We start from the raw sequence: 71,557 nt of genomic DNA, 5'->3' as shown, positions 1-71,557 counted from the left end.
TTTTTGGGAACATTAACCACACACGTGAACTGAAAAGCATGACAATAGCTACGAGCAATTCTAGTCTACATCAATTTATGATTAGCCAAAGAGTGATGGCTAGCCAGAAGTACCACTAGCAGAGCCACTAAGTAAAATATGCAATTAAACAACGTAGGCCAAAAGGGACTGCTCTAGCTAAATTGATTCAAGGAGGTCCACGAAAAAACTCAACAATGGATAGGATATTCAATACTTGGAACATGAAATCATAACTATAATATCTAGCTTTGATATGTCAAAAGCTCTTAATATCATTCATTTGGGTGCCTGTGGCATTTGTCCACTCCCAATCTCTCCAATGTTCCAAGAACAAGCACGAGGATTGAACTATGGGTTATGAGCAATGATCATGCCTTTACATTTAACTGTAATATGTCCAACCCATCTTGTAAGGGTCTTTTGCCTATTAAAAGGTCATCAGTCTAGACAGCCTGCCTACAAGATTCAGGAACTCTCCAGGAGTTGTATGTGGGAACATTTTCTTTGTTGAGAATCTTCTGCAGTGACAATCTATGTATTTCTAATAATTGAATTCTTTGACCACAAAGCACTCACTTCGATTGATTGTAAATTAGAAACTCAGATCCCTCCTCATAACTGACCCCTTCTTATTCTTCTTCTGTCCTATTCTTCCATTTTTCTCTCTCTCTTTTTCTTTATTCAACTCCTCCATTTCATAGCATTCTGGTTCAGGTAATCTTCCCTACTGTATCTACCTCATCAGCCTGACCAACCCTAGTAAATGACCTTAGTACCACAATTATGTGGGAATTCTTTGTATCCACCTCAATCACAAGGAACTCTCACTTGACACGAATGAAAAGACGAGTCAGTTTGGGTTTCTAAAGGAGGACAATGTCTTTGTTTTTCTTCTATTTCCAGAGGAAAGGATGTGATGACTTTATAAGGCAGGAAATTCCCCGTTGACTTACTGCATGTGCAGTTGGGGCTCTGCAGTACCTGTTTCCTAGGCACCCTGTAAGGGATATTTATCACATTAGCTTACGATTTTTGTTTATAATCTTGCTTTAGTGCTTAGTGGCATGACAAGTTAGGATGTCTTTAACCTTCTAAGGAGTCCCAAAGGTTTGGACTCAAATAGGCTGCCAAAAGACATACAAACTTAGCATTTCCATGGAAAGAGTCATGCTCCATTCCTGACCAGAATCACACTCACGTGAGATCTATCTCTAGTCTCACTAGTCCAATGCAGTGTCACAAGGACACTTCAAAGTCTATCTCTAGAGTTGAACATATGTCATGAAAAAGGTTTAGGAATGGGATGTACAGAACAAGCCTATTATTAGTAAGATAAATAACCCACATCTATGTCCAGAAAAAGAAAAAGAACAAATTATTGATTTTCTATTTCATTGTAAGCAGATTTAGACTCATGTTGGACATACTTTTATATCCTTGAGCTTGAATTAGGGGATATAAGAGGAAAAGAAAATTATATCATTTGGATGAAATCCTCAATTTTACTCTTATGTTGGTTCCCCAGCCCATTATTGATGCTTTCTCTTTTTTACTCATTAGAATATAGCATATAAAATAGAAAGTGTAAACATTTGAAACAGAAGAAAACCTCAAATTCAGAAAGTACCAACAGAAGTTAAACAAATTGTACAATTAAGAACTTTTTATACTAAAAATAATTCCAGAATAACTATTTTACAAGTTAAAATATTATCTTCCTCCAAGATTACTACAAGCAAATTAGAATTGCAATTGTGCTATTCATTTATTTACATATAGGACTTGGCAAAACATGTAGCATAAATGGTTTACTAACATGCAAAGTTAATTGTAAAAGCCTCGTTCAAATTGAAGTACATGTTATATCAACTTTTGATGAATGGGTTAGTCACATGTTAAGTAAGGGAGGTTTTGATTCAAAATAGTAAAATAACTTGACTATAATCAACGGTCAAAATCCTTACTTAGATCAGTCGTTCATTATTATTTACCTACTTTGTAGAACCACAGAATAGTCTTTCTTAAACATTTTTTGGATTTAATATGGTAGATTTTACTTTATTAGGCTTACCACAGAGACCTCTACCAATTTAATAGTTAACAAAGATCATTGAACAATTTACTTTGAAGCAAATTATAGAGCACCCACTTATTTTTTAGATTTATAAATTATACTTGGGTAGAATGCTTTAAATTTTCTGATTAGTTGTTACATGGTCCTTGGTTGGTTCCCCTTTCTTTAATTAAGCTTTCCTTTCCTTGGAAAATTAAATCAGAAAATTGAGCATCAAGACAGAGTTCTAATGTGTTAAGAAATATGTTCATAAAAGAATATTTAATATCAATACTCAAATTCATTTTTTGAAATGGTAGATGGTAGAATGTGTGTGTAAGGTTGGCAAATATAAAGGACACTGCTCTGATATTTTGGGCCCATTTATAGTGCAGATTAGCTCACCCTTTGGATCGTCAACATGAAACTCAAGCCACAGAGTCTTTTTTTCCTTTTTTTTTTTTTTTTGGATAGTTATACATGCATCACAGTCGTTCATCCAAGCCTCTTTGTTCTTAAATCATGAAGCATCATAGTACACACTGGAGCATTTTTATATATCATTATACTAATGGAAGGAAAAAGAAAGCCACCAAACTGACTATTGTGAAACAGGTTGATCACATTCACTGCAAGACTACAAGTTGAAGACCACATGTCCATAGATTGTGTCATGTTCCTTTAGCTTTAAAATTATTAAATATCAAGGTATGTGAACTAAAAGAAAAAAAAAATGCACTAACAAAAACCTTGAATTCATATCCATTTCATAATACTGTTTGACAATATATATCTTAATGCAAACGTGCACTAGCATTTACAGATGATCCTATGAAGCCTTTCCCAGCAGCAAGGGAGTTGCAAACAACCCAAGTTAGAGACCAATTTCATAAAGGCATAAGCAATTCACATGATGAATTAATTATAATTCAATATAAAAGTAATGTGAAATTCATTTGGTTAAATTTAGGTCTTCCCACTAAAATTTTGTGCTGCATGCAAGGGCATGTGGGATAGTTTTAAATTTTTAATCTAATAACTAAAGCTTGTTCGAAAACTTATATATATATATATATATATATATATATATATATATATATATATATATATATATATATATTTTTACGAGTTTGTTATTATAGTAAAAATCAAGTGAATATTTCATACCTTTTTTCATATCAGAATGTTTCATGTAAAGCATTTTCTTTCGTCTTATGCACAGGTAAATACAGGATATAACGAGAGAATTACAACATCAAGCCAATCATTTGATGCAGTTGATAGATGGGAAGAATACACAGATGCCATCCCAAACTTCTTAGATACATCACTAAAATCAAATATGATACTAGAGCACATGAATATGACTAAAGACGAATCTGATTATCTATGGTATACTTTTAGGTATGCTCCTCTCTTTGGCTGCATTTTATGCAAGAGTTAAACATACAGACACACATTAGGATACGGTAAAGTTCATCTTCTTTAAATCAATAAAATTAATTTTACAACAAGGTTTCAGTAACTATATTTACTACTAGTAAGAGTCCGTTTACTATTTCTGTTTCTAACATCACTTGGAAGTGTAGATTTCAACCAAATTCATCTTGCACTGAACCCCTACTTCATATTGAGTCTCTTGCACATGCCGTGCACGCTTTTGTCAACAACATATATGTGGGTAAGCTTCAATTATTCTTATTAATCCATGGGATTTGGGAAAACAGCATTACAAACCTAACGTAATGTTATAAGAATGTCATCTACCCAATATATCTAGCATATGTTAATTAAGGCTTAACCATAGAGTTGGGAAAATGATAATAATACATATGAAAGGATGTGTACAGACCAAAGAAACTTCAATTAGAAAACTTATAAAGAAGAAGATAGGTACTTATAATTTATTGGGGTTTGTATATGTACTTTAGTTTTTATCATAAGATGTTTAAATTTACTAAAATAGTTCAGACAAATGACAAATTCAACTCCCCATTTTAGCACTTTTGACAATCAAATATGTTGTGTGTCCTTAGGAGCTACGCACGGAAGTCATGATATGAAGGGTTTCACCTTCAAGAGTCCAATTTCATTAAACAATGAGATGAACAACATTTCCATACTCAGCGTAATGGTTGGATTTCCGGTAACATCTTCATGTCATACCTTTCTATTTTCAATTTCTTTTTTTGTAGATTACATTTACTTATAACATTAATTGAAACTTCTGCGTCCATGGTTGCATGAAGGATTCGGGAGCTTATCTTGAGAGTAGGTTTGCAGGATTGACAAGAGTTGAAATTCAGTGCACTGAGAAAGGGATTTATGATTTTGCTAACTACACATGGGGATATCAGGTTGAAGTCTTCTATCTAGAAGTATTTATATACCAATTCAACACTTTGCCATTATTGGGCTGTCTCTAAAAGGAAATGCATTGAAGGATGAAAAATAAAAACTAAGTTGTACGATTTGAATTGATTCATTGCAGGTTGGGCTATCAGGGGAGAAGTTGCAAATATACAAAGAAGAAAATTTGAGTAATGTTGAGTGGAGGAAAACTGAAATCTCCACCAATCAACCACTCACTTGGTATAAGGTATACAAGTTGGCTCTTCACAAATAATGAGCAATGACTTCTGAAACAAAAGTAATTCTTAAAAAGTTGGGTCAGGTCTCATGGTTTTTTTTTTTTCTTTATGTTACTTTTCTAATCAAATTGTTCTAATGTAAGTCTCTATCGGTGTTTTTTGTTGTTTGATTATTCATATCCTCAAGCTCATAAAAAGATAAATTTGACAGATTGTATTTAATACACCTTCGGGAGATGACCCAGTTGCCTTAAATCTTAGCACAATGGGGAAAGGTGAAGCCTGGGTAAACGGACAAAGCATTGGTCGCTATTGGGTGTCGTTCCACAACTCTAAAGGGGATCCTTCACAAACACTGTAAGTAACTATTTTTTCTAGTCAGTATCATTTTTTTGGAAACCAAAATTAACTACGAGAATGAGAAAAGTAAGGAGAATAACTCAAGGGGAAAAAGAAACAAATAATTAGACAAAAAAAAAAAAATGCTCCCTCAAGCTACACAAGCTTTGGAGGGGTATAAAATTCATTCATCCTCTCTATGACAATAAATCACCTTTTGGGATTACCACCAAAAAATCTACTAGACTCTGATTTAAAATGTCAAGCCGCTTTAAAAAATTTTAGTTTCCCTCAAACCCATCAAAACAGCTCCTAAGTCTACTCCTCAATTTGTTCTCAGCGCCGTCTCCTTTCAGATGGAACTGAAGATATTTGTAGCATCAGGTCTCAGAATTTTGTCCCTTTTTTGACCAAGTTCTTCACCATGAGAGCAAAGCCCCTTAATTGAATAAGCATCTAAGCAATACACTACCAACAAGGCCCAAACTACAAAGCAAAGATAATTCAAAAAGGAACATCAAAACACTCAAATAAGCTAATGACAAACTGCAGAAGCTTGCACCCCAAATCCATGACCAAATCCACCAAGTTACACATTTTCCAACTCCCAATCATTTTCCTAGGTGTAAGCTTCAGTTTTAAAGGAGCCTCAATTCATTGATGAAAAGTTTCAGTCTAGAAGGAGCCTTAATTCATTGATGAATGCATCTGAAATCATTGAGTTCTAAAAAAAAAAAGGCCCTAAAAAAATTAGAAATATAGAACATTGAAAACAGGAGATAAGAAATTGAAGGTCCTCTTAGCCACAATACGCTACAAGTTGACCTAACTTTCTGCACCTTTGCAAATAGCCTTTTAAAAGCTTTGCCTAGGATTACCAAGAGAAAAGAAAACTATGGATTCCCATACTTAATATTCCTCATGCTAGCTCCTATTAAAAACTCAAAATTCCTTTTTTTTTTTTTCTGATAAGTAAAACGGGTGTTGTATTAAAGAAAATGTATACAGGTCGTATACACATACAAAAACCAATAGGAGCAATAACACAACCGCACCCTACGGGGAACCTAACCAATCCACAAAATCAATCAAAGAGGTAATACTATCCCCCATGTACACTCTAACCCAATCCCAAAATAAGTACAAAAAAGAACTTTCAAAAGTTTGATCTAAGCATTCCTTATCCTCAAAAGCTCTCCTATTTCATTCCCTCCAAATGGACCAAAAATGCAAAGAGGAGCACTTTTCCAAACCTTTTTCCTTTTCTTGCCAATTGGGACACCATTCCAACTTAGAAGCACCCTCCTCATGGAAGAGTGCATCACCCATTGAATATGAAAAAGAGCACAAACCAGCTGCCACAATGTACTTGCTTTTGGACAATGCAAAAGTAAATGATCTCCCATATCCTTTTCAGCCTTGCATATGCAGCACCTGTTTGGCATCCTCCAAACCCTCCTTCTAAGTTGATCCTATGTCAAAATCTTAGCCCAAGTTGCCTCCCAAGCAAAAAAAAAAAAACTAGCTCTAATAGGGCCAAAGAGTTTCACACTGTACCGTGCAGGAAAGGCTCCACTCTCCTACTTGCCAGAGAGGAGTAAAAGGACAGAATTGAAAAACCACCATCCTTAGTCTCCAACCAAACCATGGCATCAAAAGTATCCAAAATGATGGAGTAGCTATGCAACCTCCTGAATAAGGCATCTACCTCCTCTAACTCCCAATCATTGAATTGTCTAATAAACCTCGGTCCCTAACTACCCCCATCTCAAACATCTACCAACCAAGCATCCTTAAAGGAAGCCATAGCATAAAGACCCGAGAACTCATCCCTCAATGACATATCACCACACTATCCATCTTTCCAGAATTTTACCCAATTCCCTAAACCAACCTGAAGTCTTGTTTTATCTTTGAAGTCCTCCCAACCATGTCTAATTGCCTTCCATACTCCTACACCATACCTCCCTCTCACCTCATTTGTGCACCATTCCCCCTCCTGAATCCCATACTTACCAACAATTACCTGTTTCCAAGAAGGTTTCTTTCCATCACAAATCTCCAAAACCATTTACCCAAAAGTGCCTTATTGAAGAGAGAGAGGCTTTTAAAACCCAAACCCCCATTGTGCTTCTCCAAACACACAATAGACCAATTAACCAAATGAGGCTCTTTCTGCAACTCCCCTCCTCCCCACAGGAAATCTCTTTGAATTTTTTCCAATTTGGCCGCCACTCTTTTAGGGATAACAAATAGGGACATAAAGTAAATGGCTAAACTAGATAAAGTGCTCTTAATCAACGTTTGTCTTCCACCTTTTAATAGATAATGTCTTTTCCACAAAGCAAGCCATTTTTTGAACCGTTCCTCCACACCTTCCCATACCCTACTAGACTTGTAAGGAGCACCCAAGGGGAGGCCTAAGTAAGTGGATGGAAGAGAACCCATCTTACAACCTAACACCTCGGCAAACTCCTCCAAATTTGGAACCTCTCCAACGGGAATCAATTCACTTTTCTCCAAATTAATCTTGAGACCCGAACAAGCGTTGAACCACATAAAAACCTAGCTCAAGTACTCCAAGTTTTCCTTGCTTGCATCACAAAAAATGAGAGTATCATTTGCAAATAACAAATGGGATACCTCGACCCCCACATCATTCCTCTTTTTAACCTAGAAGCCCTCAATAAAATTATGCGAATTTTCCACATATGAAGGTATGCACTTCAATTGTCAACTCAGCCTCTACCAGCCAAATCACACCTTCAAGTCCTTTTAAAAACTGTATCTGTCAGTATCTCTAATGCGAATTTTCTTGATTTGAAATTTTCAAAAACACTATTGTCTTGCTTGCAATTCCCCCATTTTCCATGTTAAGTAAAGGATTCGAAATTTTGCTTATCTAAGATTAAATTCATATGTTCACTCAAATGTGAGTAGAATTTTGTTTTTTGCTTTTTTTTTACCCACCATATGCCCAGAAAAAAGTACAAATAAGTTTGGAAACTGATAAAAATAAGTTATCTCTAATACACACACAAACACTATGTGTTTGTACCTCTATGTGGGTATTAGAGAGAGATATTATTATATACATGCATATAGACACACACATATAGTGAATATGATTGAGAATAACAAAACTTCATCTTATTTTATTACTTATTGTAGCCACTTTTTTTCTTAGGTACCATGTGCCTCGTGCCTTCCTCAAAACATCTGAAAACCTTTTAGTTTTGCTTGAAGAAGCCAACGGAGATCCTCTTCACATTTCCTTAGAAACTATTTCACGTACTGATTTACCTGATCATGTTTTATACCATCACCTTCCTCAAGAAAAACAAAGGGTGCAAAGTGAATAATATGCATGCACAAAGTTGAGATTTAGTTTCATCCTAAAAGGATCGTCTTTAAATTTCTTTTACAAGCCTTGGAGCTACTTATTGGGAAGCAGTCAACCCATTGACCAAGAAATAATAATTGATAATGTGAGTATCTATCTTGCTACTTGCTTATTCTAAATATATCAATAAAGACCGGTAACATGTATTTAATGTTATTTATTATCGTACATTTATAAAGAAAAAATAGTTCTATACAGGGTCTCATAATGAACATTTTGCACTTTCTTTTCATGCATGTTAATAACATGTCCTGTACCAAAAGGAAATAATGTTTTCACAAGACTTAATTTATGTGCAACCTCACGCTTTGAATGATAATCAATATAAGCACCTTGATTACTTCCTAATAAAATTTTAAGATATTCAACAATTACTCTCTCAAGTCCAAAAAACTGAGAAAAAGCCCATATAAAAAAACACCACTTTGAAACATGGAATAAGACTACCATGAGAGCATAACCATTATCTTGCAACAAGCTCCACCCCCTCCCCATCCAATTGCTACACTATTCAGCACATTTTCTTATATAAGAAACACATCATCATGTAAAGGACACAACTCCACACCAATAAAATTTGAACTTCAAAAATATCACCATACATGTCAACCATAATGGATTGTTGGACCCTAGTTAGAACAATTTAAATGAGATAATACAAATTTTCAGGATCCATGCAGCCATGCAGGGTTCACCACCAATGAGTTTTTTATTACAATTTTGAGGGTGGATCGGAAATGACCCTTCAAGTGATAAGGTGGCATGTGAACAAAATATATTTATAAAATTAAATTTGAGAAGATTTCATGAAGCTTGCAAGGAGGGATTGTTAGATTTAAATATAAACATAGAACATTGTGTTAGCTATCATGTTCTAACTCTCTTGGACAATATATGAGAAACCAAGACCATTTCAAGCTTTCATCATGCATGCATTTAGGAATTTATGAGTGATTTAGGGTTCTTTTGAATAAAACCCAGACCTTGCTAGGAATCCAGACCAGACATTTGATGGAGTGCCAAATGGGCCCCACTTTAGTAGCCCTTACTCATCAATGGCTTGTTGTTATGGATGTACCAAGCTTCTAAGAAATTCAAAAGTTCAAGTTTTCCTCATACTGAGATATCTTGATTGATATTTTTCCAAGAAAGAATAAACTGTAAACTAATGATCTTATATTCACATTTTTCTTCAATTTTAGGTATGAAATGTGCAAGATTACCAAATACACAGAAGCACCACCACAACCATATCTATCTAACATATATGATAGTATATAAAGATAGTACGTACAGACATAACCAAACATTTGTTGATAGTATATAAAAATAGCATACATAGAAAGTTAGAATGCACTTACTTGTGTGATGATTGCTCATCAATCTCAACCAAGTCTTCATATATTGCAAGACCACGTACATAAACCAAATTGCTTTGAAAATGTCAACTCCAAAATTGAAAACCATCAAACATAAAAAGTGAAAGACAATTACAGTGTCTTTATCTTTTTCTACATTTTCCAAACAACTAAATTAAGTGCACTATAATAAAGTGATCAATCCAGTCACCTTAACAAAACAAAGAGATTGAATTCACAACTAAAGGCAATGTAAATACACTATCTTTTAACAGATCTATTGATTCTTATATTAGCTACTCTAAGTGATGAACTTAAAACTTACGAGAAGATTGTCTTTGACATTAAAGGCAAGTTTGTCAACAAGAAGTGGATTGACATGTATCTTCATCTGTATACATTACTTAATTTTATATCAGTCAAAAAAGTGTCTATAGCACTAAATTTCTTAGTTCAAAGATCAGTTTATTTTACACGACAACTCTTCACATCCAAAAAGCTTGAAACTCACAATTGATGGTAATTTCCAAGAACCAAGGAACAATATCCCACACTGTAATAAACCTTTACATGTTCTCCAGATCTGAACATACAAAAGAATAAAAATTTCTCACTTCCCTATTTTACATGCTGAGAAAATAATCATCTTTTGGACCTACCATAAGGCACTCACAGTTAAAGAGTTAATGATCAAAGATTCTAATCTAGAGCCAATCCACAAGTTGGCATGCTACCAATAGTATTAGCACTAACAAAACGATGCCTTAGGTGTTGTTTGATTTATAACAAAACGTAGGAAAATTTAAAATATTAAACTTCGAACCACATGAAAAGATCTATAAAATGTTAAGACTATAATGAATGAAGTTCGATTTAAAGAAAGTGTAAATCAAGACCAATCCCAGCCCAAAAACAGAACAAAAGCACATGCGCAAAAACCAATTCCCACTTTCCAATAGAAACCCACATTCTGATAATTATTTCCATCATCACATCCAAAATGATCTGTATTTTATGCCATCCCTAAGCTCACCAACAAAACCAATCACAACATCATTCACATATCACCAAGTAATAGGAATAGAAACAATCGAGAGAAACAGATTAAGACCAATAGTGAGAATTCCCATTTATATAGTCCTTAAACACCTTATGCAAATCACAGCAGAAAGTGTAAGTCTTACACACCATAACACGATTCACACAGTTACCACCAAAAACCCAACAATAAACTAAAACTAGAAGATGACTCATTAAAATAAAAATAAAAATAAAAATCTCCTAAAGAAGAACCCTTCTACGACCCCATTTGTAGAAACTCAAACTAAATACATTCAGACCCCTAATCAACCAAAAGCAAACCCAATGACCAAAAATCATAAGATCCATTTGGCACTGCAAAGAATACCCATAACTCCCATTCATGACAATTCAAAGGAGTTAAATTCTCATTCCTCAAACTAACTCCATGACCAAATTGTAGAACTCAACTGCCGGTTAAATAATCCCACAACCCCTTTCACTGAAGAGCAAACAAAACATATTCCATTCTTCATAAACCAAAATGAAATCTAAGACAAAATTGTAAAACACATTTTCCACTCAAATAATACCCACAAAACCCATCTGCAGAAAATCAAACAAACTATGCTCCAATCCCAAATTATATAAATACAAGCCCCACGACCACAACCCCAATCACAAACAATTCAGAACTACCAAATTCCCATTCCTCAACAACAAAAGCCCGATCTTCCCATTAACCAAACCTAATACCATTCTACCAAAATCCTAATTCAGCCTGACCTCCACTAACTGGTCATACCCAAAGCCAAGACAGTCACTAATAACCAACTAATCAAAAAGGAATAATTTTGGCTTCCAACTTTTTCAAAGTGTTTTTCTCATCTTTTATTCTGCTTTCAAGTCTAAAACTAAAAAATAACAAATGAAAATCCATATGTTAGCAAAACTTTTTCTTTGTGTGATTTCTTTCCTCTTTCCTCATTCCTCATTTTTCTCATCAAGCGAATGGGATAATTTTAGCAAAGATGTTAATCCAAAGCCTTCTGGGGTGGGGGGGCTACAGTGGGGTTAATTCCATTCAATTTCTTTCTCTTTCTACATTTTCTCATTAAACAAACAGCATAAATTTTGGCAAATATATCAACACAACGCACATAAAAAGACTAATTAATACTAATTATTAGTTCATCAAATAAGAATCAAAGTTTGAGAAACAAAGGCCAACCCATAAGAGAAGCCATCGAAATTGATGTGTCTGGTTGCCGAGAAAAATTCAAGAAAAGTAAAGAATTTTGCATTTCTGCTCTAAAATCAAATAAGAGACCCAGATATATTGTTTTCTTTGTAAAAATACACAAAAAGAAAAGAAAAGAAAAATGAATACAAACGAGCTTCCCCGCTCCATTTTCATTTCATTTCCTCTCTCATCCTCGGATTTTTCTGGCAACCAAATAGAGGCAAAAGCAAATGATACCATATGACGAAAATAACCCTGGTCTATTTTTATTTTGTTATTAGGTTAGAACCTAAAGGTACTGTTTGGCCACGAGAAAGTATTAAGAAATGAAAAGTATGTTAATGGGAAATTTTTTTCATATTTAATTATCTTATAAAAGATAATTAAAATAATTATCTTATTTTATCATTTTTTTTAAGTTTTTCTAAAACTTTTTTATGAATTTTAAACAATTTTAATCTCACCAATATTTTTATCAAAATATTCATTAATATTTTTTTCAATATATAAAATAAATTTTATTTTTTTCAAGTACTGATATATTTATATTTACTGATTTATCATCCATGTCTATACAAATAAAAAGTTAATTTGATCCAAAGTTCATTAATTAAACCATAAACAATAATAAGATGGCAAATATATTAATTTATACATAATTAAAATTATAAAAAATAAAAATACATAAATAATAGAAAATTTAACACCTTTTTAACTAAGTGGGTTTTCTCAAACCCAACAGAGTGATTATTTTGTGACCAATCCTTGATATGGATGGAAAAGGAATTGATTGATGGTTTGATGGGTGATTTTATTCCAATGTTTAAAACATTAGTTTATAAACACCTAATGCTGAAGAAAAGAAATATTTGAGGCATCTACATGATTTCTTAATTCTTATACATGGATAAAATTATTGTTACTATTATTAGAAATTTGTTGGAAAGAGATGGGTTTCAAATTTCAATATTAAAGTAATGATAGGCAGACCGCCACATAATTAGACTCCACCATTGGGTCCATGCTTGATTGTGATATCAAATACTCTAGAACCAACCTAAAGACAAAAGGAATAGTTCCAATATTATCATTTTTTTAATCATATGATGGGATAATTTGACACATTCAACTCTAATATAATCAATTTAAACTCAACCCGTCCTTAAAAATTGGATTTAGGTTGAATGTCTCGAATTAGACACTGACTTAGGTGGTGTTTGTCTTTTTTAATTAATTTTAAATAGAACTGAAAACTAAATAGTATTTAATAGTGTTAAGTATCATGTTGTTTGTTTTTATAAGATAAAAAATTTGTAAGAAGTCATTAAAAAAAATAGAAAAACAAACAACCTCTTATATTTAACTTGAACCGATTATTATTTAATTTGGATTAAGTTCAGATTAATTATCTACTCATTTAGACTATAGTTTTAGATGGTGTTTGAATTTTTTTAAATTAATTATAAATAGAATTTAAAACTAAATAGTACTTAATTAAATTAAGTTTTAAATTGTTTATTTTTTAATATTTTATTTCTATTAAATATTAAGAAGTAAAAAAAAAATTGATTAGTTATTTTTTAGAAATAAAAAAATTAAATATATTGATTTTTTACTTAATAAAAAAATTAAATAAATAAATAATAATAATAATAATAATACCGTAATAATGTATATCCATTCATTTTCCACATTCTAGAATCATGGATTAGATTGCACTTGTAGCTTTGACTGGTTGGTGGGGAGTGAGCCTCCGCATTTGGAGATACTAAATTTACCACTTTTGGATGACAGGTTGCTTTGATACAAAAATATTTAAAATAAATAAATAATAATTATAAATAAATAAGTGGGGCTGAAGTGGGCAACATTAGATACATGGAACGGAAGGTTAGGGGTAACCCCAAAAGTGGGCCCCTCCCACAGGCCACAAGTGGAGCAGAGTGGTCAAAAATGGCAGGCCCGCAGAAGCTTCCCATGAAGGAGACATTCACTTGATTCATTTCACTTGGACCTCCTTCTCCTTCCTCTTTTTTCTTTTACTACAAAAAGCAATTATCTTCGTGATGTGATGTTTCAAACTTCAAACCCAACATTCATATTAGATATTACACATGGACCCCACGTCACTACCTCCCAACCAGTCACAATTTGCCATCTCATACACCTTGTCCTCCACTTTGGAAATGTATCGACTCATGTTTTCGACATGATCATCATATTCAAATATTTTGACACGTATTATAGTAAAATTTAGTATAATAGAAACGAATGGAGATTAGTATTTCTAAGATAAATAAAATAATTATGAAATAAAAAAATATTATTAAAATCAAAGATTTTCCAGAAAAAAATTAAAATATATTTTTTTATAAGAATTTAAAGATATTTTGTTGGTTTTTTTTTTACAATATTCTAAGAACAAGAATGTTACGCTGGACTACAAATTAACTTCGAAAATTGTTTTTAAAATTTGAAAAAACCAGAAGAAAACGGAAGGTCACAAGACGCGGTGGATAGGAATGGGCCCACAAAAGATGGATATGGTCTAGAAAATCCCTTCCCAAGTTGCTGAAATTCGTGAGAACTTTCCACATCCTTATCCACGTAGGTCATTGCCCGCGTCACCACACCCTAAACCGGTCACGTCATATGGGCCCCAATATATGCCACGCCATCATGGTCATCTTCTTCTTTGACTGTTACCAGCCTCTCAATGCTTCTCGGCCGAAAGTCCAACCCACCTGTGTTCTCAATCCTTCCTCAGCCGATCTTGACCAAACTTTCAATTAGCTTTTTCGATAAATATTAAAAATTACATTAATAATAACATAACATAAGATGCCAACAACTTTTTTTTACCGTCATTGAACAAAAAATACTAATATATATATATATATATATATATATATATATATATATATATATTTAAAAAATATTATTTTCTCGTTTTTAATTATATTATATAAAATATTAAAAAAATATATATATATAATTAAAATTAATTAAAAATTAAAATAACTTTTTTTTAATTTTTTTTCTCATTTTTTTTTATTTACATTTTTTCGAACCAAACATAAAGTAAAACTATATTACATGCATGAAGGTTGCTTAAATATTAGTTCTAAAACTAGTGGGCATATACTTTGTGCCAATTCAGACATATCATTAGATAGATATTGACTCACCTTTAGAATCCGAATCTTTCACATTAAAAACAATTTTTTTAAAAAAAATATTCCAGCTGGAAAAAAAGAAAAAAGGATAAGTATGGCGAATTAAGGGAACCTTGATGAGCAAGAAAGATGAGAGATGACGTCATTCCTCGTACGTAGACGATGAGGGAGCTGACATGTAATGAAAAGCAGCTGTTAACCAAAAAAAAGTCCAGATTCTCTGCATCCAACTTTCACGTAAGTTTCTACAATCGCCACCTACCTCAAAATTTTCTAGTCAAAGTCAGCAACCTCTTTTCCTAGAGAAAATAGAAGTATTTACCCTAATTCAAAGCAAATATTTTCATTTTCATTAAGTGCACAAAATAATTGAGCTATATGATTAATAAATCACAATATTGAATATGAAAGTATTAAAATGGTAAATTATTTAATTGAAAAAGAAGCTCGGAAATATCTTTTTTTTCGTTTAATTAAACATTTTCTTTCAATATTTTAAAATCTAATTATTTTTTTTTCATTAATTTTTAGATTATGTTTGGTTTTAAAATATATTAGAGAATGAACAAAATATATTAAAATTTTGGTTTTCTCATATTTGGTTTTATTATAGAAAATATAAAAGAAAATAAAATATAATTAAAATTTATATATTTTTAAATGATTTAATATGGATAAAAATAAGTAAAATGAGTTGAAAAAAATATAAAAATAATTTATTTTTTTATTTTTTCCCTTCTATTTTTCCTTCGTATTTTCCTCTAAATTTTCTCAAACCAAACATAACTTTAGGTTTCATGAAAAAAAAATATGAATGAGTATTTATGTCATATAAGAGTTATCATATACCTTTTTTTAGAAAACTTTTATAATATTTAAAATGTATCACTTAATGAAAACTTTATGTATTTAATAGAATTTTAGAGTTTGTTTGGTAACTGTTTTTTAAAATAATTTTTTATTTTTTAAAACAAAAAAATAAAAAAAACATGTATGATAATTAAAAACTGTTTTTTGTTTAAGAACATAAAAATAATTAAAAATAAAACATAAAATATAAAATTTATTTTTAAAATATATTTAAAAATATTAAAAAGATTTCAGGATTTAAACAAATTTTTATTTTATAAAATATAATAAAACAATTTTTTAAAAAACTATTATTAAAGTCTATTTTTTAAAACTATTTTTCAAAATAGTTCCAATGTATCCTTATATTTTATTTTATTATTTTATATTTTGATACCATATATTTTGATCATAAACTTGCATGTCACGAATCAAAAGTTTGAGAATTCAAATGGGATAATGATAAAATCAGAAATAGAGATTTTCCTTGGTAATAGGACCATGGACTCCAATCACATCAAAACCGCCAAACTTGATTGGCTGCAGAGAATCCCAAACCTATCCCTAAAAGAAAAACAACACGTGAGAAACAGCCGACTAACAACGCCGGCCCCTCACCCCCACAGCGGTCAACCATCCCTAAATTAGCCGTCAAATGCAGCCGACATCCCAGATGCCTCCAACTAGATGACGCAAGCACTGACACAATCGTCCGCGCGTGACTCCCACACGTGTCAAGGGCTGCGGTCAGCTCGAGAACTCCCGAGTCTCACCCCCACGTGTCGAATTCATCCATCACCCTATAAAAATCCCCTCACCCAACCCTCAATCTCGGTTCAGCATTCGGAGATATCTTAGCATCCAGGAAAAGGGGGAGAGAAAAGAGAAAAGAGAAAGAGAAAAAGGGAAAGTAAATTTTGGGAACTTTCAAGAGGAAGAAGTGAATGATGAGCGGAGATCAGTTGCAGTTGCCGGCTGGTTTCAGATTTCATCCGACGGACGAGGAGCTCGTGGTGCATTATCTGGTTCGTAAATGCGCATCACAGAGCATCTCCGTTCCGATTATTGCCGAGGTTGATCTCTACAAGTTCGATCCATGGCAGCTTCCAGGTATTTTTTTATTCTCTTTTCTCTTTCTTTTTCAGATTTGGAAACCTTAAGTGTGAGAAATCCTGATTTGATGATTCGAATTCGATTATCTGAAATGGGTCAGTTGAAATTTGAAATTAACTGTATTTATCAGAAATGAATTGGATTTATTTTTTAAAAACTATTTTCACGAATGATTTGGATTTTGATCCATTGGTTGGATTTAACTGGTTGAGTTGAGTTTCTTTTGAGAAATGATAAGATTTTTGCAAGTTTCTCTTCAATTTAGAAAATATTTTCAGTTTTCAATTTTTATTTTGTGACTTAATTTTTTTTTGAGATCGGTCGTTCCAATTTGCCTCAATTTTTGACAAATATGATCGAAACTCTGTAAATCGTCTCTCTAGTTCAGCAAATTTTCAGAAACTGAATTTGGATATTTTTGGAATTGGGTTTCTGCAGGAATGGCTCTGTACGGTGAAAAGGAGTGGTACTTCTTCTCTCCAAGGGACCGCAAATATCCCAACGGTTCAAGGCCTAACCGGGCGGCCGGATCCGGCTACTGGAAGGCCACCGGCGCCGATAAGCCCATCGGCCGACCCAAGACGGTCGGAATTAAAAAAGCACTCGTATTTTATGCCGGCAAAGCTCCCAGAGGTGTCAAAACCAATTGGATCATGCACGAGTATCGCCTCGCCAATGTTGATCGATCCGCCGGCAAGAAAAACAACTTAAGGGTACGATTGTAATTCTATACCACATTAAGGATATTTATTTATTATTTTTAAAATAATAATGAGTGATGATTCTTTTTATTGATATATATTATCATTGACTTTGCAGCTTGACGATTGGGTCTTATGTCGAATATACAACAAGAAAGGCAGCGCCGAGAAACAGCACACGTTTGATCAAAAATCAATGAAATATCCAGAACTTGAAGACCAGAAGCCAAAAATAATATCAACGGTTCAAAATAAAGCAGTACCCTCGTCATTGCCGTCCCTACCACCAATACCTGCGCCGCCAACAACCAATGACTACCTATACTTCGAGACATCCGATTCAGTGCCGAGGTTACACACACACACAGATTCTAGTGGATCCGAACAAGTAATGTCACCGGAGAAGGAGGTTCAAAGCGAGCCTAAGTGGAATGACTTCGATTTTAGCCTCTATATGGATGGTTTTGCCAACGACCCTTTTGCCTCTCAAGCACAGTTTTCGGGAGACTTATTAACATCGTCGTGGCAGGACATGTTGATGTTCTCGAACAAGTCATTTTGATTAGCATTCCGATTTGGAAAATTTGATCATCGTACGTCAAACCTAGAATATGAAGATGGTAGCTATATTGGTCTCATGATTCATGAAGTTGCTAACATGAGTTTCATTCATGGAAGATATGGGGATGATGGCTTGGGAAACACGGTAGAAGAACCGAGATGATGATAAGAGGGATGAGAATGTGTTGGATTGGTCGTTGTTAATATGTACCACTGTAGGAAATTCTCACCTTTGTAGAATATAGAATAATAGTAAAATATTCTTTTTTTTTCATTTTACCAAATTTAATTGATGATGATGATGATGATTATAAAAAATGAGGGTGAAGGGGGAGAAGTGAAGGGTATATTGGGGATGGGATGGGGGGATTAACGAGGGAGAAAATGACAAAAGTCAATATCTACCTTTGGTTGGTGTTGAAAGAGAAGGGAGCATTTGTTCTTCTTCAACAATGTTGATTCGAACAACTTGTTGAAAGGTTATTATTATTTTTTTTTCTCATTTGTTGTAACACATCTCTTCATCTAATCAATATAATATGAGGTCTGTGGACCACCCATTGCTCTCTCTCTCTCTCTCTCTCTCTCATGTGAAAAGCTTGAATTTGTGTCAAAGTCTTGCAATCTGGTCTAGTTAGAGGTAAGTTTCACGAAGTTTCGACCAGGTAGGCAGGTACGCAGAGAAATGTTTTAAAAAAAAATTATATAAGAAAATATTTTAAAAACTTTTATCTACCTGGGTTTATCCAAGACTTTGGTGGTATTTTTCTTTTCTTTCTATTTAAAAAAAAAATTTATTGAATAGAAAAAAACTAAAATATTTGATTTTTTCTATTAAGTTAAAAGTAACTTATTGATATTGATCAAAATATAATTAAAATGAACTTATTATCAATAGGTTTAATTTAATTTAATTATATTTGTTGATATGTTATTTTTAATTGAATAGAAAAAATCAAATATTTTGATATTTTTTATTAAATTAAAAACCAAACACCACCTTTCGTGAGCAATTAAATAATATGGTTTTTCCCTTTTGATCATTTTTTCTAATGAAGGCATATACTAAAATAGTTTTAAATGAGTTTAAAGGGCACTTGAGAGCACTTTTGTAAAAATATTTTCAATTTATAATAATTTTATTGATAGCAATTCTATTAAACATATTTTTATGAAAAATCAAATGGGGTTTGAATATAAAATTTCAAGAAACCGGTTTTGGTTATATTTGGTGATTTTTAGAAGAAAAAAAAACCGTTTTAAGATTCACTTCAAATTATTCTTGAAAGTTTTAAATGTGATTCTTTTAAAATTACTTTCAGACTGACTCTAAGGTGATGTTTTTATTTTGGTTGAATAGAAAAAGTCAAATATTTTTGTTTTTTCTATTCAATTAAAAATAAGCTGTTGATATTAACCAATATAATTAAAGTGAACTTATTATCAATAGGTTCGATTTAGTTACGTTAGAACAAACACCACGTAAGTTTATAATAGTGTCCATACCCAAACCCTTGTCATATCAAGTTCATTTTTTTATTTTTTAGAAACTTTTTTCTTTTACTTTTTAGTCATTTTTTATAGGCAAATTTTTGTTCCCACTTGAACCTAAACCATCCAAAAACCCTCCTTGCCCTTGACAAGTTGAGCCAGGTTTCAAGGACTAATGCAAAAACTAGTACATATGCAGAAATAGATCCAAAGTAGTACTACATGGTTTATTGTTATTGTAAAACATCCACTATATTTATATAAATATTTCCAGGACTATGATTCAGGGTATACCCCTTTACATCTTTTACCTAGTACCAGTGAATTTACACATACCATACAACAACAATTCCCCTCCTTTATTTTACAGCATAAGAGCTTTTCTGCAGGAGAATCAAGAATGGATCCACAAGAATGATTCAATCCATGGGTGATTCTCATAAGATTGCAGCTTTAAACTTGGGAAGCCGATCACAATTTGTGGGCGCCCATCCAATCTGGTTCTTTTCATTGTCGTAAACCACCAGTTTATCTTGCATTGATATGTCTAAAAAATGACAGAAAAAAAGGAAGGCCAAAGTGTGGGAGTCAGAGTTCTAGCTTTCAGGTTATGGTGAGTAACTCCATACATACACAATTTCTTACCTCCTATGAGATTGAAATCTTGAAGTCCTGCTTCAGTGCCATTTAGAATTCCCAAACAAACATTTCCCTTCAACTGGGAAAATGGATTTTGTTAATTTTCTTAATATCAGGTGTATCTTCTACTCATAAGAGCAACAAATGAATAAAAGCGTATAGGGAATAGTGCAAGGTACTTACTGAGATTATAAGATATGATTCAAGGGGAATGTCATACTGGGTTTTAGTTCTCCCACCACCTGGAAAGCTCAATGCTAAGGGCTTGAAGAATTTCCTGACATCACGAACGCTTTTGAACGGTCTCTTGCCTCTCCAGCAGAGTGGGAGTGTTTCATCATCTAGTGCCTCTCTTACAGGCTTTTCTGATAATTCTTTCCTTACCTAGAAGCACGAATGTTACAAGCATCATATGAATGAATCCAAGTGAAAGAAAAAAGAAACATCTGCTCTTCTGCATTTCCAGATGAGTAATGAGTGTAATATTCATGACTATATGACAACTACGGGAAATTTGTGAAAATCTGCAACTCACCAAATGGACTAAAGCTTGATAAGCCAGGGAATTGAGGTAGGTGTAAGAGCTTCCACTGTCAAAAGTTACTAGAAGATTCTTAAACACGGTTGTTTTTCCACCCAAAATAAGTTCCGCATATCCAGATGAATAATGAGTGCTGAATAAAACACAAAGTAACAGATTTGCCATTGTAAGTAGAAAGTGTGAGCTACAACCAAGAAAGAATTAAAATGGACAATAGGGGCCTGGGAGTGATTCTTACTGTTGGTCACGTAACATTGGTGTCCAAACCACACGTGATGAGTCATAGAGGTCATCCCCCAAAAAGAGAAATCCTCCACCACGGCTACTTACACAGTGGCCAACCACATTTCGTATTACACCCTGACTATGGAGCTGTGACACAATGCTAGATTTTCCCTTGCCAAGGCCAAGTACTCCATCTAGAGGATGATATGATCGACCTGGAATTTGATCATATCCACATCTGTAGACAAGAGAATCAGAATGCAGCATATGGCTAAGGCCAATTTTGTAACCAACTTTCCAAAAGCGTGATTTCTCTACCTTATTTCTTACATTTTAAGTGGCTTGCTGTCTCCCTATTTGTAAGAATCAGGACAGAATTCATTAATGGAAGGAACTATTTAAGGAAGAAACAGGTACCACGAGTTCATTGCTGTAGATTATTACAATCAAGCTCTATGTTCTTCTAGATCTTATCCCATCTAAAGTGGCTTCAAGAAATTTCATCACAGAAATGATTCATAGAAACAGTGGGAACCTATCTTTGATGAAAAGAGTTCTAAAAGCCTGAATTAGTCTGTTGGAAATCATCCTACCCACTACTAAAGGCCACTCTTCTTAAGATGCCTCCCAGACTTTTCAAATTGCAACATGACCTAGAAACATGTATCAAAATTCAGTATAACAGCTTATCTTAACTGTTTTATTTGAAGGAATTATTCATTGGGATCGGTTCTAGAAAGCCACAATTTAATGAGAGTGAAGACAGGAGTTCCATGACAAACAATTCAGATCAAGAAGGCAAGCAAAGTTACCAACCCAAGGGCTAGACGAGGAGCAAGTCGGAGTCCATTAGTGAAATTGAGTGGAAAGGCATCTTTCACAAGGACACCCAATGACGAACCATCATCTGCATAATCAACTTTGTAGTCACATTGCTCTGGATGCTCACATTTGTAGCCAGGAGGGTGAAGTGAAGCACACATGGGGTCCTTACAGATCACTAGATTATTGTTGGGCCGGTAAAGTGGGTGAGGCGCCTGAAAAAGAGAAGAAACAAAAATGAGGAATTCAGTAAGTTATCGATCAGAACACATCAAGTTGAGTTTGTGTAGCCTAAATAATGACATGTATAATTATGTTAAAAAAATAATAAGAAAACTGAAGAATTTTGTCAGGATGTTTTACCTTAGTGCAACGGACACAGGGAGCATCGCATTGGAGCCAAGAAAGGTCGCTACCGGTGTCTGGATCAAGAAAGTAGGGCTTCGGTGGTTGACCTATGCTGAGAGAAACATAGTAATACCTGCAGAAGAGAAAATGATTTCAGAATCATGCAACAGAGTTAAACAAAATTAGGGTTTTGAATGTGCAGAGGCCAATAGATGAGGCAACACAGTTCACACAAAATCTGTCATCAAATTCGGGCAGAAATGATGTCTAATATTAAAAGCACAAGCAAATGAATCTAACAGAGCATGAAGAATGAAAAGAAGATAAAAAGGGAAGATAGAGCTCTTCAGAGTAGGTATCCTAGTCCCAAAATTCCACCTCCAATTTTCATTTTAAGACCAAAATTTTTCATTTTTCCATTAGGGAAAAGGGTGGAATAGCCTTGACACCATCACCAACATCACACCTGCCTCTAAATGCGACATCATATCAAGACCACTTCCAAACTGCCATTAACTCTACCAGTATAAGCACCACCAGCACTACTACCATCAACATCTTCCCCTATCCCAACCAAGCTCCTCAACAATTATCATCTTCGGTACCATCATCATCATCTCCACTACCCCCTAAACCATGGTCACTGCCTCCACCTCCTCTTAGATGTACAGTAGTGCTGTGTTTTTCTCAAACAGAGTCAATAACTGCATTATAAGATTCTTTACATGGAAAGCTGACATTGGGTCAAGAAATTTCCAAGAAAATGCATGAAAGTTTCTAAGAATATGCAAAGCTTGAAACAATTCTTCTTCCTGTTTTTTTTTCTCTTTTTTTTTTTTGGTACAACCACCATCGCCACAATATTCTCTACCTCCACGTATACATACACAAAGATTAAAATTTTCAGAGACAAAGTCAATTGAGAACTTAAAACAACCATATAAACTGCGGTATAAGATTGGACACATGGGAAAATGACATGCAGGTCATGAAATTTTCCAAGAAAATGCAAGTTTGAGGTGAATTTTCTGCACATACCCCAAAGGGTAAACATTCCCATAAAGTGGAAACACAACTGAAGACTGAATAATATTGATCAACGATGATGATGCTGCTGGTTCAGGAAAAACTGCTTTCTTCCTCTTGTGCTGGTGATCAGAAGCAGATGACCAGCCAGACAAACCCACAAGCACCACCAGAACCACCAACACCCCCACCTTCCCAATCTCCATAATTCACTCCAGATGAATGAATTTGTGCTAACACCTAGACTTTTTCAAACACAAAAAACAAGCAAAAACGTCTCTATCTTGGGCTTGTCAGCTTGTGGCACATAGACTACAAGCTGTTTGACAAAATGCCTTAAATAAAATGAAGATTGATGCATAGTATTATATCCATCTTCTTGTTGGCCAATGAGGCAACAATTGGATGTTGTAATGGAATATTGAGGAGGGTATTTACTTGGGAAGCAAGAATTAGATTGGTATATGTGTTTGCTTTGGTTAATTGTCTTGCATGGTACTGGGGTTTTGCAGAACCCTTAGTCAACAAACTTGAAAGGGATTTCTTCTACTGCATGGTATGGTAATGGGTTTCTATTCCTTTCCTCCTGTAGGATTGGAGGATTTTGCATATGGTGTGAATCCATTTCCCACTGATGAGGGAATCAATTAGTTGCCCTTTCAAAGAGCAACCTTAAGAACGGGGAAATGATGCTTTTCCCATTTGATTCCTCAATTGACTTTTTAGATATATATATAAAAAAATTAATTTAGTTCAAATTATTTTAAAAAATGAATGTAAAACTCATATTACTAACTTGTTTTTAGTTTTTGTTTTAGAAGTTTAATATTATAAATCAAAATAATAAAAAATATGAGATATTTTTAAATCGGTTTTGAAAGTGAGAAATTAAGGCGATGTTTTTATATATATATACTTTTCTATTTAGAAAAATCAAAATATTCAATAAAAAAATTGTAATAAATTATAAAAAATATATATATATATATATGCTTGACCTAAAAAGGGCTGAACACCATGGGTTGCAATTTTTTTTCTCTATTTATATTACATTTTTTGTTTTCATGATTTTTCACTTTTAAATCACATTTATATTATTTTAAATTGTTTTTCCACCATTTTTACAAAAAGATTTTTTTTACCAAAATTTATATATTAATAAACCCTAATTTTTTTTTTTATATTATAAGGATTCAAACAAAATATATATATAAAAAATCAAATTAGCTATTAATATGCCTATAATAGTCTTATGTATCAAATAAGATAATTTATTACTAAGGTTTGTAATTGGGAAGACATTAATTAAGAGAAAAAATAAAAAGAAAATGAGTTTAGGGAGAGCCCAATGGAAGAATATTTTCAAATACACTAACTATCATTCTTTTACATAAAAATTACCACATTTTATAGAAAAAAATTATTTTTAAAAACAAAAAATGTATCCAAACACTACATACTCTTTCATTTTATAAATTCAATATTAGGTCTCCTATTTTTTATGTTTAACAACAAAAAATAACAATATCTCCTATATAAAATGTAATAATTCTTAAAGACTTATTTTAAAAATATAATAATTTTTAAAAATTATTTAAATAATTAAGAAATTAAAATTTTTATATTACCTTAAACTTTATAAATTTTAAAAGTAATTTTTTTAATAATATAAAATAAATCCATAATTTTTGTAAGTTTTGTTTATAAAAATGCTTTTAATCTTGTGGTATTTGTTTTTGACTGAACAGAAAAAAGTCATAATATTTAATTTTTTTTATTCAACTAAAAATAACCATTTCATATATAATTAAATTGAATGTATTAATAATAATTTTACTTAAATTATATTAACAGATTACTTTGAATTGAATAAAAAATATTAAATTTGTAATATAATTTAATTATAAATTTCTTATAAGATAGTAAATAAATAAAACTATACGATAATTTTGGAATTATAGTTATTTTCTATTTCAAGTTCTCATATAAATTTCCTTGAAATGACAATTGCATTATGGCATCGTTGAAAATAACCAAATGTTTTGTCAAGTGTATATCCATATTCATCATTAGCTTGAAAAGTTGACCACTTTACTTGAAAAGTTGATAATATTGGTATTGACAAATTGGGTTTATCAAAAGAAAATTCACCAATTCAACGCTAGAAATTTCCAAGAACTATCTGCATCAAGTCTCATTCACTGATTCAATCGTAGAAATTTCCAAGCAATTTCTTGGCATCAACATCAGGCTTGTTTGGTTGCTGAGAATGTAGCTTCTCAAACATAAAAGCTTAACTCAGTCATATCATAACATTTTTTATTCTTTGGTGTCAAAATCACTTTTAGCACTTCATCAATTCCATTAGATTCAATTCACATTGCATGAAGTGCTATAAGGAGGTCCTTTTAATCTCTGTCAAGAAAAGTGAAGAAAATTGAGGAAATTGACAAGTGATTTGATTTAAGGTAATGAAGGGTTCTAAAATCTCAATAAAGAGATTTATATTATTGAGATTATATGTTTGATTGGTTTCTTTTGATTTATTATTATTATTTTTTAAATAAAAAAATTATATTGTATTTTATTTTGTAATGTTTAAATTAAAAAATAATTTCAAATTTCATATTTTGAAAATAATTGAAAGTTCTTTTTTAACCTTGGTAAAAAATGTTATACATGTTTAGATAAACTAAAATTTTATCCCAAGAAAGAGATTAAAAATTAATAGATTAATAGATTAATTTTACTATTTATTTTTAATATTTGACATTATAATTAAAAAACCAAGGAATAAAAAAATTACTAACTTTTATAAAATTTTTGCTTGAATTTTTAAATGGAACCTTAGGGCTTATTTAGCAACTGTTTTCGGAAATAGTTTTAAAAAACAGTTTTTGAAAATTATTATTTGATGTTTTGTAAAACAAAAATCTATTTGATGTTTTGTAGAATAAAAATATGTTTGAAAACTTAAAATGATTTTAACTTATTTTTAATATTTTTAAATATGTATTAAAAATAATTTTTATGTTTAGTATTTTATTTTTAATTATTCTACATGTTTGTATAATTATTTTTTAAAATAGCTTTTAGAAAATAAGGGAAACAACTAAAAGAATATCTCTAAAAATATCTTGTTTGAAAATAGTTTTTGGTGGTTAAAAGTGTTTTTTTTTCCTAAAGAATAGAAAATTGTTCTAAAAACCAATTGCCAAACATGCCCTTATTTTTCTTTATTAAACCAACCATGTGAATATTTCATCTATTCATATCATAAAATCACAAAAAAAAAAAAAAGAAAATCATGAATTTTTCACTTCTAGTTATATAATTATAAAATATGTATATATATGTAAAAAAAATTAAAACCTCCAAATATATATAATACTTATAAAATTAAAAATACAATCGGATAGTACAAGTGATACGAGTATGAATGTTTAAACAATCCATTAACACAAATGGATTAATAGAAAAGAACTAGAATCATATATTAATAAATTTGTTAATGATTCTAAATTTATTATATCATGTCATGGTTTCTAGGGCTCTATAGCAATAATAGAAATGATGAAAGAGTATGCCACCATGTTCGAGATGAATTGGAGTAAATTCAAGATAATTAAACAAAATTATAAAACTCTGATACCAATACTCTTTAGTTTGAATTGAATATTAGGCCAATTCCTCGGAGTTTTTTAAGACAAGCCACATATGATTTAAAAGCTTAAGACATCATAAATCTAATACTTCGAACAATGTGTGAAACAAGAGTTAGAACAAGGGAAATATGGTCTTTCTGAGTTTGGTTGCATTGGGTAAAAGTCCTATTTTGAAACCCATTTGGAAGAAGTGATTTTCATTTAGAAGAGGAGCTTAAAAACTTCAACTGGCAGAATAAGAACTTCACATTCAAATATGTAAACCCTTTACTTCTCTTCAAACAGTACTTAAAATACCAAGAAATTAGGAAAATTTCCATTCAATATTATACCCTCTTCCTAACTACTCAATCTTTGGAGAATCCAAGCAAGGCAAGAAGAATGGAGACTATGTTGCCACTGGTCAGAGTCTTCAATAGTTTTAGCTTTCCAGGTGTGTATGGTGGGTACCTTGCTGGTGATTCTCCGGTGAAGCCCCTGTAGAGAACTGCCTTCTTGTGGCTAAATGCATCAAAGGAGAACTTGCCATGGTATGAGCCCATTCCGCTCTCCCCAACTCCTCCAAATGGTAAACTTGAAACGGTCAGCTGCATCATGAAATTTGCAGGGAAAAGAAAACCAAATCACAAACTGGGAACAATGAAGAAAAATCAGGTGCTAATGAGTCTGCATGAATGTCATAGCGTATTCATGAATGCCGGCAAGTATCTATGCATGCATAGAAGTGTACCAAGATTAATGTATGCTAATATGGACATGTTAACTTCATGTATAGACTAAAGATATGGGGGATATTCCATGTGAATTCGAGGGAAAGTGTGGTCATCACATGTAGAATGGTGTCATTGATGAGCATTCCTCCTGCAGATATGTTGTTCACAAAATCCTTCTGCAGCTGTTTGTTTTCAGAGAAGAGATATGCAGCAAGAGGCTTTGATTTTGAGTTTATCACGTCAAAACTCTCTTCTAAATTTTCCACCTGTTACAAAGGGAAGGAAATTAAAGATTGAATTTGTTTTCAACATTTCATATAGATTGCGGTTATTCAAGGCAGAATGAATGACTGCAATAGACATTTTTTTGTAACGCTGGGCTAGCACATTTTTCTTTATACTTGCATCATTTAAAGTATTGAATCAAATTTATTCTGCACCAAACACATACAAAAATGATCGCCCAAAACCATCTCTTTGGAAAAATTAACCTCAGTAAAAAATTGGTTTTCTAAAGAAGGTTTCAGTTCTCACAGTGAGGATGGGAAGTAATGGCCCGAATATCTCCTCCTTCATGATCTCAGTGTCTTCAGGAACATCCACCAAGATGGTTGGAGCTATCTTTCTGCAAAGAATAGCAAGAATGCAAGTTTGGGAAACTTATGTTAGGATGGATAAAAAGTTGAATACCTCATGGGGACAGACATTGAACTCACAGTTGGTTCTCATCACTTTGTCCACCAATGATGATCTTATCAGAGACCTCATCCTCATCTAAGAGCCTTGTCAGGCGTTTGAACTGCTGTACACTCACAATGCGGGACATGTCTTCTGATTCAATTGGATTTTTCCCGAAGAATTCCTCTAGCTCATGTCTCAAAACATCTATCTATTTAACCGACATGAATCAAGAAATGACCCAAGAAAAAAGGAACATTTTGTTATGCATTAAGCAAAACATACCAACTTTGGAGCAAAATCTTTTGTCGTGATAATATAATCAGGAGCAATGCAAGCTTGTCCGTTATTGCATCCCCACTTGCCTGCTATTATTCTCCTCGCAGCAACCTTAAGATCACAAAGATAAAACTGTTACAGCTCAAAAATGAAGTACAAATTAGAAACATAAGTTGACGATGGCCACTGAAAAGCAAAGCTTCTCACTTGTAAGTTGACATTGGAGTCAACAACAACAGGGCACTTTCCTCCAAGTTCCAAAGTTACAGGTGTAAGGTGCTTTGCTGCCGCAGCCATTACTATGCGTCCAACTCTTGGACTACCTGCACAAATTGAGGAATTATTTGATAAAATCATATTAGCATTACTAAGAATCAAACTAGATGCATTACTTTATGTGTTTGGGAGACTGGAAAGAACATAAAACTGAGGACTAATGGTTTGACACACTCTGCAGTAGAAAATCAGAAGGTGGTCCAGGTGAGAAAAGATTAGGGGATTGGACTCATACAATGGTCTTAAAGCATCTAGAGAGTTTGATAACTAGAGTTGCCTTGTTGTGGCTCAAATGGATGGATCTGATGGTTCTCAAAACCTGAAGTGCATGGACCATTAGACCTCCAAACAAGTGCAGCTAGTGCTGGAGGAAAATACTCAAGATAAGGGGCAATGCTTAAAGCAGAACAGTGGTGTTGAAAGAGAGAGAGAAAACTTTAATTCTCATTCATATTGTTAACTTCTTACAATAGGGAAATATATATACAAGGCTAGGTTGACCTAACTACCATATATGTGACCTATATTAAGAAATGAAAGAAACTGTACACTATAAATACATTATATTCAACACTCCCCCTCAAGTTGGAGCATATATGTCATATGCACCAAGCTGTTACAAATGTATTTAATCCTAGGACCTCTGAGAGATTTAGTGAAGATGTCTGCTAGTTAATCATTTGAATTAACAAAACTTGTAGCAACACACCCTGATGCGATCTTCTCTCTAATGAAGTGACAGTCAACTTCAATATGTTTGGTCCTTTCATGAAAGATTGGATTGGATGCAATATGTAATGCGGCCTGATTGTCATAGACTACCTTTATCTGTTCATCTTTTCCAAATCTCAATTCCTGAAGGAGTTGCCTCAACCATATGAGTTCACATGTTGGCAAAGCCATAGCTCGATACTCAGCTTCGGCGCTTAATCTGACCACTACATCTTGTTTCTTACTCTTCCAGGATATTAAGTTACCTCCAATAAAAACACAATACCCTGAGGTGGAACGCCTATCTGAGGGTGAACCAGCCCAGCCTGCATCTGTGTAACCAACAATTTGGGTATGGCCCCTGTCTTCATACAACATACCTTGGCCTAGTGTTCCTTTAATATATCGAAGAATGCGGATCACAGCATTCCAATGGTTGTCACATGGTGACTGTAGAAATTGACTAACCACACTCACAGGAAAAGAGATGTCTGGTCGAGTGATGGTGAGATAGTTCAGTTTGCCTACAAGTCGTCGATATCTCCCAGGATCTCTTAGAGGCTCCCCCTGTCCTGGTACAAGTTTGACATTTGGATCCATAGGAGTGTCAACAGGTTTACATTCTAACATACCTGTTTCTTCCAAGATGTCTAAGGCATACTTCCTTCGTGACATAACCACACCTGAACTGGATTGAGCTATTTCAAGTCCCATAAAGTACTTGAGTTTGCCCACTTTGGTTTGAAAGTGGTTGAAAAGGTGTTGCTTTAGTCTTTGGATACCCTCCTAATCATTGCCTGTAATGACAATGTCATCCACATAAACTACTAAATAGATGCACTGGCTCGAAAAGTTATGATGATAGAAAACTAAATGATCTACTTCACTCCGAAGCATTTCAAACTCTTGAACAACTGAACTAAAACGCCCAAACCATGCCCGAGGAGACTGTTTCAAGCCATATAGAGAGCAGCATAATTTGCATACTAAACCAGACTCCCCCTGAGCAACAAAACCAGGTGGTTGCTCCATATACACTTCCTCGAGAAGTTCACCATGAAAGAAAACATTCTTAATATTCAACTGATAAAGAGGCCAATGACACATAACTGCCATAGAGAGAAATAAGCGAACAAAAGCAATCTTGGCAACAGGAGAGAAGGTGTCACCATAGTCACAACCATAAATCTGAGTATAACCTTTAGCAACCAAGCGGGCTTTAAGGCGATCAACCTGACCATCAGGACCAACTTTAATAGTGTAGACCCAACGACATCCAACTGTAGATTTACCAGGAGGTAAAGAAACAAGATCCCATGTGCCATTGGAGTGCAGAGCAGCCATTTCATCAACCATTGCCTGTCGCCACTTAGGATGAGAAAGTGTCTCACTAGTGCTCTTAGGAAGAGAAACAGAGGATAAAGTAGAGACAAAGGCAGAATAGGATGAAGATAATCGATGGTAGCTCAAAAAATTATAAATAGGATGAGGATTACGAGTAGATCGGTTACCTTTCCGAAGAGTAATAGGCAAATGGTCAGTAGATGACAGGGTCGGGGTAGGAGAAATCATTGGGACAGGAGGTGAGTCATCAGGTACCTCAGCTGAAGAGAGAGGAGGAGCAACAGCACGATGTCGACGATGATAAACCTGAAGAAGACGAGAGAGCGCATCTAAGCATCTAAAGGGGGGATATATAGGGAAGTGACAATACTTTAGAAATGGGAAGAGATTCAGAGGATAAGAAGAATGGAGAGTCCTTAAAAAAGGTGACATCAGTGGAGAGAAAATAGTGATGAGTGTTAGGGGAATAACAACGATAGCCCTTCTGAAGTCGAGAGTATCCCAAGAAGATGCATTTCGTAGCCTTGGCGGAGAGCTTGTCCTATCCAGGTGTGAGAGTATGAACAAAATAGGTACAACCAAAGACATGAGGAGGAAGGAAATAAAGAGGTTAGGTAGGAAAAATGAGGGAATGAGGGATTTGGTCATGTAATATAAATGAGGGCATACGATTAATCAAGTAACAGACTGTAAGAACAACATCCTCCCAAAAACGAAAAGAAACATGACTATGGAGAAGGAGGGTACGAGCTGCCTCAACAAGATGTCGATTTTTACGTTCAGCAACCCCATTTTGTTGAGGAATATGAGCACAGGATGATTGATGGAGGATCCCATGTTGGGACATAAAAGAAGTAAAGGGTGTAGAAAAATATTCCCGAGCATTGTCACTGCGTAACACTCAAATAGAAACATTGAATTGTGTTTGGATTTCAGCATAAAATTTCTGGAAAATAGAGAATAACTCAACTCGATTTTTTATGAAAAATAACCAAGTACATCTTGAATAATCATCAATGAAAGTGACAAAATACTGAAATCCTAAAGTAGACGCGGTCTGACACGGACCCCAAACATCAGTGTGGACAAGTTTAAAAGGAGACTTTGCCCGATTATTCAAATGCTTTGGGAACGAGACACAAGTATGTTTCCCAAGCTGACACGACTCACACGCAAACGACGACAAAGTGGAAAAACGAGGGACCATCTTTTGGAACTTGGAGAGACTAGGATGACCCAGACAACTGTGAATAAGAAGAAGAACATCGGTGGAAATGCAAGTTGCAGGAGATGAAGGTGATGTGAGGTGATAGAGGCCTTGAGACTCACGCCCTATGCCAATCGTCTTCCCCGTACTCCGGTCCTGCAAGATCACAGATTTATAAAAAGAAGTGATAGAATAGTTAAGAATGCGAGTTATTTTGCTGATGGAAATAAGATTAAAAGGACAGTCAGGGGCATAAAGGACAGAATGGAGAGGTAGGGAAGGGAAAGGATGAACCAAACCAATACCTTTAGCCATAGTTTGGGAACCATTGGCTAAAGTAACAGTAGGTAAGGCAAAGGTAGTAGTAATAGATGAGAAAAGGTGTTTATTACCAGAGATATGATCAGATGCTCCAGAATCTAAAATCCACGGGCCAAGAGAAGGAGACTGAGTAAAGCAGACTGAGACATTACCGGTCTGGGCAACAGAAGTAACAAAAGCTGATGTGGCTGTCTGATATCGGAGATAGGCATCATAATCACTACCAGTAAGGGTGATACTCTGAGATGTGGAGCTCGCAGCGGAGTTAGGTCGAGATAGCAGAGGATCAAATGACTGAGCAATGTGGGCAGTGCGAGGAGGCCATCCATGTAACTGATAGCAACGATCTCGAGTGTGACCAAGCTTATTACAATAGGTGCACTAAACCCCGATTGCCACTACATCCTCCTCGAGAGTTAGTCTGAGAGGCTAACACAGATGAATCTGAAGGACCACCAGTCGACAAGGTCTGAGTAGAGGAAAAGCGTAAAAGACGAGCGAACACATCATCCAAAAATGGTACTAATGGACTAGCAAGAATCTGATCTTGGACAGACTCAAGATTTGGACGGAGGCCAATGAGGGTTAACACCATAAAGAACTTGTCAGTCTGTATTTGTTGAGCTTCAGCACCATTAGTGAAGGGCATCAAAGTTAAGAACTCCTCCTTAAGAGACGCAATTCGGCCAATATAAGTAGATAGATCCATGTCCTGCTGTCTCACACGGACAATATCAGAAACCACCTTATAAAATCGTTGAATATCATTCGTGTATAATCCTTTAGCCTGAGTCCAAAATTTAAAGCAGGTTTTGTAGGCACGAAGATGATGGAAAATTTTGGGATCAACAGATTGTCATAATACGTTACATAATTGTGCATTGATCTTCTTCCATTGCACTTTGTCAACATCAGGTATAACATCCTTAGGTGTAACAAGATGATCCTCATAACCTTGGCCCATAAACCAGAGTTCCACGGACGTTGACCAGGAGAGATAATTCTCACTACCAATCAATTTTTCCGATGTGATAGTAGGAGATCCAGAGATGACGGATGTAAAAATGGGATTTTTAGTCGCCATATCCACTTCACCTGAGATTGAATCACGTTTGGATCGAAGAGAGCCCTAAAGGGAGGTCGGATCACAGCTGTGGAAGAAGAACCTGGTATGTTGGGACCCAAACAAAGGAGAAAAGTGACTGGGGATGAAGAAGAGGCCTTCCCAAGGCACACACAGGTCTCGGCCAAGGAAAGGAGCTGCCGTCGGAGGTTGAAATGCCAAAAAAATGGAGAAGCAGGGTTCGGAGAGGACTGACGGAGGCTTAGAAGTGCAAGACGACGCCGGACGAGCCTGCTAGAAGAAGCCCGGCACCGGAAAGTGGGCCACGCGCCGGCGCGTGGGATTTAGGTCGCCGGAGAAGAGTGGCGCATGGGTGGGTTTTTGGCTCCGGTGCTTTGAGAAAAGTTGCAGATCTCCTCTTTGCGCTCCTGATGATGTGGTCGGTGTCGGAAAATGTCGCGTAGAAAAAAAAGTGGCCGGAAAATATCGCCGGAAAAATGTTGATGATGATGAGGGTTTTTTTACCACGATATGGCTGACTGGAAAGCTTTGGGAGATGGAAAAGGTGACCGGAATGAAACACGATCACTGGACGGATTCCCAGAATTAATTACATGGGTAAACCAAAAAGAATAAAGTTTTCTCCCTTGGCTCTGATACCATGTTGAAAGAGAGAGAGAAAACCTTAATTCTCATTCATATTGTTAACTTCTTACAATAGGGAAATATGTATACAAGGCTAGGTTGACCTAACTACCATATATGTGACCTATATTAAGAAAGGAAAGAAACTTGTACACTTTAAATACATTATATTCAACAAGTGGCAATGACATACATTGTCTTTTCTTTCAATAATTGGCTTCCATTTTCTAACATTCATTAACAATATAAGATATCACAGGATTGAATGAAATTGGGATATATTCAAAAGGAGTTTAGTGACATAATTTAAACATTAAACTTTGAACATGTTCACAATCTCTGGAATTATATCAGGTAAAAGATTATGAAAAATTGGTGAAAGGGTATAAACCTGTGTAGAATATTTTGTCCCACTTCTGCTCCAATAAGGCAGTTGTTTCAGCCACAGCCCCCTCAACAACTCGTATGGAGGAGTTGTCTAGATATTCCTCTAATAATTTTGAAAGCAAAGTCGATGTTGCTGGAGCTATTTCTGAAGGTTTTAGAACTACAGCATTGCCAGCTGCTATAGCTCCAATCACTGGGTCAATAGATAGCACTGGAAAGTAGAAAGATCATATCCTATTCTTGTCAGAAGGAGTTCGATTCCAATACCAGAAGTTAAGACAATGTGAGTTCAGATAAAATAATTCAAGAAACAGATTGGTATTTCATGGCAGTAGAAAAGAAAACCATACATTGGCTTTTTGCAGTGACTAACGTATGCTTTAAGGGTTGTTACTTTTCCGGAGATACAAACAATGGAAATGTAACAAACCATGTATTTTGGAAAATGCAAACAACTATTATAGAAGTTGTAGTACCTTATTGTAATACTCTGCAATTCAATCTTTTCCTATATTATAGAAGTTGCTTTGGGGAAACTAGTGGGTGCAAAGATCTGTAAGCAGAAAATGAGTGTGACTAGAAGGCTTAGTGTTCCAATAGTCCAATGAAAAGGTGAGAGATTACAAATGGAATGTATGCACTCTGAAGTCTGAACCATTTGCTGATTATTGGGATCAACTTGATAAACAGAAAGACTCAGGTTGTGCATGTGATTGTAACTGAGCTTGTTATGTATTCTCACAGTTGGAAAGATTGTTAGAAAGTTAGTAAGTTGTTAAAGGGTTTGGTGCATTAGTTAAATGGTTACTATATCTACCATATAAATACAGTGCAGCTGTAACTTACACTGATGAATAAATATAAAAGTTCATTTTCTGGACCAGTTTCTTAGATCTCAAATCTTTCATAACTGCATATCATGGCAGCTGCATCGGGAAATTGACAAGTTCAAAGATCTATAAGCAGAAGCCAGATCATTACAGGCTTTAAGAATATCTGATGCTCTAAATTACCAACTAAAAGGTGACAGCCTAGCAAAATGGGTTCTATGCACTCCCAAGATGTTTTCAGAAAAAAGATTGTCTTGTAATTACGCATCATTGGGATAGTCTAACGGCTAAAAAGAAAAATCAATTTAGAAATACAAGGCACACGAACATCAGCATTGACCATGGTAGAGGATGCATAATACTAAAAAAAAATGCATTAAGAGTATTTTTCTCAGAGCTGTATGAACTATTCAAACATAGCTTGCAACATGCTAGATATGATTGGTTTTCCTAGATATGAAGTTGTGTGATACCAGGGTTGCCTTACATACACAAAGGATAATTCCATGTTGAGATGACCAACACGACACCAAGAGGTTCTGACACAATTTCTGCTGATGATGGATATGTTGTCATTGAAGTTTTGGCCTGAAAATGCGAGGAAGTTTGCATAAATTATACTAAGACATAAAATTACAGTTTACAAGGGCAGCTGAAATCACACTACTTGTTATTATTCCTGGCTAAAATAGTGGTTTGACACTAATTACCTTCTCTGGCTTCATCCAATGACCCAATTCTTTGAGAGCCAACTTACACGCACCTTTTGACATTGAAATCTGCAGTAGATGCCATATTAGAAACTACCCAATTCATAAGTCCACAATATTTAACATAAGCCATATATTTAAGAACAAAAACTATTTATTTGAGTCATAGGAGCAAAAGATCTTGGAGAATATTTGTCTCCACAAGAAAAGAACACGAGGAAGATCTTCACCACCTTGTCCACAACATGATGAATTATTAATTAGGATCTATTGCTTTCCTCTCAAATTTGTTTTGCTGCATATCCCTTAGCTGGAAATTTCTTTGCTTACTTGGTACTGGTGATCAAGAAGATCCACAACAAGGATGACTAAATTATCTTTTTGTAGGTTAATTATGTCTGTTTGGTTCCCTAGAAAACGTAGGAAGAGAGAAGACTTGGAAAATCTTTGAATCCTAATTTGCATAACAATAGAGAGCAGTTATATGATAAAATCTAATGAAAGTAAAAACAGGAGAGGGTGCAATACCTCAGACACAAAAGCCTCGTGTTCGGGTTTGGAAAGATCCTCATGAAGAGCCTCAATGATATCTTTCTCCCGCTCATCAATCATCTTCTCGATTCCCTTCAACTGTGCAATTCTCCATTCATAGCTCTTTGTCTTACCAGCATTGAAGCTCCCTCTGAGCTCCTTCACCAATGAAGCAGCACTTTCAACATCGAACACTTTCTTTTTTTCATCTGCCATCACTGCTAGAGTTGCTGAGCAACTGCAACCAAAAGTATAAACTATAAAATTAAGACCAAAATCAATATTTGGATATCATGTCAAACAACCTAATTCACTCAAAAGTCAAAGTTGTTAGGTAATGGATCAACAATAAATATCAAACTGCCCCACAGTTAACAAGAAAATAGATAACAACCGTGACAAAAGTTGAGACTTACATGAAAGAAGAGTGTGTAAATCGAAGGCGCTTCCGTTTTTTGAGAACTGGTATTGGTAATGGGGGGTTTCTCTGTTTTGGAAACTGGTTTCTCAAGCTTCTTGTGTAGCCACCATCAACACTGTTTCAAAGGAAAAGTGCAAGAAAAATCAGAGTAATGCTTTTCCCTGGTTCTTCTTCTTCTTCATCATCATCATCATCATTAATATAAATAGTTTATCATCTACAATATATGTTCTTAAATAAGAAAATGACAATAATACCCAATTAACAATTATTGACGTTGTACACGAATCTTATATTTCAAAATAAATATTCATAAATATACTAGTTCACGGGCCTGCAGAAAAGGCACCAAACAAACAACAAATTTGCCAAGTATCTTTTTTGAAACATCTAAAAAGATACCAAGTATCGAAAGTTCTGAGCTCTATCATTTGTGCCAGACAGACAATACAGGATACACACACTTGAAAGTTGAACCTTCCAAACCAAAATCAAGTGAAGAGGAGTTTAATTAGGAGAAAGGGCATGTGGGTTTTCTCATCCAAATCCAGAAACATTAGAAATCAATGGAAAACAGGAAATACTGATGTGGGTCAGGAGCAGATTTCGTGGGAAGAAGAAGGAGGAAGCAATACAACTGCATCAAAAGAAGAAGTACCTGCAGACGTGGAAAAGCTCAAGGGAAAGGCTTCTCATCATAGTGAGTTGCAGAAGGCAGATGCACGCTCCGCCTTTGAAGAGAATGGGTGGGTGGATTGCATGGAGAAAACCACTGTGATTTTACAAACATGGGAAAGCGAATGGGCTGCCTTTTTCTAGTGAGCATGTTTAAAAGAGATAATGTTAATGGTTTTGGTTGGCTGTTAAGATTTCATACATCAAATGCCTTTTGTTTTTTTTTTTTGAAAATAGAAAAGACAAGACGTTTAGTCTTGTCACGATTCAATGAATATAAAACGTGATCCTCCGGAAATACCAATTGCACTATTTGGTTTCAGACTGTCGTTTCTTATGTCAATTTTATCATCCCATATTATTATTGTTGTTTGGTACCACTCTTCGTTTTGGTACCTACTCACATCCAAAAGGACATACCATTAAAAAATTTATAAAAACTTATCCGTGAGAAATAATCAGTATATATCTAAATATTATAACTTTTTTATAATTTATTATTAAATATTAAATATAATTTATTAATTAATGCATTACCTAACTCTATCTAAAAAAAGAAAATCTTACCAACTACTCTTATACTCTCATTATTCATATATAAAAAAGGAATAGTAATTTAATATGAAAATTAAATAATTTCAACTACCAAATTATAAAATATGTAAGATGTATTTTGATGAATCAAATTTTAAGATCTAGTTTAAAACTTTTTGAGAGAAAAAATTTAAAATTTGTATTATATGAAGAAGATGAATGATTTCAAGTGATTACAAGTGTCAAAGGTAATATTTGATATTTTTTTATCCAAATATAATTATTGTAGGAAGAAATGTGATGTTAAATAACGATTTTAGAATTTTTTATGAGTTTATTATAAAATTTTGTTATTAAATTGTTATTAATATTTTTATATAAATTTTATTTTGTTCATAGATTAAATTTGAAGATGAAACTTTATATGTCTTGAAGAATACATTATATGAAGAATGTCAAGTGATTACAAGTGTTAAAAGGTAACATTTGATTTTATTTTATTTTTTCCATTTACATATAACAGTTGTAGGTAGAAATATCATGTTAAATGACATTTAAATATGTAATGATTTATAACATCTAGATTTTTAATTTTTTTTTCTGAGTTATTATTAATCAAATTGAGAGCATTTAGTCATTTGTTATGAAATTGTCATCAATATTTTTATATTATTATTTTGTGTATTCGTAGACTAAATTTGAAGATGAAGTTTTATATATTAAGAGGAAGTACGAAAATTGTGAGAGGGGGTACGAACTTTATAAGATAGGGTACGAATTTTGTAAGAGAGGTTACGGACTTTGTAAGAGATGGTATGAACTTTGTAAGAGAGGATATGAACTTTGTAAGAAATGGTACGAATTTTGTAAGATATGATACGAATTTTTTAAGATAATGTACGAACTTTCTAAGATGGGGTACGAACTTTCTAAGAGATGGTACGAACTTTTTAAGATGGGGTACAAACTTTTTAAGATTGGGTACAGACTTTTTAAGAGAGGATACGAATTTTTTAAGAGATGATACGAATTTTCTAGTGAGCATGTTTAAAAGAGATAATGTTAATGGTTTTGGTTGGCTGTTAATATTTCATACATCAAATGCCTTTTTTTTTTTTTATGAAAATAGAAAAGACAAGACGTTTAGTCTTGTCACGATTCAATGAATATAAAACGTGGCCCTCCGGAAATACCAATTCCACTATTTGGTTTCAGACTGTCGTTTCTTATGTCAATTTTAACATCCCATATTAAAAGTATGCTTTGTTATATTTTTACAGGTCTCTTAATTTGGTTCCTTTTTTATTTTTTTAATATTTTGTTTTTAGAATTTTTGCTAAGAATTTGATAAAAAATTATTTTAAAAAAATGGTTTAGCATAAAAAAAAATTTTAAATATTTTTTATGTTTATAAAAAGGAAGAAATAAGTGTATTGGGTTTGAAAAAGCACATAAAAATAATTAATTAATTTTAAATTTATTTTTCTTTTTTCTATTTTTACTTTTTCTTTTAGATTTTCCAACAGCCAAACATAATACAAAAGAATAAATTCAGTCATAGCCCATGTCATTTTCAAAAGATAACTTTATTTTGTAATTTATAATAATTTCAAAATTTGTTGATTTTAGGGGAGGCTAGCAAGATGTCTCAAAAAGAAACAGATTGCGTGAGAAAAAGGGCAAGTCAGGTTCATTTTTCAATCGCCCAAGGCATGACAAGTACTTTGCATTGGAAAAATGGGTAAGTAGGGCCTTCCATCGCCAAGACATGAAAAGTGCTTGTATGGGAAAAATGGGCAAGTAGGGCTTTCCATTGTATTTAGAAGATTAAAGGCATGTAAAAAAAAGAAAAGGTTTTATCAATGTTTTTACAATAGTACATATCATTGGATTGAAAAAACTATCGATTTATGATTTATTGATAAAATTTATGGTTGAACTGGTGACGTTATAAATAAATTATTATATATTTTTAAAATAAAAAATAATGATCAAAAATTTTAAAAATATATAAATAAATTAAAATTTAATAATATTTAATTTTTATCTTATGTATAAATCTATAAATATTTTAAATTTTATTAAATCAAATTTTTATAATTTTAAATGTGAATATATTGAAAATGAGAGAAAATTTAATTATTCGATTTTAAATAATTATAAAATTTTAAAAAAATATTATATTATTTTTATTTAATATTATAATTTTTTTAGTAAAAAAATATATTTATTTTGTTTGTTATGTGAAACAATAATTTGGATATAGTTGAGTGGTGTCTCAACTCATTTAATGAGTTTGGGTCTGGAGGTGGGATTTTAAGGTGAAAGGAGGGAGATGGGCAGGGTCCACTTGAATGAATAAAAAATTATTAATTTAGTGTTAGTTTGGATATATTTTTTATTTTCTATTTTTAAAAATAGAAAGTGATGATAAATTTTATATAAAAGATAGGAGCTCTTATTTGAAAATATAATTTTACCTTATTATTTTTAAAATTTTAGAAATTTGATGTAGTCATTTTTTAAAAATAGTTTTTAAAACCATTACTTTTTTATTTTTATTTTTTAATGAAAGCTTCTAAAAGTTTTGTATCTTATATAAAAATTATTATTATTTTCTAATTTGAAATTAAAAAAAAATGTATCCAAATGGATACTTAGTTATATAAGATGATTGTGTTAATTACAAGGGTTTTTTAAGTGATAAAAGTCTAATTTTGTGGATGGTGAATGGAAAAATTACAAAGATCATAGAAAAGTAACAATAAATTATGGATAGCAAATCAAAGTAGATTTTTTAACGCCTTAAATTGATAACTTGATGTTTATTTATAGGGAATTTTAAATAAAAATCAACTTAACCACATGGCATGAGTATAGCAACCCATTAGAGATGACAACAGGATAGGTTCAGGACAGGTCAACTCCATCCCAACTTGTTTCTATTTATTCAAAATAATTCTCATTCTCGTCTCATTTAAAAAATTAAACAGTCTCATACCCGTCTCACTTTACCCCGTTTAACTTTTTTTTTAAAATTTTTTTAATTACATAAAAATAAATATATTTAATAAATAATTAAATTATTATATTTTTTTTATAACTTATTTAACTATTATTTATATATTAAAAATTAAATTAATTTAATTTATATATAGTCGGAGTGGGGTAGGAAAGGACAAGACAATACTCGAACCTACCCTAAACCCGTCTCGGGTTTTAAAAAAATTTCCAAATTCATCCCAAACCAGTTTAGTTAAAATTGAAACCTGTTCCATTAGGGATGGGGCGAGGCTAGTACCTAAAAAAATCTGTCCCATTGTCATCCCTAAGCACCATCCATGTAAGACAATGTCTACTATTTAGTTCGAAAATTGAAGTAGACATACTATCCTACAAAGGAAAATTAACTTATAATTGGAAATCATGTGTCAAAGCAACATAAGGAGACATTTTAAGTGAATAACATATTCATTACCCTTCCAAGATACAAAATTTTGAGTACATAATGACTAGTCTTAGCATTCAGTTTACAAACCTTGAACATACATAAGTAAATGACAACATGTCAATAGTCTACACTAAAAAGAGACAAAAAGAAATGGGCAACAATAGCTACATGCCTTGTTGTTGCTGGAAAACTTGCATTATTTCGTTCCCTGACCTTGGATCTCATAAGGTGCAGGCGATTTCTTCCTAGACTCTTTAGATCTAACACAATAAAAAATACGACATAAAAAACCATACTAAAACCAGATATAGAGATATAGAAGTTATGTCTAATACGATCCACACCAAGAAACTAAGAAACTTGTGGATCAAGAACGACTACAAGATCGTCTAGAAAAAGATTTATATACAAAAAAAAAAAAAAACCACGACCCGTTGCGTATATGGAAGCAAGAACCTTGGTATAATGAAGATGTTGTAACCAATTATGAAAGAATTGATTGATAAGTCGAAGGAGAACGCTAAGAAAATTTTTCTGATAAGTTCAAAGAGTTCTAAAAGAACCAAAGAGAATTTCCTCTCACAAAATTATGAATGAAATTTGTTTTTTTTTTTTTTTTTCAATAAGCTAATGGCTATTTAAGTACAATAAGGTCTACGAATTTGACAGCTAGAAAATCCTCAAATATGTTGCCTAAGATTTGCAAATAGCTAGAAAAGGGAAATTAAAATATCCTAAGTTGAATTCTAAAAATTGAATCCAATATTTCTTAAAATCATACATGCCCCAAAATAAAAGGAAACAAGGGAATTTCAAATTCCTTCATTCCCCATATAATTTGAAAATTAAAAGGCCAATAAGGAAAGTATCTAAATTGGCATGCAAACCATACAACTTAGCAATAAAATATAATAAGAAATAAGAAAGGTAATTTAACTATGTTAAAAATATTGCTTTAAATTGAGCCAGCCATTCTCTTTGATGAGTCAAAATTGGGTAATCACCAATTTAGAAAACTCCACTTAATCCACGCAATTTGTGAGTTGTTCTCTTTGAGGGATTCTTTTAGATTATTCAAAAGCTTGAATCATGGAAATCCAACCTTGAGGAACATGTGGAGCATCTTCCTTGGGCCTCCACGAATTCACCTTAACCCAAATGTTTGAACCAGTCCATTGAGAGTTTTCTTGAACTTTTTAGCTTGAGCCCTTGTAATCGGATCAACTAGAACTCAAATAGGATCTACATTCCATTTGTTAGTCATGCCCTCATCATTTCCTCCCCCCCTCCTTGAAAGGGATTTGTCCTCAAATCATTACCTACATCAAAAGGACTTAAATCAGTAACTCTGAAAGTGGCACTAACATGGTACTTACTTGGCAAATCCAACTTATATGCATTGTCATTGATGTGCTCAAGGACTTGAAAAGGTCCATTTCCTTTTGAAAGCAACTTAGATCGCTTTTGTGCTAGAAATATTTTTTTCCACATGTGCAACCAAACCCAATCCCTGGGTTCAAAAATAAGCTATCGTCACCCTTTATTAGCTTGTTTTGCATAGTGGTCCATCCTCCTCTCAATGTTGAGTCTTGCTTTCTCATGTATCTACTTAACAAATTCAGCTTTTTTCTTTCCATCTAAGTTAGCACGTTCAAACAAAGATAATGACGTTAAATCCAATGGAGTTAAATGATTAAAACCATAAACAAATTCAAATGGTGAAAACTTAGTGGTAGAATGAATAGTACGATTATAAGCAAACTCAACGTGTGGTAAACACTCTTCCCAAGTTTTTATATTCTTTTTAATAATAGCCCTCAACAAAGTAGACAAAGTCATATTCACTACTTTGATTTGACCATCAGTTTGTGGGTGACAAGTGTTAGAAAATAACAACTTAGTTCCTAACTTACACCACAAAGTTTTCTAAAAGTTACTCAAGAACTTAACATCTCTATCCAAAACTATTGTTCTAGGCATATCATGTAATCTTATAATTTCTCTAAAGAAAAAATCATCAACATGTGAAACATCATCAATTTTGTGACATGGAATGAAATGTGTCATCTTAGATAATCTATCCACAACCACAAAAATTGAATCCCTACCATGTTTAGACCTAGGCAAACCTAACACAAAGTCCATTGAAATATCAATCCAAGGCTCATTAAGAATAGGCAGTGGCGTGTATAAACCATGGGGTTGCACTCGAGATTTTGCTTGCCTACATGTGACACATCTAACACAAATTCTGTCAACATCTCTTTTCATGTGAGGCTAATAGAAGCGTTCTTGCAAAACGACTAAGGTCTTAGCAACTCCAAAGTGTCCCATTAACCCTCCACCTTGGGATTCCCTTACTAACAAATCACGTAAAGAGCAATTCGACACACACAATTTATTTTCTCGAAATAAGAAACCTTTGTGCCTAAAGAACTTACCCATTGCGTTTTTCTCACAAGCCCAAAACTCCTCACAAAAATCACGGTATAAAGGTTACAATTCTTTAATGTGCTAAAAACCAAGTAATTTTGCATCAAGAGTAGAAATTAATATGTACCTTCAAGAAAGTGCATCGGCAATGATGTTTTCCTTACCTTATTGGTATCAAATGACATATGGAAATGTCCAAATGAATTCCACCCATCGTGCATGTCTTCTGTTCAATTTGTGTTGGCCTTTTAAATACTTCAAGGACTCATGATCGGTGTGAATCACGAACTCCTTAGGTCAAAGGTAGTGTTGCTATGTTTCCAATGCTTGAACCAACACATACAATTCTTTATTATAAGTAGGGTAGTTTACTAAAATATGCAATTGGTCTTCCTCCTTGCACAAGAATTGCACCTATACCCATACTTGAAGCATCACATTCAATTTCAAACGTTTTAGCAAAATTAAGCAAAACAAGCAAATGAGCATGAGTTAATTTTTCCTTGATTAATTGGAATGTTTTCTCTTGTTTGTCTCCCCATTTGAATCCAACATTTTTCTTGATGACTTCGTTAAGTGGTACAGTGATGTTGCTAAAGTCTTTCACAAACCTTTTGTAAATCTAATGAGTCTATGAAAACTACGAACATGACCTACATTCGTGGAACTCGATCATTCTTGAATCGTGTGAATCTTCTTTTCATCAACTCGTATTCCTTGTGCACTGACAACAAAACCAAGAAACACAAGCTTGTCATTTAAGTGCACAACATGATCATCTCCAAGTTTTTGCTATAAATGAGAATATCATCAAAATAAACAACAAATCTACCTATGAAAGCACGCAAGACATGGTTCATTAATTGCATGAAAGTACTTGGTGCATCAGTTAATCCAAAAGACATAACTAACTACTTATATAAACCATATTTTGTTTTAAAAGTAACTTTCCATTCATTGGCCTCTTTCATTCTTATTTGATGATACCCACTCTTTAGATCAATCTTAGAAAATACATAAGCACCATGTAGTTCATCTAACATATCATTTAAGTGATGAATAAGATGACGATACTTTACCGTTATATTGTTGATTGCTTGGCAATCAACACACATTCTCCATGTCCCATCCTTCTTAGGAACCAAAATCATCGGCACGACACACGATTTTATATTTTCCCTTATATACCCATTTTCTATCAATTCACTAACCTGTCTTTGTAGCTCCTTTGTTTTCTTGAGATTGCTTTGATAGGCTAGTAGGTTTGGAATGGAAACATCGGGCACGAAATCGATTTGATGTTCAATTACTTGAATAGAAGGTAAACCATGTGGAACCTTCTCAAAAAGACATCATCAAACTCCTGTAAAAGAGAAACAATTTAACTAGGCAAAAGTGCGTCAAATTTGTTAGTGTTTAAATACATCTTTTTGTATAAAAGTAAAATCATTGGTTGATTTAAAAACATCACTATTTTTATTTCACTCACTTTTGCATAGAAATTTTTTTTTCTCTCAATGGTTGAATTTATCCTCTTATTTTTTCTCTCATTTTTCTCGGTTTTTTTTTTCTTTTCGATTTTCACTTGTTTTTTTTTTCTCACTCTCTTTTTGTAACCTCACTTAATCTCCATAAACCTACTTTGGTGACAAATGGACTAGAGTGATTGTCCTTTGATTAAGCACAAACAAGTATTTTTGGTGAAATCATCGTGCTTAACATTTTGATCAAATTTTCATGGTCGATCTAGTAACAAGTGTCCAACTTGCATCGAAACTACATCGCATAAAACTTCATCTTCATATTTTTTTTATGCATAATGGTACTAACACCTGTTTAGTAACCCTCACCTCACTACTATCATTGAGTCATTGCAACTTGTAAGGTTGGGGATGTTTAATTGTTGGTAGCCCTAATTTATCCACCATTGTAGTGCTAGCAACGTTAGTACAACTACCTCCATCAATAATCACATTACATACCTTGTTTTGCATGTAACATCTAGTATGAAAGATGTTTTCTTGTTGTACTTTGTCATATTCTTTGACCTGCATACTTAGAGCTCTCCTCGCAACCTACAATTCACCTTGGGCAGTGTATTCCTTATCATCCATGTCTTCCAATGGTGGCATAGATCTGGTGTCATTTTTGTCATTAGATTCAATCTCACCATTATCTTGCAATATCATAATTCTTTTGTTTGGACACCGCACCTTCAACATCACGATCAATACACTCTTAGAAATCATCATCACGCATCATCAAATTGTTTTTATTTTGAGCACCAAAAATGCTTAGAATAAGGGAATAATGCAATCGATTAGTAGAATTGAATTGTGGTTACATAATACAAAGTATTTTTTTATTTTTTTTATGACGTTAATGGATGTGGATTCAGGTAGCAAACATGAGTGTTAGTAGAGAACTTGTTTGGTGTCTTGTTAATGGAGAATACTTCATGAAAGATACAACCACTTGTTAATGGTGGAGAATTGGTTCAAATGACCAGTTGAATAGTGGAGTTTTGGAATAAACACACCAACCATTTTTTTAATTGAGATCCACTGTTTCATGATTTGACTAAGGGAATATACGATCAAATTTAATTCACGGAGAGAAAACAATCAGATTGAGAAAAGTAGATGATGTTTTTTTTTTTTTTTTGTGGAAAATAATGGTTGTATAAAAAATGGCAGATTGTAGAAAATGAGGGTTGTATAAGAAAGAGTAGGTCATGACTTAAGAAGGAAAAGAAATCATGATTGCAAACGAATTGAAGGAGATTGTTTGAGAGACTACATATGGAAGTCAATTGCCACTTTTCTAAAGATAGGTAAGGCTCACACAGGGAAAAAAGAAGAAAACTGGAGAGAAAAAAAGGGAAATTTTAGAAATAGGGACACTATTGGGGGAAAATTGAACACAACATCATAATTAAAATCAATCACGCATGCACTAGAATTTTTAACGTGGAAAACCTCTTCAATGTAATGAGTAAAAACCACAGGATCGTAGTCCTCTTAAAAAGACTTCTTTATCAACCAAAGTGAGAGTACACAATCTATCCAACATTAATTAGGGATCATCAACAATAAAAATTATCAAGAAAAAAAATTATTGGCTTCACAAACATAAACACCAAATAATAAAAGAGTAACAGAAAGATATCACAAATTCGGTGTTCTATTCGACTATACTAATTTGTCCAAAAAAACTCCAATTGACGATCCAACCATTCAGATTGAAGAAACACGAGTGTCGAACCTTTTGTTAAAATTTCACCTCAATCAAACTAAGGATAAAAAAGATATCACTATTTGATGAAGACTACACTGAATCACGATGTTCTCATCTCCTTTTCCATCCTACCCTATTCGGATGATTATAGCTTATAGCCGACTACTTTGATCGACGATCCAACCGACCAAAATCAAGAGACATAAGAGACAAAGTTACTATCCAAATTTCAGAACGATCTAACGATGAAAACAGAGATCAAGAAGATTTATCAAAACTAATCCAAAACGATTCTATTTCTAACTAACTCTATTTAAGTGGCTATAGAATGAAATAGACAACTTTGATCAATAATCCCACTGTCCAAAATGAAGAGCTACAAAGATGAACCAACTGACCAAGTTTCGGCTTAAATGGACCATAGATCATGAAGATCTATTACTTGGATGAAAACGACTCCTTCATATTTTTCAATTTCTTCTTCTTTCTCTCTTTCTCTTCTTTGTTTTTCTCTCAAAATCATCAACTGCACTTTTCTCACTTTGTATTTCAAGAAGTGAATCTTTTTTGGGGTTCTAAAAAAAGCCCTACACCAAAAGACAAAAATGCCCATATCATATGGGCTTTGTTAGGTTTGACATATATGAGCCATCATCCACATGAAAGGGAAACCCAACCCAAAAAATCTCCATTTCTTAATCATGTGGAAGGGTTCACCAACCCAATGATCAAGTGACAAGCTTCAATTTTTTCCTTTGGCAACGACTTTGTCGACATATTAGATCCATCATCATCTATGTGAACTTTTTCAAGTTTTATTTGCTTGTCATTCAAGACATTTCTAATCCAATGATATCTAACATCGATATACTTTGATTGTGCATGGAATATAGAATTCTTACCAAGGTGTATAGCGCTTTGACTATCACAAAACAACACATAATTGTTTTGTCTAAAACCAAGCTCTTAGATAAATTTCTTCATCCATAACAACTCCTTACATACTTTTGTACCTGCAATAAATTTAGCTTTAGTAATTGAAAATGTCATACACTTTTGCAACCTTGGCTGCCAAGCCACAATTCTCCCTATAAAGATAATCAAATAACCTGAAGTTGATTTGCGAGAATCAATATATCTAGCCATATCAACGTCTGTATAACCAAACAACTCAAGTTTCTCACACCCAAAGTAAAGACTCATGCTAGAAGTACCTCGAAGATATCTCATTATCCACTTTACTGCATTCCAATGCTCATTTTTTGGATTTGACAAAAAACGACTTATTGTATCAACTACATAACCTATGTCTAGACAATTACATACCATGGCATACATTAAGCTTCCAATTGTAGAGGCATATGGAACTCTTTCCATTTATTCTTTCTCTTTATCGGTAGAGGGACTTTGGTTGGTACTTAATCTAAAATGAGAAGCAAGAGGAGAGTTAACTACTTTAGCCTTATCCATGTTGAAACTCTGAAGTACTTTTTCAATGTACTTCTCTTGGGATAAAAACAACTTCCTAACACATCCATGTCGAGTAATTCTCTTACCAAGAATCTGCTTTGTTGGCCCTAAGTCCTTCATAGCGAAAAAATCACTCAACTACTTCTTCAACCTATCAATTTTAGAAGCATTCTTGCCAACAATCAGCATATCATCAACATAGAGTAGTAAAATTACAAAATCATCTCTAGAGAATCTTTGCACAAATATACAATGATCAGAAGTTGTTTGGTCATTGATTTTGGTATTTTCAACTCTCTTGTAATTTAGTTTAGCCTTAACAATTAATTGTATGTGTCATATGTGATGTTCATTGTTTCCTTAAACCTCAAACTAACTTGTGATAATTCATGAGAACTTGCTATGTAATAGTATGCATGAAATGTACATCTTTGAGTTTAGATTTTCTTGTCATTTAATCTTATTAAGTTCCTACCATTTCATTTAAGTTGTACATATGCCATGTATATTAGGGTTTGGTATGATGATTTTTTGTCATTATAATTATCTTAACCTCTTTTGGCTTTATGCAAGCATATTGTAAGTTATGAGTGCTATCCAAGTACACCCCTTACATCTTTTATCTCTTTAATTTTGCAAATATACATGCTTTATTTATGAATATCCGCATACTTGATATTGTTTTGTCATGTCTTGATTAGTGCTTGATTACTTGAATGTGATAGAATGCATGTTTCACGTTGTATTATTATATTGTCAAACTAACTTTGATGTTTTCGTGAAAGCATTTTAGGTTGTAGCTAATGTACACTAATGTTCTTTTCCCATATGCTTGATTTCTTTGGTATACTTGTTTTGATGTGAATAGCATGTTGTTTGGCTTTAGAGATAACCGCCTTTGCTATCTTTGATACCCATGATTTATCGATTAATTGTCATACTTACCTCAACCTAATTAGTAGAGACTTGTGTTTTTGGGACTTAGAGATGTGCTACCTTTATGATACCTTCTTGATAGGTCACCTAACTTCCGAACTTAGATTCAGGTTTTTTAAAGACACATTTTTCCAAAAATAAAGAGTTACTCTTAGGGGTTTTGTTTCTTATTTTATTTTCCTTTAAAAATAAAAATAAAAACAAGTGGTGCCTTCACTTTTATAAAAATCAGTTTTTCACTAAAAAAACAAGTCTCGTCATCGAGTGGGAACACACATGAAAAATGCGAGTCCATAACATGTGATGACTCGCTTGATCCTTCTAGTTGTTTAAGTAGGTGGAATAGCTCCATGATTCACCATACACTATTAGATGTCACTAGATGACATGTGACAACGTGCTTGATCCTTACAACTACTTGAGTAGGTAAAGCAATTTCATGAGTCACCATGCCCCATTATGTGTCACGTAATGAAAATGGTTAAGTGTTCCTTAGGTTGTATGCATTATGACATCTCATGCTTGGTTGCATGCATTCTGATATCTCATGCTTGGTTGTGCAATAACTTTTGCTTGGTTGCTTGCATTCACACACCTCATGCTTAGTTACATGCATTTCAATACCTCATGTTTGGTTGCATTATAAAAGACAAACAAGAAGATGGATTAAAAAAACCCAGGGGTTGTTATAATGAGCTAATAAAGTATTACCATCAAAATATAGATGCATGAGATTAAAGGAATGAAAAAAAATTATTGTGTTGAAACGATATATCCTAATATTAAAACTTTAATATTTAAATAATTTAATTTTTATATATATAAAATCAAATAATTCTTTAAACCCCTCATCTACGTCAAGCTCATTTGGAAGTAATTATCGTAAAAATATTTTACACTTGTATTATCAAAAACACTTTCATCCCAAATCAACTAAATACTTGCATATAAACAAATTTTTATTTATTTAAAATATATAATTAAAAATTACCTTTGAATTTTTTTTTTCTAACATCTAGTTTTACTTGAAAACATTTTAGTATAAAAAAAGCCCTTCTAACCTTGCTATATGCACAACACAAGTATATATGAGTATATGAAAAAGTAATTCAAGGCTAGTTTGATGATACCTTCCTAGTTTTTAAAATTCAATTATTTTAAAACAAGCAAATTTATTTAAAAATTTAAATATAAAAATATTCTTTTTGATTTAATTTCTTATATACATAAGATACAAAAGTTTTCAAATACTTTTCATATTTTTAATTGTTACTTGGAATATTTTACAAAAAAAACTATCCAAAACAAATAATTGTTTTCTAAGAAACACTGATGAATAAGTATCTGTTTGACGAAGTTTTTAAAAATAATAAATAATTTTTAAAATTTTATAATATTGTTTGGTTATTGTTCTTTTAAAAACAAAGTAAAATAAAAAAAACAACTTTTAAAAAACAAATACAAGTAATATTTCTAAATTAAAAAAGCCATTTTTTTTATTTTATAAAACAAAACACTATTATGAAAAAAGTGAAAATCTCTCCAATCATGCATATGCCTACTTAAAAACTTTTATTAGAAAAAAAATCATTTATTTATTTTTTCATAAAAAATAAAAACGTAGGGAAGTAAATATAATAAAAGTAGAATACTATGCATCAAAATTTCTTTATCATCTTCATGATTGAATACATTTTTAGGGTATTTCTACTTCTGATGCTATATGGAAAATTAGTGAATAACAAAAAATAATTATTTGGCTTAGATATCATTTTGTGTTTGAATTACGTTTATGAAGATGGAAACTACAAATTTGTTAACGTTTCTTAAGAAAGAAAAAGGGGATCCAACCAAGGGGATTGGGGGATGTCCGAAGAATTCCAGTATTCCAAGAAAGAGATAACGGGAAGGAAGATACCCTCTTTATGGTTTATACAGAAGCGACAAAGACAAAGAAACAAACAGCAAAGGGGAAAGTGAGTATGCTCCCTCTGAGACTCCTCCGCTCTCTGGTTTTGGGTGACACCATCAACAACCACCCTCTCCATCTCCACCACCACCATCACCATGATGTTGTTGATGATGATGAGGAGGAGGAGGAGGAGACCCGTAGGTCTGTCGAAGAATTTGAATCAAGTCGTCATAAACCAAGAAATAGAAGAAACTGCAAACCCAAAACCCCAGTTCTTTTCTTCATACCCACCAAGGAGGTTGTGCAAGATACCTATAGATTAGCCACATTAGCAAGGGACATGGGCATGGATTTGCATCCAACCCCATCATTGTCCCACATTATCTTCTCATGCCCTTCATTCTCTTCCACTTCATCATCTCCATCACCATTGTCTTCCAAATCACTGCCCTCTTCATGGTCTTGGTCTTGGTCATCGTCTTCCTCTTCATGGCCTTTGCCAAACTATGCTGTTCCACTCCCTTTTCCCTCACTTTCCCAAGCCCCTCTCACCCACCTACACTCCTTTGTCACCCTCTCAAGAGGGTTGTTCAAGGTGGTCTTTGTGACCCACAGGGGTGATTCCACCGAGGGAAATGATGGAAGGGCTAGTAATTGGGATTGTTCATCATTGTCTCTCTTTACCCGGATTTCGGGTGATCGAATTCAGACGATGGAGGGGTTTTGTAGGGCTTTAACTGGGGTGGGGTGGACCCTTTTCAAGACCAAGAAGAACCCGTCATTGGATTCGGGTGGCCGTCGAATTCGGGGGTGTAACTCAGCGTATTTGTTCAGGAAGGTGGAGTCTAATCGGGTTCGGGCACGGCTGGGGAATGGAGATGGTGGTGAAGCATCTGGGGAGTGTAGAGTTAGGGAACTGAGGTTGCCTCCACTGGATTTCAGGAATGCCCCTTTGAGGATTTTGCAGTACATTCTTCTGATGACTGATGACATCTTCTACCTAGCATAGATTGGTGAGCATTTTCTTACTTTATGCTCTCTTGAATTGGGTTTTGTTTTCTGCATCAAGTTAATTGGTGTGTTCGATGTGTTACACTATTGCGAGAATTCCTCGTTTGGAAATATTTTTAAGCTCATTAACTAATGTCTGCCCTTACAGTTTTTCTTTTTGAGTTTGAGTTGGAATGGGCCCGGATGCTCAGGAGAATTGAGCTTGTCCAGGAAGTACTGTTTAAGCCGGTGAACCATTGTCTCCCTTTAGTTGGTATTGAGAGTTAGGTGGATACAGAGAATAGGGTTTGATTTGGAATTCTGTAATTTTGTTTTCATTGTTGCTTGATACCAAATTGCAATTTGGCACACAAAGCAACCAACCTGTGGATTTAGAATTAGGATGCTTGGTGCTATCTTTCCATTTACTGAATTTGATATGATCGTTAATCACATTATTGCCTTTACATGGATAAAAACACAAAAAAAGAAAAAAAGAAAAAAAAGGAAAGAAGAAGCTCCAGAGTTTGAAATGAATTTTAAAAAAAGTGGATGTTGAAATCCAAACAATGAAATAAACTTTGGGAGTCATCCTATGTATAACTAGTAAGTTCAACTCATAAATAATGCAAATGGATAAAAGCTCATTACTGCATTTAATTTAAGCTTTTCGTGATTGAGAATTGAATTGCCTCTCTTCCAGTTGTTTCATCCTAGTTCCTGCTCCATCATATAAATTTTTTTATCACACCAGTGAAGCAACTGGCTATCATGTCTTTTCTAAAACTCACAATATTATCTCTCTGGGAACCCAATTACGTCTTTTAAGAATTGCTGAAAATCATATGAGGGACTCATTTCTTCTGTATCAACCTTTCTATCAATTGCCTGATTGAGTAGATGACTTCCATTGCTGATCTCCTTGCCTAAATGCAAACTGCTTTGCTGATAGACTCATGTCACACCTTATTCTTTGTTTAATTAATTTCGTCCATAAATTTCATAGCATGAGTAACAATTTTAGCCCCATGATTGTTTGTACAAGTTTTATTATCCCCTTTGTTCTTATTGTAAGTTCCCTAGTACTTCCTTTTTTTATTTTTTCTTTTTAAGGTGAGTGTCAATATATGGAAAAATGCCATATGGGGATGTAAGCCAAGTAGACAGGGAATATACAAAATCACACCAAAATGAAAACAAGGAACAAGCAAGAGCATAAGGGAACAAATGAAAGAAGATTAAATTTCTTAGTGAAGATCAATTTTTTTTAGGCACTAGCAATAGATGGATCTTATTTATTTCTCTATTCTCATTTGAGCCTCCCCAATCAAAGGTTATCTTGTAGGGGATCTCTTAGCAATAGCTAGCGGGAATCTCTTAGTAATAGCTAGATTTACTTATCTCATTGGTATGGAAATTGTGAACTGGTTGACAATTGGATTGCATGGTTTTATGAACATTGGACTTCGGGTTGTCGACATGAAGCATTCCTGTCGGATATCTGTAATTAACATTCATCACTTGGTTGGACCTAATTGCTTCCTACTGTGAGTTATTACTTTGTGTCTTGCTTATAAATACTTCTCTATCTTGTTATTTGAGGAGTATCAATAGAACTACATATGAGATACAAAATTGTTGATCCCACCCATTATGAACAAGTGCAGCTTGAAAGTTTGCAAGTTGTTCTCAAATATTCCCAGCAGTGAACCTAAACAATACTTACAATCTTAACTATTTGGGGAACAGGCTACCGCTTGTGCGTATGGATCCTAAATACATACTAAAGGTGATTCTTTCAGTTAAAAAATAAAAATTGGATTTTCCTTCATAAAAAAAGGAAAGAAAAGAAAAGAAAAAGAATGCATTATTTGTGGATCATCATTGATTTATGTTGTCTTGATTATTTTCTTGGGTAATATTTCTTTGGATTTACAGTATTTTTAGTGATTTTATTTATTTTTTATTTTTTATTTTTTGGGGGTGGGGGGCTTATGGGTTGATTAGTAATGAAAGATGCTAGATGATCCCATAAAAACTTGAGGTCTGTATAGTAGCGGAAATGTGAAATGGTTCTTTCTTTTAGAAAACATGTTTGCTAAGACATTTCCAGAACTTGTTTCAAAATCATTCCTGAAAATTGATCATCTTTATAGTACATATAATATTTTGTTTTGCATGTTCAAAAGTGCATGGACTTCAAAAATGAAAAACATTATGAAGATGGACATGGACATTGTTTTCGGTTTGAAAACTGAAAATGTTTCTTAAATACCAATTTTCATTTCTTTTATCAAACATGCTACCCCAGTTGGGATAAAAATGGGATTCTTATCACTAGAGATCAAAGCAGACAATTGTAGCCCAGCAACAGATTTGCAGAATCTATAGTTGTTCCACCATTTTGATAGATAATCAAATTGGTGAATTTAATGATCTGGGTTGGTGGTTCAAAAAGTTTGAAAAGAGTTCAATGAAAAGCATTCAACTTCTAAATCGTATGGGCATCATTTTCTTGGTTAAAAAAAATCCAAATTTTTGGTTTAACCATAGAGGTCCGCCTGCTTCTCTGGTGGTGCTAAAGAATGGAGAACTTCCAGTTTTCTGCTGGAATAGTGTGAAGTTACTATGACAGGGAAAACCATAAGATCCACTAAGCACATATTCCAAATGAGTCAGATAGTTGGCCCAAAGCCATTGCCTCAAGTTAGAGAGTTGCCGGTTTTTACATGTGAGCCTATAAACTCACAGTACTTATAGTGCTAAGTCAGGTTAGCTCGGAACACTGTTTGGATTGTTGTTGAGATTTCATATGCATTGTTGTAACAGGCACCATTATACTCTTCCTTCAATGAGATAATATCAGTTTCCTTTGTAGAATAGGATCATGCGCTTATGGGGGATGGAACTTTGCCTCACTCTAAATTGAATTCTCTTCGAAATGGACCCAGGGAGTTTGCACTGTGATCGAGTTTTGAATAAGCTCCTTCTTAAACAAAAAAGTGCTAAAACATTTTTTTCATTTTCATCATGAGGGGGTTCTTTAACATAATCTTGCACAAATGGTTGCAAATTTGGAACTCTTTGGTGCAGCATGATGGGGGCTAAACTTATGAAACTTTTTCTCCTTTTCTCCTACTGGAAGGGGCTCTCTTAACTACAATTTTGTTAAGGTGTCAATACATGATTCCAGATTTGAAATTCCGTGGTATTGCATGATTGTATTAAAGCATGGAGCTTTTCCTAAGATGTCTATGATTCTGAAACAGGTCCAACCAGTGTGACTGTAGAAATCACCAGGACTCAGCAATTGAGGGAGATGTTCTGCTTTCTCTGTCCACTGCGCTCCTACAGTATGAGGCACCCATCTAAACTTGTCCAATTCAAGGAAAGATCACAACTAAGTCTGCTTTTACGCTGCAAAACAGATGGCAGTTATGCCATTCTGAATCGTCGCTTCTGCTCATTGAACCTGTTGAGAGGCATGTATATAGGATATCTACAGAATGCAGATCAAATCCTGTTGTTTGATTTGCTTTGTTTAGGATATTTACTTAGCCTTATAACTCTCCCTTTTCTGGGGCAAGCCCCATGAGGTTGAATCTGCAGGGACAATGTTCTTTTTCAGGTTCTTGCAGTTAGCAACTATCTTGATAGCCTTTAGCTCGCTCTCAGCAAGCCTACCCGCCTTTACCCTCCATTAGAGAACCATCAATGTTGAGCATCAGCAACTGGGTTGACCATTTGCATAGCTTCTCAACTTTCATTTACACTGTAATGGCTTCCTGTAGATTAAGGCAGATTTTGTTTCTTTTGATGCGCTACTACAAGGATCTGTATTTTTTTTTTTTTTGTTCATTAACGACAGGTCAAACTTCCTTTATGAAAAGTTTTCAAGAAGTACATTTATAATTTAATTTTGATTTTTTAAAAAAGGCAGTCTGCTAGAAGACACAAGTTTGGTCTCTTCTCATCAAGAAGCAGCCCACCTAAACAGAGTGAATCTGTGCAGTGACCGTGGAAAATAATTTTGAATGATGCCTTGGAATATCATTCTTGTACTCCCTTTTGTTTAGCTGAAACTACAGGAACCTCTTTTTCTTTGGAGTTAAAAAAACATGATAGTACATTGAAGATTCGGGATGTGAATGATCAAATCCAGTGTTGAGGCCTAAAAAATTTTGGTGGTGGTGCTTAAATGTGGGCACCCACAAGATGATGGGGGTGTACCTCAAAATATGAGCCATGGCATTCATCTTCATAAAGAAGATTGTCTTAACTCCTGAAGATCATCACTCCAAAAAAGAGACCAACTAAGTCGTAACTAGATTAGGATTTGGTTCTACACTATTCTATAAACAGTGGAAACTAGAGAGGTCCATTGACCATTTACTATAGGAAGTTGCAGAGCTTCTCTATGCATAGGATGAGGGCCTAAAACCGTTGTCTTAAACAAACTAGGACCATCTCCCTAAACAGGTAAAAAGGAATCCAGCAAAGCGACCCAGCAGACTGATGCCTACAACATCAACAGCTTGAAGAAAAAATCAAGTACAACTCAGAAACAGATACCATCCCACCAGGTAGAGCTTGAATACTGGTTGATGAATAATGTTCCAACACACTTCCTCTATGAACTTGAAAGATTTGTAGCCCAGAGAGTAAGAGATTATTCCTTAACTTCCAACTACTCCAAGAATTTGAAATGAGAAATTTAATAAGAGGACTATAGAGGTAGCTATGCTTTATAGCAAACAAATAATGAGCAATAATGCTACAATTCTAGCAGGCTGGAATGAGAATGTTGAGATGTACTAGTGGTAAGACAGAAGAATATGGAATTGGCAATAAACATGCTCAGGAGAAAGTTGATGAATCAAGCCACAAGACAAGCTGAACAGTGGACAAAGATGGTCTGGGCCATCTGCCTATGTTACTGAGACTATTAAATACACCAAAAGTGAGCGGGGTTGAGTCAAAGCTACTGCATAGACATAAGGCTTTGAGGAATTAACTTGAATGAATGGGTTACAGCAGGAATCATTTCTCAACAATCTAATGAAACTCTATGTTAATGCTTCCATGATCTAAGTTGCAGCAGTCTGCAAAATCTACAAATAACATTTTAATTAGAGGATTATAAAGAAATTCATAAGCCACATGAAATTTCGTTTCAATTTATTAAATGGGAAAGGTGGAGAACAGAAGTGTAGGAGATATCATAGAACCACAAAGCAATTATAAAGCATTGCACAGTAGAAGGAAAAGAATCCAAAACTTTTTTGCAGATCTTGGCCTGAAAGAAATCATCTAACATCTTTTCTGTGAGCTTATCATACATGTGTAGCTTATGTGGATGATTCTTTCTCAATCCAATCACACACACAAAATATGCTTTTCCTCTTGTGGATAATCATGACACGACCACAATAATACAAGGATATATACAAAATAGGCTAACAAAAACTGTTAGACAAAAACAATATTACCCTCTAAGGGCCAGTTTAAAATGATAAATCGTACATCATGTTTAAATGGCCCCTTCACCTCCCTTACATTCAAGTCACACATGATAAAGCCTACCAAATTTAGTCATGAATGGCATCATGATGAAGTTCTACAGAAGCTCCCATTGGAAAAGAATAATTATTTAGCAGAACAAAAACCGGACTTATATGCATGAACAATATAACAACAGTCATGTAGTATGAGCACCATGTGTTCGTGAAGCCCATATACCAAACACAAGAAACCAGAAGACAAACAAGATAGCCCAGTACCGAGCAGGCCCATACTTGATTCTGGTTAGCACAATCTGCGAATTTCAAAAGCATAAATGTCAACTTCCTCATCTGTGTCACACCATTAACAGATGATAAAAAGGCTCCTATTTTGTCCATTAGAGCACAGTCCTCACAAACTAACAAAAAAAGGATATGGACAAGAAAACAGAAAATTGATACCACATAAATTTTCTTGAAATGAATTTTGAACTGGAGTTCTGATAAAAAATATTCACTCAAAACATTCAGGAAATTCCAGAATGAAGCAACTCTGGGTATGAAAGAGAATAGGTTCTAGCTAAGGCAAACTAAAACAAAATTAAAAATAAAAACCTTGCACCTGGGATTGCAATTTCTCAAATAAAGAAAGCATCATAATTTTAGATCAAATTTGGTTAAAATTACCAAAACCCGATATCCACAAGCATGCCAAATCATATATGGCATAATCTACAGGAGGAGATTTAAATTATAGCTCATGTACAAACTGAAAGTAGTTATTTGCTTCATAAGCACCCACAAAGATCAAAGAACTATGTTATCGGGAGGTAGATTATGAAGATTCTGGCTGAAAAGACATCTCATTCTTGTTCATTTTTCATTTTTTAGTGTTTGGTAGAAGTTAAACTACCCCTTCCAAAAGCTTTAAGTTCCTGGGGAATCTCAGAAAGAGGTAGAGATCATGAACATTTTCCTGACAGACAGGTACACTTACAGATTAAAAATACCACTTCCCCAAACGCTTAAGCTATAAGGGAACAACATGTACATCGAGCTAACAGTATAAGCATAAAATCATGTCATAACTAGAAAACTGCTCATCCATATCACTCAATTAACAATGAGAAGTTGCTGAAGTTGAACACTTACAATTAACAAGGAGAGAGGCTCATAGAACTACGGTAGTGTTTGATAAAACTAAAAAATGGTTAATGAAAATATTTTGTACCAAAAACTTCAAGCTACTGAGAGTAAATTCATTGGTAGGCTAATATAATGACAACAACATTGAGGCTTGTATTGAATAGTTTAAAACCACACCAAAATAGGTTAGCACACTGCAGCTGAATTTTCAGCCCCATTTTTAGGCAAGATGAAAATAGATATGCTATCACTTCTTGGTTACACTTAACAGAGAAATCCTGTGTATATCACTGAATTATGTTACCAAACAAGTGAAAAAAAGGAAAAACAAGTTCATACTACAAATAAATAAGAGATGTTGGAACTAAATAGGGATCCAATTTTAGATATCCTTTTGCACATGCACTAAAGCCATACGTCTTCCCCTTAGCTTTATGTTGTGTCTATCCTATGTTGCAAAATAAACAGTCAAATTTAATTCAATTTCCAAAGAAATAAAATATAAAACTGCAAAAGAGGTTGAAAGCCCTTTAAAATTCTTCATGTGAAAATCAAGGGATTTCATGTTATGTGGTCTTATCCAGACATTGCTTTGCAGTTCAAGAACATCTTCATTTGTGTTACAGTAGCTGAATGAGCTGTGACATGGTAATTACCAGGTTGAGAGAATGTTAGTCTATCCCAGGGATTGAAAAGTTGGTTTTCCATGTAACAAAATAAGAAAAGGCGGGTGGCAAAAATATGCAAGCTTATTGCAACAATTTTCACACTTCCTTTTGTAAGGGGTGTCACCAAGTTATGCTTCATAAAGGTTGCTAATATCAGAATTTAAAGATTTTAACAGAATATATTTCTTCACTTTCAATAGTATAAGTCCATTAAAAATAATACATCAAAATGTTTTACTTAATTATCAAAGTACACAAGGAATACAAACAAGAAAAGAAAAATTTACATAAGCCTACTTTGAACCAGAAAATTGCAATTATGGATGATAATGAAAGGGCTAAGAAAAAGTATCCAAGCTACTTACAAAGCGAAAGAAGACCACAACTGTTAAAGCACAAATGCCTCCAAGAAGAATATGAAGACCACTTTTTGCAGTTTTCTGAAAACCAAAGTTGAATTTTTCAGACTGATCATTAAAACAAAAACACACAAGGTGATAATGTGATATCAATAAATAAAACTAATCAATACAAAAAAAAAAAAAAAAAGCTTAGTACAAACAAATTTTATTTAGTACAAGCATCATTTAACCACCACTTGTTCCAAAAGTTTAAACCTACAGGAGATAGAATAACAATATATATCAAGCTAACACTAAGCCACACCACCAATAAACCTCCCATCCTTGATCCTGCATCTGTGGAGACAAATAATGGGGGAATAAGCAAATTCTTCAGGAGATGTTGGACCCGAGGAAAAGGAGTAAACGCTAGGATACCATATTAGACAACTACTTATCCAAAACTCAAATTTTTGGGGCTGAGTGATAGTCTAACAAGCAGTTCATTGGTACTAAAGGGTATTATCAGTAAAGCGATAGCTCCACATCCACTAAGTATGCCCAGAAATGACATATCTTAAAACTTTTTTTATCAAACAATAAAAACCATGAACTGATTATTATTGGACAAGCAACAGCTGAACCAACAATAGCTCCAAGGTCACAATTGCAGTCCCATGCAACAGATAAAGTTGAATAAAAGTTTCAGGGAAAACTTCCCATAAGCTTGAGACCTTTAGGCTTTGACATGGGACATAGCTTAGTTAAGTGGGATTCTACATAAACAGAAGGGTATATCAATTCAAAATTATGACAAGAAAATTTAACAGGAAAAAAAAAAAGGAATAATGGAGCAATATAACCCAAATCTTTGAAATTCTTAATTAAAAATGCAAATCTTCAGAGGCATGCCTAAAATCAATAATTAGGGTGATTGTGTTGGCAGTAATGCCCTACTTATTAGTAGTTTTTGGCACGTTATGTCGAGATCATATGAGGATGCTTTTGTTATTTCGTATTCTTTCATTATAAATATAAGAGGTTAGAGAGAACACCTAAACTTTCTTTGTGTCCCTTCCCTCTTTTTCACTCTGCTCTTTCCTTCCTTCTTGCAACATAATGAACCCAATAATAACACAATCAACTTAGAGCAGGGCAAACTAGCATTTATTGGATTCAAGATCAGGATTGTCAGCTTGTCAATTCAACAGCTGATGGCATCCATACAACTGAATGCCAGCAGGTTATTTCATCAAAATTTGAAACCAGATCTGAATTCACCTATGGCATTCTGTTGATGAGATAGGCTACAATGAGATATGCTTCTCCTGATTTGGAAACATGTATGGTGAACATAAGAGATCTGGCAACTTTAAGAAGATGTTCGTTTTGTTGAGGTGTGTCAACATAGAAACTCTAATGGATTATGTTGTTATTTGATAGATAATGTCCCAAAATTGATTGGAAATATTCTCTAGCATTATCAGTTCTAAGGACTTGGATTTTTTATTAGAACTAGGTTTGGATCATGGAATGGAGTTTTTTTACTAGTGTACCAGTTTCAAATTTTTCTTTCATGCAGAAAATCCAAGTGATTCTAGTGTGATCATCAACAAATGATACAAGCCATCAAGCTTCTAAAACATTATTTACTCTAGAAGGCCCCCAAATATCAATGTGAATTACTAAGAAAGGATGTAATAATTTATACGGTTGAGATGGATAAGTATTTCAAATATGCTTTGAAAATTGACAAATCTCACATTGGAAAAATTGAAGGATTTTTATTATGAAATAATAAGGGAAACAATTTTGCAAGGTACAAAAAATTAAGATGACCTAATCTATAGTTCCATAACATGATTGCACTATCATTATGGGAACTAAGACTTGGAAAATACCTATTGGATTGACTAACACAACTTGTAGATGAATTTGTTCTTCAAGATAGTCATCAACTTTGAAAAGATAGAGCCCTACACACACCTTAGCATTACAAATCATCTTCCTTGAGTCTAAGTCCTAAAATTCATAATGAGTGGGAAAAAATTTAGTGACATATTTAAGGTCCTTTATAAGTTTGCTAATGGACAAGTTATAAGAAAGATTAGAGACCAATAGAACAAATTTCAAGGTTAGATTCTTAGAGATGACTATAGAACCTATACCCACCAAAATGGATGAGGACCTATTAGAACAGGGATTATAGGAGTGAAAAAAGGCGGCATTACCAATCACGTGATCAAAAGCACCTTAATCAATTATCCAAGTGCTATATTTCTCTATTTGGACATTGAGAGCACTACAAAATTTACCTTTATGTGCTATTGTTCCATTTCCAAGCATAGGTGACACAGGCTAGGGTTGTAATTGTGTGAGAAGCTTTTGGAAGAGGTCCATTTGTTCTTTGTTGAAGAGGGTTATTTCAGAGTTAGGATGCTCATTACCAGTGGCCACCAAGCCACAATTGTCCCATTCTGGAGGTGGTCTAGATGGTTTCCAATCAGCAAGTTTCCCATGAATCTTCCAAAATGTATCCTTGGCGCATCCAGGTTTGTGACAGTGATCACACCAAGGTCTTCCTTTCCTCATCCAATCATCCTTGCTTGAGGGATTTAACCCTTGAGACATGAGTGCTAAGCTCTTAGGTGTAGCAATGGTGCTTTGACTTCCCATCATAACTTCCTTCTTGCTCTCTTCTCTTCAAACCTCAGAAAACACATCTCGGATGGATGGAAATGGCTTAAATCCAAGAATTCTTCCTTGTACTTCGTCAAGATTTTTGTTGAGTCCAACTAAGAATTTGAAAATTCTTTCCTCTTCAACAATTTTCGTGTCTTTGATACCATCATTGGGGCATTCCCATACCAGTTCTTCAAACATGTCTAGTTGTAACCAATCGTGGGTGAGAGTGTTGTAGTATTGAGTGACTGTGAGTTCTCATTGTTGAAGAGTTCAGCAGAGTTTTCATTGTCAGAGTATGTTTGTTTGGCAGCATCCCATATCTCTTTTGATGGCAGCAGGGTATCAAGTTATTGGTAACACCGCCTCATTTCAGAACCAGATCAAGCAGTGGCGTAGAACATGAAGTTCCGACCAATCTCATTCTCCATTGTGTTGACCAGCCATGACATTACCATGTTATGGATCTCCATGTTTTGGACTTTGGATCTATGATTGGTGGAGCAGTAATGGCCCTAGTGAGGAAATCATCATTGACTTTTCCACTCACAAACATCATGATCAATTGTGACCATGAAAGTTCTGCCCATTTAATTTGTGACCTGTCATGGGCAGAACAGAGCTCTCGAATTTGCCGTGGTTGCTGGAAACAACCATTTCTAGGGAAGATGTGGCATTGGAGGTGGAGCTCTTATCGCTAGCCATCCTGTATTTGGTCATCAACGAGTTCTAAGGTTTCAGAATCTGGTCTGATACCAGGCAGAAAAATGAGGAAAAATCCCCCTGATTTCTCTCACCTTGATTCCAGAAAACTTACATTAGATTATATGGAGATGATAGCGATAAATCTGCCTCCTAACTTCTTTATGCTAGGGATAAATATGAAAGATAAATCCTAACTAATATAGAAAAGGTTTCAGAATCTGCTCTGATACCATGCAAAAAAGGAGGAAAAATCCCCTTGATTTCTCTGACCTTGATTCCAGAATAGTTAAATCAGATTTATAGGAGATGATAGCAACAAATCAGCTGCCTAACTCCTCTATTCTAGGGATAAATATGAAAGATGAATCCTAACAAAATTCAAAACCAACTAGAGATATTGGATGGAAAATTATCCTTATCCCTTATTTAAACTAGCTAACAAACATGGAAACCTAGCTTGGGACTCCCTAGAATCATTCAATCCTTCGTAAAATTCGGATTCACAATCTGAATCTCATCTGGGTTTCCACAAGAGGTATTAATCAAGCTTGAACAAAACAGCAATATAAATATTACTTACAACACCAAAGCACCCTTTCCCTTCCCCTCCACACAAGCTTTATGAATACAACAGGCCACCCTGAGGTTGTGATGCATTGTTTTCCAGCCCTCCTTTAAATAAATCTCTATGATATCAATTTTATCTAAGGACTGATTCATGCCTGATAAAAATGTTATCCAATATTTATTTCAGGGTTTAAATAGTGTCATTCTATCGAAGTGGCAACATTTAGTATAGATAAATGGAAAGAAATAATGCTACGTCAAAACGAACAATATGGGCCAAAACTATTTCACAAAATAAAGGAAGGTCTACAATAACTTCAAACCACACACATACATAACAGGAAGTGATATAATAAAAAACTCTAATTTTACATAATATCTGGATAAACTCTGTTCATAACTAACCATGTCTAATATGTTTACAAGAATAGGATTCTGCACTTTCTGAATTCTCCTATTGAGAATGAATAGGAAATCAACTAGACTATGAAACTGAATAATAATATTCGATTTACAACATACACAAATCTGCAGTAAACAATAGTTACCCTGTCTAACCTTAAGTTTCTTACAAAGATATTGAATCACAACTTCAAATAAATTTTGACACAGATTCTAAAACCTACAACAAATTGCCAACTTAGTTCTGGAATGTCAAGCAATTGATATAACAAAAATATAAAGACCTTGGAGCATAGGAATTTTCCAGAAACAAAGGAAATGAAGTTTCTATATGAAATTTGGAGAATAAGAACAAATATTTCCCATCTACATCTGTCTCAACAAACTAAAAAAAAAATGATAAATCCAACATACCTTTCCAACACGAGGAGCAATGAGCCATGCAAGAGTAACAGTAAGTAGCCCTGTAGCAAGCAGAATTCCAGTACCTTCCACAGCCCATTTGGTTGCAGGATTTTCAGCAGGAACAAAATCTTCTGCGACAATATTCAAATGTTGTTCCGAGACAACCTGTGAAGCTACAGCAGAATTGTTATTGTTATTGTTATTGTTATGTGGATTAAACCACAGTGATATCTCACTTAGCCTTTGCCTTTGAATTGCTGCAACAGCATCAGGATCTACACCTAAATTTGTCCGCACCTGGGCAACAGGTTCCCCGCTAGCAGTCCTTTCCCTTAAAGCTTCATACTCCTTCAAAGAACCAACAACTTTTTTGAAGTCAGAAGTTCTGACATTTTTTGCAATGCATCCACAGATTTCACAAATAGTAGATCCATGGTTAACAAACCATTTGAGTGCACAGGCATAGTGAACTAGGGCAAGATCATTTTTGCAAGAACAACCAAGCTCAATTAATGTATCTTGATGATGGCATGAACCCATTTCTATATCAGTATTACAAATGAAAACTTCCCCTTGAGGGCTTACAAACTCAACAAAATCAGATTCTCTTCTACCATTTTTGGTAGGGGAAGCATAATCTTCAGCTTCTTTCAGGACTTCCTTGCTATTAGTCTTGATGAGTTCATCACTTTTTCGAGCTTCTTGTACTGGAGGAGTGATACCCAAAAATCCCAATGCAGCCTCTCCCCTTCTGTCAGATTCAGCACATTGGCATACCCGACAGGTTGCCAAGCCTGCTTCTTTATCTATACTGTGACGTGTAGAGCACACCCCCGATTCCTCATTTTCAATATAGGGGTGACCTTCATGGCTTTTTCCAACATTAATTGGCTGTAGGTGATTTTCATTACCCATCACATCAATCAAAACTGTTGATTCAAATGTTTCTTCTTTGCCTTGGGGTTACTAAACCATTTTTCTATGACACTTTTCACTGAATCTCACCAATATTTCCCATTCCAAAGAAACAAGAAATTAGAAGTGGTATTATCATATGGTCCTGATGATCCACATGCTTGAAATGAGAAAGGAAGAAAAGGATTCAACGATCATCCAAGGCCACATAATGAATCAAAAGAAGAAACTAATACAATATGCAGAAGAATGCAAAATATTCGAATTTCTTTGCCCCCTGTCTCCTGATATGAAAACTGATTTTCAGAAGTATCTAATCACCAATAAACTCAGACCTGCTTTCTTCTAAATCTCATATAGTATGATGCTTCACAAGCAATAAAGTGAATCCAAGTTACTGCACTGACATGTGAAAACAAAAGAAGCTTAGGTGTTAAAATAGGAAGGTGCACACACTCCCCTACTATGGTGCAATTCCACAATTTAAATAGCACACAAATTACTGAATTAGAAATCAATGTATATGATAGTACATTAAGAAAGATATGCATAAAAATAAAATAAAAAATAAGAAGAAGAAGAATTAAAGAAAACAGACAACTTGATGCTTGGAAACCTAAATCAATAAGATATTAAACTGGAGGCTTCTTTTTTGCTACCACTATCTTGAATGCCCTATAACCATTCCAAAATTTTAAAGAGACATGTTTAGTTTGGTTGAAAACTAAACAATATCAACCACAAACAACTTGAAAAGAGATTTTGTAATCAATTATGAAACAATGCAGATGTGATATATATATCATGAAGAGACAATCCCATGATCCTACTAGGCTATATTCAAAATAAAAGGAGCTTATTTTTTCCCATTTGCCCTAGACTATGAGTTCATCATTTGATTTAACTCTATATGATTGCTCTTGTAACAATCAAAATGTACAACACCAATATAGCCACTTACTACTTATAGTTTCAGGAAAAAAAGAAAAAGTGAAAAAAAAAAAGCTTTATGTCCACAAAATCCTTGACCCACTACAAAAAGGTAGAGTTAGACTGAACCCACAACTCAAAATTCATCAAGTTGATAAATCACATACCCTGTATCAGATTTAAAATTCATTAGGGTAACATAAGAACATAGTTCACCAGCTCAGTGAGCCACAAGACTGATACTTTAAAATCAAAGAAAGCCTTTTTGTTGAACAAAATTCACCCACACCCAACAAAACCCAATCTCATTGAACAGGCATTGAATTGCCACCATAGAATTGGGTAAAGATGGAGGAGAGGGAGAGAGAGAGAGAGAGAAAGCGAGAGCGACGGAGGAGTGTGAGGCTTTCTGAGTGCGATCGAGAATGCTGAGGGCGATGTCCTCGCAGGGTCTTGGAAAAGCTTCAGGAAGGGTGGCTTCGGAGTGGAGTCAAAGTCGTTTGAGGTCGAGGTGGAGGAGAAGAAAGGCAAATTGCAAGCTACGATTGTGGAGAGGAAAAGAGGGATCTCCTCATGGATTAGGCTGGGACCAATGAGCCTTGGGTTATTTTTCGATTGTCTAGTTCTTTGTATTAAGGACATGAGAACTGGAAAATGGGTAAGAAAGTGGAAGGAAAACGGGAGGGCTTATTCACTGGTGCGAGATCAAAACAAAGGGAGGGGGGGGGGGGGGGGGGGGGGTGTTTCCTCCAGTTAGATGTCATGGACCTGGAGAACAAAAGGTTTAGTATCTTTATCCCCAAAGGAAGAGGAGCAAAGGGTGGTTGGGTTTCAATGGTGGAGACGCTACGGCGCTTGGGATTTGCTAATGGAGGAGAGGAAAGCCAGAAAGAAGAAGAGCTACGATTGAAGCCAAGTATGGTGAAAACCTTTGCGGAAGTGGTCAAAAGGCCGAGTGGCAAAGAAAGAGCAGCAATTAGGGTGGAGGTCACAAAGAAGGAGCTATGCCGAAACTTAAACAAGTTGGCTCACTATGTGGTTGGGATCTGGAACCCTAGTGTAGCAAGGGGGGATGACCTAAGAAGTTGGGGGACCCATTTGGCAAAAATCTGGAGTCTGAAGGGCAATCTAGGGTTAGCAAAACTGGAGAGGGGCAAGGTATTGTTGGAATTTGAGCTTTTGATAGAAACAGAGAAAGCCCTTAAACTTGGAAGCATCTTGGTTTGGGGGACTCTCCTTCGCCTGGAGAAATGGAGGCCAGAGACGGGATGTCTGATGGAAGGGGAGAAAAAGAGCAAAGCTTAGGTGCGGGTTGTAGGCTTACTCGTCTCCTTATGGGATCGAGACATTCTGAGAAGGATAGGGGAGGAGTGTGGGGGTTTTCTCGCAGTCGACTCCCAAACGGAGAAGCTGGAGGAACTGCAGTGGGCCCGGATACTGGTGAAGCACAACGGCGAGGACCTTCCCAATGTGGTGGAGGTTTGGGTTGAAGAGTTATGCTACTCGTTAACTCTCTGGTGGGAGGTCAGGCCAATAATGAGAGCGGCGACGACAAGAAAGAAAGGAAAGAAAGGAAAGAAAGTCGTAACAGGTGGTGAGGTTGGGGGTGAGGCTTTTGCACGCACAGGTGAGCACGTGCTGGAGGCGAACAACGTTACAAGGCCCTGTTGTTGCCTACCGATGGGACGTGGGGGCAGTCAAGCGGGTCGGGGCAATCTATGGACCCTGTTCGGAGCTTTGACGGGTCGCCAGGTGGGCCCCAAGGATCGAGTGGACCTCCTTTGCTGGGCCTAGCAGAGATTCCTTGGAGTTTTAAGGCTTCTAGGTCCACTGGGCTCGCTCCTCTCTCGAACTTATCTTTTGAAAATGGGTCATCTCTCCTTGGGCTGTCGTCTAGGAATAATTCTGGGTGGGCCAAGACTTTGGAGCCTCTTGTGGTGCCTGGGCTGGACAGCTGAGGCCCGTCTCTACCCTTAGCTGAGGATAGAGCCCAGTTGGGGGAGGCCCGCCCCTCCATGGTAACTGGCCCAAGCCTATTGGGGGTCCAGACTCTACTATATCTTCTTTCTGGGTGAAGGATGGCCTGCGGAGGCCTTCTGAGGAGGAGCTACAGTTCGAGGGGAGATCGAAGACTGACTGTGCCTTAATGGAGGAAGCTGTAAGGTACGAAAATGACCCTATCCTTATTGAATCGTTGGTTTCTGGTTATTCTTCTTCTCCCTCTTCTCTTTCTGGTCGGACTCCATTGGGGGAGTATTACAACCTTTCTGGGGCTGGTTTGGATATAACCCAGGGGGTTTCACCGGGTCAATTGTTTAATGTCACGGGGTCTACAGAGCAGGAGACAGCCACTTGCTGGGAGCTGATGGAGGTCAATATTGACAGTATTGAAGAAAGTAGAGAGGAGTTGTGCTTAGTTCGTACTATGCCACAAGAAGTTAAAGGATGGGAGGAAGTAAGTTGGGAGGAAAGCGATTTGGATAGGTTCAGTAAGTTTCTGGGATTTTCGACAGAGGGATTGGAGAAAGATATTTTGGAGTTTCTGGTCAAAATCAGAAAGAGAATGGAAAGAGTTCACAGTAAAACTCTTCTGGAGAAATCGAAATTCGAAAGGGAATTGAAAAGGCTTGATTGTTCCATCAACTATGAGAGGGGGAAGAAGCAGAAATGTGCTTTGCAAGGAAAAGGGTGTCAGATTATGGAAGTCCAATGAAGTTAAGGCTGTAGAGCTAGAATGTGTGTGGAGCTAACGATAGCTCTAAAAGAAAGGTGATTAAGGCCATGATCAGAAGCCAAAGAGTGGATTTGTTTTGTATCCAAGAGATAAAATTCAGTCAATGTCAGAGGGTGTGGTGAGGAGTTTGGGCTCTAGGAGGTTTCTTGATTGGGGTGCCATGGGTGCTCATGGAGCTGCGAGAGGGATTTTGATTTGTTGGGATAAAAGGACCCTGGAGGTGCTTGAGATGGAAGTGGGGCAGTTCTCAATTTCTTGTAGGTTTAGGAATGTAGAAGATGGGATTGTTTGGATTTTCACAGGAGTGTACGGGCCGTTTTCTAAGGAGGAAAAGGAGATTCTGTGGGAGGAGCTCGAGGCTATAAGGGACATCTGGGATGACCCTTGGTGTCTAAGGGGCGACTTCAATGTTACCCTCTCCCAATGGGAAAGGAGTAATCAGGGAAGGCTGACTGGTGCAATGAGAAGGTTTGCTCAGGTTGTTGATGAGCTAGAGCTCCTAGATCTTTCTCTGCAAGGGGGTGTGTTTTCTTGGAGTGGGGATAGGAACAATCAATCTTGGGCTAGACTGGATCGATTTCTAGTGACCCAAAACTGGCTTGATCATTTTAGTGGGGTTGTCCAAAGTAGGCTGCCCAGACCCACTTCAGATCATTTTCCCATCTTGCTGAAGGGTGGTGGGTTAAGACGGGGCCCATCCCCGTTCAGGTTTGAAAACATGTGGCTCAAAGTTGATGGGTTTAAGGATCTTCTTTGGGGTCAGTGGCAGGGGTTGGGGGAGAGAGGGAGGGCCAGTTTTAGATTGGCCACTAAGTTGAAGGTGATGAAGGAAAAAATCAAAGGTTGGAACAGGGACGTGTTTGGAAGGCTGGAAGTTAATAAAATCTTAGCCCTCCAGCAAGTCGAATTCTGGGATAGGGTGGAGAGTGAAAGGAGTCTGTCAGAAGGTGAAACGGAGCTGAAAAAAGAAGTTAAGGAAACCTTTAAAAAGTGGGTGTTATTGGAAGAAACCCATTGGAGACAATTGTCAAGGGAGTTGTGGCTTAAGGAAGAGGATAAGAACACAGACTTCTTTCACCAGATGGCCAATGCCCACCGAAGAAACAACTCCTTGGATAGAATTAAGATCAATGGGGTTTGGTTGGCTGAGGAGCAGGAGGTGAGAGAGGGAATTGTGAATGCTTTTCAGCAATTGCTCTCAGAAGAGCCAGGCTAGAGAGCTGATATAGAGGGGTTGCACCTTCAACGTCTAAACCTCAATGAAGCTGAAGCCTTAGAGCTGCCCTTCATTGAGGAAGAAATCCACTTTGCACTGGTGGAAATGAATGGAGATAAGGCTCCAAACCCGGATGGGTTCACAATGGCGTTTTGGCAATTTTGCTAGGACTTCGTGAAGGAGGAGATTGTGGACCTGTTTAAGGAGTTTTTTGATAAGAAATCTTTTGCCAAGAGTCTCAATACTACCTTCCCGGTCCTCATTCCAAAGAAAGGTGGGGCTGAGGACCTTGGGGATTTCCGGTCCATCAACCTTTTAGGGGGGCTGTACAAGCTTTTGGCCAAGGTGTTGGCCAATAGGCTGAAGAAGGTCTTAGGTAAGGTGGTCTCTGTGGATCAAAATGCTT

The 71,557-nt window shown here is 34.7% G+C and overlaps 7 protein-coding genes across 13 annotated transcripts in view; 4 read left to right on the top strand and 3 right to left on the bottom strand.

Moving 5' to 3' along the window:
• Positions 1-8,577, top strand: part of LOC117917246 (beta-galactosidase 6) — a 14,220-nt gene extending 5,643 nt beyond the window's left edge. The window contains exons 12-18 of the mRNA XM_034833455.1: positions 3,297-3,478; positions 3,664-3,755; positions 4,111-4,220; positions 4,324-4,431; positions 4,566-4,673; positions 4,877-5,022; positions 8,192-8,577. Coding sequence (XP_034689346.1) covers positions 3,297-3,478; positions 3,664-3,755; positions 4,111-4,220; positions 4,324-4,431; positions 4,566-4,673; positions 4,877-5,022; positions 8,192-8,366 — 921 coding nt within the window. The 3' untranslated portion in view covers positions 8,367-8,577. The remainder of the gene's footprint in view (positions 1-3,296; positions 3,479-3,663; positions 3,756-4,110; positions 4,221-4,323; positions 4,432-4,565; positions 4,674-4,876; positions 5,023-8,191) is intronic.
• Positions 8,578-16,897: 8,320 nt separating this feature from the next.
• Positions 16,898-18,998, top strand: LOC117918567 (NAC domain-containing protein 2-like). The gene is made up of 3 exons (XM_034835316.1): positions 16,898-17,163; positions 17,605-17,879; positions 17,986-18,998. The coding sequence occupies exons 1-3, from the start codon at positions 16,998-17,000 to the stop codon at positions 18,427-18,429; spliced, it is 885 nt and encodes a 294-aa protein (XP_034691207.1). The 5' UTR covers positions 16,898-16,997; the 3' UTR covers positions 18,430-18,998.
• Positions 18,999-20,121: 1,123 nt separating this feature from the next.
• LOC117918566 (aspartic proteinase Asp1) lies at positions 20,122-23,950 on the bottom strand. Its single transcript, XM_034835315.1, has 8 exons — positions 23,533-23,950; positions 22,510-22,627; positions 22,141-22,361; positions 21,338-21,562; positions 21,094-21,232; positions 20,742-20,942; positions 20,565-20,637; positions 20,122-20,466 (listed from the first exon to the last, which is right to left on the bottom strand). The coding sequence occupies exons 1-8, from the start codon at positions 23,724-23,726 to the stop codon at positions 20,357-20,359; spliced, it is 1,281 nt and encodes a 426-aa protein (XP_034691206.1). The 5' UTR covers positions 23,727-23,950; the 3' UTR covers positions 20,122-20,356.
• Positions 23,951-27,332: 3,382 nt separating this feature from the next.
• Positions 27,333-38,097, bottom strand: LOC117918748 (aldehyde dehydrogenase family 3 member H1-like). Of its 3 annotated transcripts, XM_034835619.1 has the most exons (12): positions 37,960-38,096; positions 37,297-37,416; positions 36,878-37,118; positions 36,350-36,418; positions 36,131-36,227; positions 34,814-35,020; positions 29,063-29,178; positions 28,862-28,966; positions 28,615-28,787; positions 28,433-28,523; positions 28,015-28,164; positions 27,333-27,772 (listed from the first exon to the last, which is right to left on the bottom strand). In XM_034835619.1, exons 1-12 carry the CDS (start codon positions 37,998-38,000, stop codon positions 27,533-27,535), a joined length of 1,650 nt encoding a protein of 549 aa, XP_034691510.1. In that variant the 5' UTR covers positions 38,001-38,096; the 3' UTR covers positions 27,333-27,532. The 3 variants fall into 3 exon arrangements, with proteins under 3 accessions (XP_034691510.1, XP_034691511.1, XP_034691512.1); XM_034835620.1 differs by lacking the exon at positions 34,814-35,020 and having other exon boundaries at positions 37,960-38,097; XM_034835621.1 differs by lacking the exon at positions 37,960-38,096 and having other exon boundaries at positions 36,878-37,137; positions 37,297-37,381.
• Positions 38,098-51,889: 13,792 nt separating this feature from the next.
• LOC117917821 lies at positions 51,890-56,856 on the top strand. Of its 2 annotated transcripts, none has more exons than XM_034834237.1 (2): positions 51,890-52,962; positions 53,109-53,392. In XM_034834237.1, the coding sequence occupies exon 1, from the start codon at positions 51,963-51,965 to the stop codon at positions 52,956-52,958; it is 996 nt and encodes a 331-aa protein (XP_034690128.1). In that variant the 5' UTR covers positions 51,890-51,962; the 3' UTR covers positions 52,959-52,962; positions 53,109-53,392. The 2 variants fall into 2 exon arrangements, with proteins under 2 accessions (XP_034690128.1, XP_034690127.1); XM_034834236.1 differs by lacking the exon at positions 53,109-53,392 and adding an exon at positions 56,209-56,856 and having other exon boundaries at positions 51,891-52,962.
• A 1,389-nt stretch (positions 56,857-58,245) lies between these two features.
• Positions 58,246-71,557, bottom strand: part of LOC117917819 — a 17,041-nt gene continuing 3,729 nt past the window's right edge. For 2 of the 4 annotated variants that reach the window (XM_034834233.1, XM_034834231.1), the window contains 3 exons: positions 65,366-66,673; positions 60,620-60,694; positions 58,246-58,754 (listed from right to left, as the gene is read on the bottom strand). In XM_034834233.1, the coding sequence (XP_034690124.1) occupies positions 58,638-58,754; positions 60,620-60,694; positions 65,366-66,271 (1,098 nt within the window). In that variant the 5' untranslated portion in view covers positions 66,272-66,673 and the 3' untranslated portion in view covers positions 58,246-58,637. The remainder of the gene's footprint in view (positions 58,755-60,619; positions 60,695-65,365; positions 66,674-71,557) is intronic. The other 2 variants (XM_034834234.1, XM_034834232.1) reach the window with 1 other exon arrangement.
• The window catches only part of LOC117919321, a 3,160-nt gene continuing 1,641 nt past the window's right edge, over positions 70,039-71,557 (top strand). The window contains exons 1-2 of the mRNA XM_034836493.1: positions 70,039-71,094; positions 71,320-71,557. The exon at positions 71,320-71,557 is cut by the window's right edge and continues 246 nt beyond it. Of these exons, the coding sequence (XP_034692384.1) occupies positions 70,039-71,094; positions 71,320-71,557 (1,294 nt within the window). The remainder of the gene's footprint in view (positions 71,095-71,319) is intronic.

Source organism: Vitis riparia, chromosome 7 (genome assembly GCF_004353265.1).
Source record: "Vitis riparia cultivar Riparia Gloire de Montpellier isolate 1030 chromosome 7, EGFV_Vit.rip_1.0, whole genome shotgun sequence".
Classification (NCBI taxonomy): domain Eukaryota; kingdom Viridiplantae; phylum Streptophyta; class Magnoliopsida; order Vitales; family Vitaceae; genus Vitis; species Vitis riparia.
Note: the sequence above shows the minus strand (reverse complement) of the source record. Positions and strands in the feature narration are given on the sequence as shown.

What these genes read in the sequence shown, in the direction of transcription:
- LOC117918567 (XM_034835316.1), top strand. Translation starts at nt 16,998, where the DNA reads ATGATGAGCGGAGATCAGTTGCAGTTGCCGGCTGGTTTCAGATTTCAT. An exon ending in CGATCCATGGCAGCTTCCAG is followed by an intron (nt 17,164 to 17,604) that starts GTATTTTTTTAT and finishes GGGTTTCTGCAG; the next exon opens with GAATGGCTCTGTACGGTGAA. An exon ending in GCAAGAAAAACAACTTAAGG is followed by an intron (nt 17,880 to 17,985) that starts GTACGATTGTAA and finishes TTGACTTTGCAG; the next exon opens with CTTGACGATTGGGTCTTATG.
- LOC117918566 (XM_034835315.1), bottom strand. Translation starts at nt 23,726, where the DNA reads ATGGAGATTGGGAAGGTGGGGGTGTTGGTGGTTCTGGTGGTGCTTGTG. An exon ending in GGGAATGTTTACCCTTTGGG is followed by an intron (nt 22,628 to 23,532) that starts GTATGTGCAGAA and finishes TCTCTTCTGCAG; the next exon opens with GTATTACTATGTTTCTCTCA. An exon ending in CCTGTGTCCGTTGCACTAAG is followed by an intron (nt 22,362 to 22,509) that starts GTAAAACATCCT and finishes TCTCTTTTTCAG; the next exon opens with GCGCCTCACCCACTTTACCG.
- LOC117918748 (XM_034835619.1), bottom strand. Translation starts at nt 38,000, where the DNA reads ATGATGAGAAGCCTTTCCCTTGAGCTTTTCCACGTCTGCAG. An exon ending in TTTACACACTCTTCTTTCAT is followed by an intron (nt 37,119 to 37,296) that starts GTAAGTCTCAAC and finishes TTTTGGTTGCAG; the next exon opens with TTGCTCAGCAACTCTAGCAG. An exon ending in TCAATGACACCATTCTACAT is followed by an intron (nt 27,773 to 28,014) that starts GTGATGACCACA and finishes TTCATGATGCAG; the next exon opens with CTGACCGTTTCAAGTTTACC.
- LOC117917821 (XM_034834236.1), top strand. Translation starts at nt 51,963, where the DNA reads ATGGTTTATACAGAAGCGACAAAGACAAAGAAACAAACAGCAAAGGGG.